Source organism: Magnolia sinica, chromosome 11 (assembly GCF_029962835.1).
Source record: "Magnolia sinica isolate HGM2019 chromosome 11, MsV1, whole genome shotgun sequence".
In the NCBI taxonomy this organism is placed as follows: Eukaryota; Viridiplantae; Streptophyta; class Magnoliopsida; order Magnoliales; family Magnoliaceae; genus Magnolia; species Magnolia sinica.
Genome location: NC_080583.1, coordinates 49,759,484 through 49,831,572, shown reverse-complemented (window position 1 = coordinate 49,831,572; position 72,089 = coordinate 49,759,484). Strand labels below are relative to the sequence as shown.

Below are 72,089 nucleotides of genomic sequence, written 5' to 3'. Positions count from 1 at the left end.
CAAAAATCAAATGATAAGAAAAAATCTAAATCTAAATCTAAAAATTGGAAGTCTTTGAAAGATAGTCAATGTTACAATTGCCAAGAGTACGGGCACTTAGCAAACAAATGTCCTAAAAAGGACAAAACAAAAAAGAAGGGTATGTTGGCTACTTGGGATGAATCGTCTGATCCTAAAGCTTCTTCTGAATCAGAAGATTCTGAAACTAAGTTGGGCAATGAAGTTAAAGCCCTTATGACTCTATCCAAGTTTACTTTTTCAGATCTTGATGATTCGACTAGTAAGGAAAATCTGAACGGTGAATGTGAAAATGAAGAGGATCTTCAAGATGCTTATAATGCCCTATACAACAAAAGTTGTAAAATTGTTTTCAAACTTAAACTTTAAAAAGAAAAGTTTTTTAAACTCAAAGAATGTTTTGAATCACTTGTTTTAGAAAAATTCCAAATTACAGATTGTTTTGAAAAATTAAAATGCGATTTAGAATTCAAAACCTCCCTGATTGAAAATCTGAAATCTGAAAATGAGAAACTTAAAAATGAAGTTTCTTCTCTTCTGAGTTTAAAGGACACATGGAGATATGCCCAAGGTGATCCAAAGTTAGAAAAACTATTATCTAGATCAAGAAAATGTGGCGATCGATCTGGGTTAGGCTATGATAAGAATATACCTCCTAAACAAAAGAATACTCCTCCTAAGTTTGTGAAAGGAGAGACCTCAAACTCAAAAGGGAAAAGTACTTATCAAGGTTTTTCTAAAAATACAAAAACTTTTCAAAAACCTAAAAGCAGCTATGTTAACTTTAAAAATCAGAACCGAAACCCACTAGCTGAGAAGATAGTTGATTTACTCAAGGAGCTCTTAAAATCTAACTCAGTAGGTCATTCTTACAACAACAGACAGAAGAAGACCAACTATACTCCTAAACCCAAAACAGTTCTGAAATGGGTTCCTAAAGTTGCCTGCTTAGTTGCCCACACTGCTTTCAAAGCAATAAGCCATTCAAAGTGGTACCTAGATAGTGGATGCTCCAGGCATATGACAGGTGACAAGGCTTTATTCACCGATCTAAAAGATATGACTGATGGGTCAGTCACATTTGGTGATGGTAGTAATTGCAGGATTATTGGCAAAGGTACGGTCCAACTCTATAACCTCCCTTTATTTAAAGACGTTTTATATGTTGAGGGGATAAAACACAACTTGTTAAGCATATCTCAAATATGCGATAACAACCATAGTATGAAATTTTCCAATCAAGGTTGGGAAATAATAAACAAAAAGAGTTTTGTTATATTAAATGGTTGTAGAACTTCTGAAAACTGCTATATTGTAAGCGATGGTAGCTCATCTAATCAATCGTGTTACATGGTCCATACCGAGGAGACAGATTTATGACATAAACGCCTTGGACATGTACACTACTGGAATTTATACAGATTGAGCAAAGGAGAACTAATTAGAGGTCTATCAAAGTTGCAAAAAGTAGGCAAAATATGTGGTGAATACCAGTATGGTAAACAAACTAGGAGCTCTCACAAAAAGGTGAACTCCAATGCCACATCAAGACCACTCGAGCTGCTCCACATGGATCTTGTAGGACTAACCAGAATGGAGAGTCGAGGTGGCAAAAAATAGATCTTTGTTATCGTAGATGATTATACCAGATTCACTTAGGTAATGTTTTTAAGGGACAAATTAGAAACCCTTAATGAAGTGAAAAAGATCATCAAACGAATCCAAATTGAAAAAGGTTCTCATGTCTGTAAGATCCGTAGTGATCATGGATTTGAATTCGAGAATAGTAGTTTTGAGAAATTCTGTAGTGATCAGGGAATATCGCATGAATTCTCTACACCCAAAACACCACAACAAAATGGAATTGTGGAAAGAAAAAATAGAGTGCTTCAAGAAATGGGAAATGTAATGTTAAATAGTATGAAGCTCCCTAGAAATCTTTGGGCTGAAGCAATGAATACCGCCTACTATATTATTAACCGGGTTTATACTTGTAAATCTAATAATAAAATGGCTTCGAACTTTGGTTTGATAAGAAGCCTATTGTCCAATACTTTCAAGTTTTTGGCAGCAAGTGCTATATTTTACATGACCATGAAAATTTGGGAAAGTTTGACGCTAAGAGTGATGAAGGGATCTTTTTAGGATACTCTTTAAACAGTCATACATATCGTGTACTGAACAACAGGACCAGTGTGATTCAAGAGTCCATTAATGTGGTCATTGATGATCAATTGAATACACCTGCCCCTAGTCTAGATAATGATGAAGTTTTTTAATTAAAAAACTAGATAATTCATCAAATCAAGTTAATTTTGAATTAAGGACTATTAAAGATCATCCAACTACTCAGATTCTTGGAAACCCACTGGTGTTCGTACTCGTAGACAATTAGAAGACATGTAATTATGTATGCTTTACATCCCAAATTGAACCGGCTAATGTAAAAGCTCTTTCTGACAAAAACTAAATAGTTGCCATGCAGGAAGAACTTAATCAATTTGTTCGTAATGATGTCTGGCATCTCGTTCTTAGACCTAAAGATAAACACATTATCGGAACAAAGTGGATTTTTAAAAATAAGTCTGATGAACTTGGAAATATAATTCGAAATAAGGCAAGACTGGTTGTACAAGGGTACACTCAAATTGAAGGCATCGATTACGATGAAACCTTTCCCCAGTTGCTCACCTTGAATCAATCAGACATTTTATATCCATAATATGCTATAGAAAATTTAAGATTTATCAAATGGATGTAAAGAGTGCCTTTTTGAATGACAATTTTCATGAAGAGGTATATGTTGAACAACCTACAAGGTTTGAAGACCCAAAGTTAACTGATCATGGATACCATGTTAAAAAAGCTCTTTATGGTCTAAAACAAGCTCCTAGGGCATGGTATGAGAAATTGACTAAGTTTTTACTTAGTCATAATTTTCAAATGGGTAGTGTCAATAAGACACTTTTTGTTAAGAAACGCAACAATGATATTTTAATGGTTCAGATCTATGTTGATGATATTATTTATGGATCAACTTGTACTAATATGACTATTAAGTTTGCAGATTTAATGAAATCTAAGTTCAAGATGAGCATGGTTGAGGAATTAAATTATTTCCTAGGGTTGCAAGTAAAACAACAACCTGATGGAATTTTTATTTCTCAAACCAAGTATGCTTTGAACTTGATTAAAATGTTTGGATTTAAGAATGGTAAGAATTTTGATACTCCCATGAGTACAACTTTAAGACTCTCAAAAGACTCTACAGGTAAAGATGTAGATCCTAAATTATATTGTAGCATGATTGGTAATTTACTTTATTTAACTGCTAGTAGACCTGATATTGCTTTTAGTATTGGTATTTGCGCTAGATATCAGTCTAATCCTAAAGAATCTCATTTAACTGCTATTAAGCGAATTATGTGCTACGTTGCAAGTTCTGCTAATTTGGGTCTATGGTATCCATATGATACTAATGTTCAGTTGGCTGGGTACTTAGATGCTGATTAAGCTGGCAATATAGATGACAAAATCAACCAGTTGTGGTTGTTTTTATATTGAAAATTGCTCGGTTTCTTGGTTTAGCAAGAAGCAAAGTTCTATATCTCTTTCCGCTGCTGAGGTTGAATACATCGCAGCAGAAAATGCATGTACTCAACTTGTCTAGATGAAATGTATGTTAAGCGATTATGGAATTGCACAGGACTCGATGGTTTTATATTGCGATAATTCTAGTGCAATAAATATTTCTAAAAATTCAATCCAGCATTCACGTACCAAGCACATTGACATTAGGTATCATTACATTCGTGAATTAGTGGAAGAGAAAATAATATCTGTGGAATACATTCCAACTGAGACTCAACTTGCTGACATTTTCACTAAACTGCTCGACAAAAGCAGATTCAATAAATTAAAGCTTGACCTCGGTATGTGTAATTTATATTGAATATTCTTGCTACTTGTAACATATTGTATATATGTTTATATATTTTTGTGGTTAAAATTTTAAATTCACTGAAAAATGCAATTTTTGGCCAGTACTCAACCAGTCATGGTCATATACGACTAGTAGTGGTGCGACCGGTCGTGTATTTCTCAAGACCAGTCGTGGAGTGTGCTGACCTCTTTAATTTGGAAAAATCTCTCTTCTTCCTCATTTTCACTTTTCTCTCTAACAAGTCGAGATCGACTAGTCGAACCCTAATGTTCGATTCAACCAGGTCAGAGCATTTTTCTTGTCTTTCTTATAGATTCATTGTTTATTTTCTTCAATTTCTTCATTGGAGTAGTTGATTTCAAGTTTGCCTTGAGCTTTTTGGGGTTTTCTTCTCCATTTGCTGATTTAAAAAACCCATCTCTACTTCTTTGAGATTTCTTGTTTTTATTCAAGAATATGGACTCTAGAGGGAAAAAGAAAAATACTAGAGGTCCCTCGTCGTCCAGATCAACTCCTATTACAAGACGCCATCTTCAGTCTCCCGAAGATGATCCATCTTATGTGCGTGGTTTGCATCTAAGTAATGTCATTGTGAAAAAAGCTGTTGATTTAGATCACATCGCTCATTTCGGTCTCCTTCCTCTTCTCCAATCTGTAGGTTGGGATAACATCCTACGTTGGGGCGGGGCGGCATAACAATCCATTGTACAAAGCATGTTTGCATGCATATCTGAATTTTCTACTGAACAATTAACTTTCTCTATTGCTACTAGAGAAGGACCTTTTCTTGTTGATCGTCATTTAATTTCAGGCCTTATAGATATACCTATTAATGATGATGGTATTCCACCTAGCACTCTAGCTGAGAAAGTTTCTGAATCTGAAAAATGTATTTATACTAGAGCACTTTGTAACATGGATGCTTAATGGACTCAGAACGGGAATGCCCTCACAACCAAATATTTGTTACCCAGATACAGAGTTTTGCATCGTATCTTTACTTCTAATCTGTATCCTCGTTCTGGTAACAAAACATAACTGATTGTATTCATGGTTCGTATCTTGTATTCTATCATCACTGGTGCAACTGTTTGTCTGCCCTCTTTAATATGTCATTCCATCATTCAGTTCTGTATCTATCCAGGTCATAGTGATATTCCCTTTGCTTACTTAATGACTGTGTTAGCTACTCACATGCTAGTCGCTATGCCTATTGTAGAGGCTCCTATCCAACACCTCATTTTCAATAACTCCAACTTAAACAAAATGAAGTTGTGATTGGCTGAGGGCTAAGTAAATGTTAGAGAAGGTGGAGCAGCAGGTGTGAATGAAGAAGAGGGTGATAATCTTCCTCCAAATGATATTAATATGGATGATATATTTAATGAAATAGAATCTGATTCTGGAAATGATCCTGACTTTGTGCCGTCTGGCTTTAATGAGAGATTGCGTTCTCTTGAGGAACAGGTGGCTTAAATATATGTAACCCAAACTTCTCAATTTGCTTATATGTGCAAGTATATGCGACGCGTTACTAAGGGTTTGCACAAAATTGATCCATCTATTCCTACTCCTTCTTCAAGATCTGACTGAATGTTTTTATTTGCTGGTTTGTAATAACTCATATACTATTTTGCTTTATCTTAGTTTGTATGATTGTTTTTATTTGTCTTTGGACCTGACTAGTCTTTTATATTTGGATGTATGGATTTTATTTCATCTCTTACTTACTTTGCTCTCCTAATTATCATTATTATCCTTGTGTTCTTCCTTTGTCATTTTGTGACAAAAGGGGGGAGAAGACATTTTGAAGCTAATTGGTTATGGATTAAGTAGGCATTTTTTTATTTTGAATATCTATGTGTGCTACTCAGGGGGAGTACTAAGTATAAAGGAGTATAGAGGAGACTTGCCTCTAAATGAATGTGTATGCTAGTTTATGATAACTGATGCATGATTCTTTGTTGAACATGTTGTGCTTCTCTTATTCTCTTTGAGAGTGTTTTGTCACAAATTTGACAAAGGGGGAGATTGTAAGTGCTATGGTCTCATGCTCCTTTGGTTGTCAAATTTTGTTGTGCCAGAACTCTATTTGTGTCTTGTGTTTGTATGTTGTTATATATGTTCCAGACACTGCTTCACAAGTGCTTCAAGTTAAGTATAATGATCGACTTCAAGGCAAGTCAAGCCATGTACTGTAAACATCAATGTTCAGAGCTACATCAATAAAGAGTACAAGACTCAAGTACATTTCAAGACTCAAGAGCAACTCAAGTTGAAGTTTGATGTCAAGCTTTCGAAGATCTCAAGATCAAGCTACATCAAGTAGAGATCTCAAGCTTTGTAAAGTTCAAAGGTCAACAATCATTTGATAGAATGGAGTTTCAATGTCCATACTTCATGTCCCAAGTATGATTGACTTTAGATTGACCTTAGGGTAGGTCATTTTGGATACATAATTCAAACTGTATGTTTATATATGAATTTGGTCTATTCTAAGACTAGTCCTAGACCTTGTTCGACTAGTCCTAGCACTAGTTCAACTAGTCCAAGAAATTCCACGACCAGTCCTAAGTTGTTGAAGATTTTCAGAATTTTTGGTTAGCCCACGACCAGTCCTGGAGGTCCTTCGACTAGTCGTAGGTGTGTTCACAACTCGAACTTCGACTAGTTGTGGGTCCTCGACTCAAACTACAGCGACCAACTCATGCGGTCTATGACCAGTCCTGGGTCATCCACGACCAGTCGTAAACACCCCACGATCAGTCGTAGAACGGTTTTCGAAGATCGTGCTTAAAAATTGAAAATGTCGTTGAAGCTATGACCAGTCGAAGTTTCCCTAAGACCAGTCGAGGACATGATTTTTGCTTCTATAAATTGAGCACGAATCTCAAAATTGCATAATTCAATTCAAAGAAATTCAAGGCTCCACTCTGAGATAAGTTAGTGTTCATTTTAAGCTAATTTGTCTATAATTAATATTTCCTTTTATTAGCTTATTTTTATTTGATTTTGATCTACATTCCAAACTGATTTGAAAAGGGGAAATTCTGTAATTCCTTCTTCTTGGAATCAAAATCAAATAGAGCTAGCCCATTTTATTTAATTTAAAATCAATTAGAACTTAAAACCATTTTAAGTGAGTATTGGACATTGAACGTGGATTTGAACTTCTACTCTGATTGGTTCTTCCGGGCTGCTAGGAAAGGAAAAATCCAGGTATTTTACGTTTATGTAACATTTCTCTTCTTTTGGTTTTTGTTTGAGATTCGCCAGAAAATCCTCATTGTGTGGTTATCTAAGGAGAGCCAGAAAACTAAAAAAGTGTGGGTTTTTGGATTGTGTAAGCCCAAATTAAAAAGATACAATTGTGAAGGTTTTAGGTGAACCTGTGAAACCTATTTTGTTAGTGAACGCTAATATCCCCTGTGTGAGGATATTAGGAGTGGAGTAGCAATTTGTGTGGCTGTTGTGAAACAGTTGGTGTACACACAGGCGAACCACTATAATTCTTTATCTTGTGGTTTGAATGCTTGCTTAAGTTTTATATCTTATATCATTCAAGTTTGTGGGATGTATGTGTGGATGTGAATGTTGCAAAATTTACATTTCAAGCAAGTGTGTGGAATGTTGTAATAATTTAGATTTAAATTCCTGTAATTTATTTCAATTCCTTGCTATTTATTTATTTCTCTTCAGATTGAGTTTTTGATACAAAAGATGTTCTAGAAATAAGGTTGTCTTGCCATAAACCCTTGGTTTTTATGGTGTAAGGTTGTCCTTAGAACTGTATTCATATTAACCTCTTAATACTTGTTTATTGAGTTGATTTTATTTCAGCATTTTGAATTAAATTATTTTATTTGGCTATCTCTCATTACGTGTGGTCATGGGAGGTTTTTGAGATGCGCTTCCATGGGAAGTATTTTCCTCTCACCTACCATAATGAGAAGGCGAGTGAGTTCCTTCACCTTCGACAAGGAGGGATAACACCATTAATCCTAGCAAACAAGCTGATGCGAATACGGTGATTTTCTAAAGGTCTGCGACTCAAGATATGCTCGAAGATATGTTGCGCTAGCATACTCAACTATGCTGAGCCAGTGGACATGTCTCTGCGAGCTGAGCAGGATGGGGACAGGCTATCCCACACACATATACCTATGGTTCCTAAGCCTCGACCAGATTTTTCGAACAGGCTGTTCCTCGGTAAGAGGCCACATACAGATTCTCCTCCTCGGCTTACGGCTCCACAGACACAGTCGAGGCAACCTGATATATGGTGCACCTATTGTAAGAGGTCGGGCAATGCTAATACCTACTATTTCACCAGGATGAGGGACAACAACTTTATGCCTCCTCAGAGGATCAAGTGGGAGATGCCACCAGCTATCTCAACTCCACCTCTACGTTTTATACTACCTGCACAGCCTTCTTATAGGCCATCTGCACCTCGATTTAGGCCACCACAGCGACCTATGTCACTGCAGCCGAACCGTTCTCAACAGGCTCGTGTGCACTCACTCTCAGCTGAGGCATCTGAGGTAGAACTTACAGCGCCGATGGCTTTCGAAGTCATAGCACATGTTCAAGGTACACCGGTCTTCTTATTGTGGACACCAGGTCCACTATTTTGATCATATCATGCGCAGCAGTCAAGCGACTAGTGTTGGAAACAGCTCCTACAAAGGGGGTGAGAATCCTTACCACCACAGGGACCTTTTCGGACGTTACTAAAATGTGTAAGGATTGTGCGATATATTAGGAAGCGGGACGGTACTCGTTGACCTGATTGTTGCCGCACTATACCATTACGACGTTATCCTCGGTATGGATTGGCTCACCGATATGAAGGCAGAGATCGATTGTGATACCAAAGTGGTGACAGCCCGTACACCTGAGGGCACGACCTTTACTTTCCCAATTCAAGTCAGTTTACCCTGCCGCATGAGTTGTTATGCCATCATGCTAGAGAATGTTGATGGTCTGGCATTGGGAGACTGCCTGTAGTTCAGGATTTCATGGATGTGTTCAGGACAATACTTAGACTGCCCCCTCAACGCGAGATCGATTTTACCATCGACCATGTGCGTGGTGCGACACTCATTTCCTTACCGACGTATCATATGCCTCTATGTGAGATGGAGGAACTGAGGAGACAGATTGATGATCTGTTGGATGCAGGCTTCGTACGACCGAGTGTATCCCCTTGGGGAGCGTCCATGTTGTTCGTGAAGAAGAAAGATGGATCACTGTGATTGTGTATTGATTATAGCAGGTTGAACCAAGTGACGGTGAAGAACAAGTATCGTTTGCCCAGGATAGATGATCTGTTCAATCAGTTGAAAGGGGCACAATATTTTTCAAAGATCGACTTACAATTAGGGTATCACTAGTTGCGCGTCAGGGATGAGGACATGTAGAATACAACATTCAAAACCAGCTTTGGGCACTACAAGTTCCTTGTGATGTCGTTTGGACTCACAAACGCACCCGCCGTGTTCATGGACCTGATGAACCGGGTGTTTCAGCCATATTTGTATCGATTCGTTATCATATTTATAAATGACATCCTGATATACTCTAAAAGTTAGGCAGATCATGAGGAGGACCTACGAGCAGTCTTTGATACTCTCAAGAAGAACTAGTTGTTCACTCAGTACAAGAAGTGTGACTTTTGGAAGGAAGAACTCAAGTTCCTAGGACATGTGGTGTCCAAGGAAGGCATAGCTATAGACCTTGCTAAGGCGACTACAGTTCAGGACTGGGAGCAGCCTGGTTCGGTTACTGAAGTGAGGAGTTTTCTTGGCCTAGCAGGATACTACCGTCGATTCATTAGAGATTTTTCCAAGATAGTCAGAACATTGTCTCAGCAGACTCAGAAGAATCTTAAGTTTGCCTAGAATGAGAAGGCAGAAGCAGCTTGTCATGCCCCAAACTCAGAAAATGGACTCACAAAATTTTCGATCGCCGAATCCAGCACCGACAGCCTCCGTAGTGCCCCATTCTCGAATCCCGACACTCACATGCCAGATTTCGATCCTGGGATCCTACAAGGAGGATTTTCAGTATGATTTTTTTTTTGTAATGGAGCATAACCACAAGCATACCTAATTCACAGAGGCAGCATCATAATCACATATCCACTAATATAATCAATTGAATACAATGCTGAAAGGAAAATACATATATTGAAATCAAAACTCCAGAAGACAACTACACGCTCCAAGCTCAACACTGTTACAACCTAACGTCACCTGCATGCATCTATCATGTATAAGCTTATAGAAAGCTTAGAGGGTAGTGAAAGTGTGTGTAAGGTAAGTGTCATGTATATAATGAAGCACATGAATCATACATCATCGGGATAAATGGAAATACTAACAAGATCATGAATCATACAATATCAGAGTAAGCAGAAATAATGATAAGCCCATAAATCATACAATGTCGGAAATACTAGTAAGACAAATCAACTATGTAAATGAGGAGTCACAGAGAGTCAAATGTCAAATGCTGAGGGTACAATGCAATATGTAAATTTTGCTAAGTCCGTCTAGGCCATATACATGCAAAAACATAGTAACTCAAAATACTAAGTACTGCGGATGCAATGTAATATGTGGTGCAAATGAAATGAACATGCTGGAATGTGAAGTTAAGATGATAGTACGAAGTATCACAGGTTATGGGGTCCATCATAAGGGACTTCTATCCAAACCAGTCCCATACCTAAATTTGGATAGTCAGACACAATGTGGTAAACTCCTAGTCTCAGGTTAGTCGTGCGCCAACCGAAATCCTGGCCATACGATGGTACACGTAAAAAATAGTTACACACCACCAGCTCGAGTGGATAGTGAATGAATGAATGAATGGATATGCAATTCCTACTCAATAAGTCCACATATTAGTACGGTTGCTTTCTAGGAAAATCACCGGGGTCTATTACACTCCACACCGACTGTCTCCTCCCAAGCTACACAGCCCAATGAGTGGAAGAAACCTCACTATCCGCCTAGCCAGCAATCTGCCAATACCTACTCGGCTTGTCGATAGCAGACCCATTTACGAGCTGGTCATACTCAGCCTAGCTTATAGCCCCCTCACACGAGCGGATAAGGCCACACCCCCTCCCAACCGACCACGACACAGTGGGAGACGCGTCCTACTGGTATTCAGCATTCGTGAGCTCATGTATCCACTCTGTCTAGACGTTGGAGCAGCTCCTGGCCTCGGAGGTTCTGGGATTTTCACCCAAGGACATCCTAAGTGCCCATAGTGTTAGAACCAAATATTTCCGATGTCGCATCTAGCCATCCACGATGTGCCTGTGGAGGCCACAACCCTGATGTCACTAGGGCGTATAATGATCAAGTCACACATATGCGAGATGCATGAGTCACACCGTACAATCATGCAACAATCTCGCCCGTACCTACGCTCATATGGGGCACTTCATCTCATAAGGAGTCCCGTAAATGTCTCAGCCCAATGACTTATGCTTTGATCTAACATTCCTCATATCAAGCATACATATGATGCGTATGGCATGAGGCATGGAATTATACTAAGCATGTTATAAAGTGATGAACTATCCTCACAACGAAGATGGGCCTAGACGGCCTACACGTAACAAGTATGGGCCTATCAATGGGCCCTAGGGAGAGTAATAATGCGAACATTTAACCAACATTATTCTTACAATGTGGACGTCAAACCAACATTGCTCCCAAGGCATGGCCTGCCATAAATGTCATTACGTAACTCATGGTGGAATCACACAATGCAATAGACCTTGTATACATCCCATTGGGCCTCGACCTATGGGCCTTAAATACATGAAGTGGGCCTTATCATATGGTCCTCATAGATGTCATGGTGGGCCTCAATAACGGGCCTCATACACATCAAGGTGGGCCTCAATAACATGCCTCATACACATCAACGTGGGCCATAATAATGGGCCTTGAATACATCACAATGGGCCTCATCCCATGAGCCTTAATACATCACAATGGGCCTTAACCCATGGGCCCTATATACATATATCAAGGTGGGCCTCAACAACTGTAAGGCACGTATCCTAGTCTGTACCGTTCCGTTGGCTTCCGCAGTCCTTCCGGGTGAATTTTGACAATCCTCGACCCGTATCCGACATTTGCACACAATCCTAAGTAGGGTCCCGCATACCAAAGTCAGCTCGAACCAGAACTTGTATCATAGCAACCGCGTCATCGCCGCGGTTCCAATGCCGCGACTCGCGCATCGAACCGATGCCCAGGTCAGGAGATGTGGGCCAGCGTTCGTTCCGAAGAAACACCACACGTTACGAATTTTGAGAGAATCTCTACAACATGTCCTATCAATCAATGTCAAGTACAACCATACCTCAAGTACAACAACCCATCCCTCTTTTTCCACAAGTCAACCCTCTCTCTCCGCACCCATTCCTCTTTTTTCAAAATTCAAACACAACCATACCTCTTTTACAAAATTTTCAAACAAACCTATCACTCCATCACCTCTTATCATTCCCATCACCTCACTCTCTCTCTCTCTCATTTCTCAAATCTCCCAAGCAACCCAAACTCCATACGTCCAAGCTCCTCACTCCCAACTCCAAGTGTGGCCCACTCTTCCCACCTTCTCATCTTCCATCTCAACCTTCCAATCATCATCTACCACCATCAAAACCCCATCAACCTCCATCAAAAGGCAAGCTAAGGAGCATAGGAGCCTAAGGGAGCAAGGAGGAGACCTAGAGGTGGGTGATCCTCTGTTAATTTCAATTTTTAAGGGCCCACTTATTGATGTATGTGTTGTATCCATGAGGGGCCCATAGTGGCGAGGTCCCTCTCTCTCTCTCTCTCCCTCTCTCTCCCTCTATCTCTTTCTTTGAATGGTGATGATGATGAAGGGGTGAGTGTGGCCAACCATGAATCACAAATTTCATGTCGGACCCATCGGATGAATGTGTTGGATCTATGCCGTCCAGCCTATTAGCGAGCCCGGATGAAAGGAAAACATAAATATCAGGTGGTCTAAACAGGTGGGCCACATGCATGTGGGACCCACCATGATGTCCCTGTTTATCCATGCCATCCAGTGTCTCTGGACGCTGGACGTGATAAGGGTGGCTAACATGGAGTGCGTGTACTGACATGGGTGAGTACTAACAAGCTAACAAAAATGATAATATAATATTTATATTGCACTTTTGGGGTGGGCTACTCATATAGGCCCCACCTTGATGTATAAGTTTAATCCATGCCGTCCATTCCACTCCTTAACTCATTTTAGGCGTTGAGCCGGAAAATGAAGCCAATTTGATTATCTGGCGGGCTATAGTATAGAAAATAGTGGTTCTTACCATTTAAACACACTTTGAAGTCTTTTATACACCAAAATACCTTAGATATTGGGCTCATGAGCCTTATGATCCAATGGTTGGAGTGAATCTGCCCGATGCGGGCCCCACCTAGGAAAATCTATAGAAATATAGATTTTTTTAAAATAAAAACTAAGAAAGAGACAGTAGCAGCTGTTGCCGCCGCTGCAGTTAGAGGACGCCAGCAACGTCCTGCTGCTTGACGCTGGAGGCACCCGTGGGCGTACAGTAATCATAATGCGAGATGCATGAGTCATACAATCTAGTCATGCATCAATCCTGCGCGTCCGAGTGCCACTGTGCCAGGAGACGCCCCAAGTTTTGGATCATTATGAAATTTGTGTTCCTCTTCATCTAGGGTCTGTGTGACCTTACCAACAGGTTGGATAAGCATTATGGTGGGCCCCACGTGGGACCCACAGTGATGTATGTGTTTTATTCACACCGTCCACTGATCGTGGATGATGGAACCCAAAATAAAAAAATAATAATAAATAAATAAATAATATGTGTTTTATCACTGTCGTCTAGCCATTTGGCTGGGCTATTGGACGGTCAGTGGACCCCACCATGATGCATGGGTTGCATCCAAGCTGTCTAACCATTTTAAAAGCTCATTTATGGCATGAGCTAAAGACTGAGACAGATCTAGGATCAAGTGGACCACCCAGCAAAAGGTAGTGGGGATTGAGCTTCTGCCATTGAAACTCCTTATTGTCACAAGAGTTTGTATCATTAGGAAATTTATTTTCCTCTTAATCCAAGTCTATGTGACCTTACGACTAGATTGGATAGAAAATAAATGTTATGGTGGGCCTTATGAATTTTCATGGTGGAAATCATGGTCACCACTGTTATTTGGAGTGTGGTCCAATTGATCCTTTGATATATATACATATGAGGCCCATGTGATTAGGCCCATTTTGATGTAGTTGTGGCCATTGTTGAGGCCCACTTTAATATATATGAGGCCCATGTGATCGGCCCATCTTGATATATTTGTGGCCTATTGTTGAGGCCCACTTTGATATATATGAGACCCATGGTATGAGGCCCATTTGACGTATTCGAGGCCCATGGGTCAAGGCCCAATAGGACATACGTAAGGCCCATTGTAGTATGATTCCACCATAGTGTATGTGTTGACCCTTATAACGGGCTACGTCGTAGGAGCAATGATGGTTTGACGTCCACATTGTATGGATAATGTTGGTTAAATGTCTGCATTATCACTATCCCTAGGGCCCATTGATAAGCCCATACTTGTAATGTGTAGGCCGTCTAGGCCCATCTTCGTTATGAACAGAGCCCAACACCACATAACTTGTTTAGTATAGATCAATGATTTATGCTCATACGCATCATATGTATGCTTGATATGAGGAGTGACTGATCATAGCATATGCCCTCAAGTAGATTATTTATGAGCTCCCTGATAGGCGGAGTTGCCCTACATGAGCACGTGGTACACGCAGGACTGTTGCATGACTGGTAGTGTGATTCATGTACTTGCATTTGTGTGATTATGATTATTGTATGCCCTAGTGACATCAGGGCCACAACCTCCATAGACACATCGTGGATGGCCGATTGGATACCGAAAATACTGTTTTTAGCATCGGGGCGCCATAAATGTCCATAGGAGAAAATTCCTAAATTTGATGGTACCAGAGGATGACTCTAATGTCAAGACCAAGTGGATATATGAGCGCACGAGGGCCGAATACCAGGAGGTCGCGTCTCCCACTCTGTCGTGGTCGGTTGGAAAGGGGTGTGGCCTTACTCACCCGAGAGTAGGGGGCAATACTAGGCTGCTCGTGAATGGGTCCACTATTGATGTGCCGGATAGGTATTGATAGACTATTCGCCAGGCGGATAGTGAGGTTTCTTACGCTCACTTGGACTGTGCGGCTAGGAGACCAGTAGTGCCATTTGGAGTGTACTGAAACCCAGTGAATATCAAGAATGAGAACTGTACTGATATATGATGAGGATTGGCATGCTTGAGTTATATCTCAAATCGCATGGCCGTGTTATGGCCGATAACATTCATATCCTACACCGCATAGCCTTGGTATGGCTGATTGCATTCATGTACTCATTAGCATGATTCTGCATTACTCTGACCATACATTCTAAGCATGCTTATATTGCGCACACACTTACACCACCCTCTAAGCTTTCTATAAGCTTATACATGATTGATGCATACAGGTGATGCCAGGATACAGCTGTAGCTTCTCCACAGTTTGAGCGTGCAATCGAGCTTTTAGAGTTTCCATTCTTTGCACTATCTTGTATTTTCCTTTATACGCATTGTACTCAAAGTTTTTGATCATATTGGATTTTGTGATGGTGTTCTTGTGGTTTTGTTCGTGGGTTATGCTTTTGGTTATACTCATTACAAATCAAATTGATGATTAGAAACCCTCCTTGTAGCATCCCAGGATCGGAACCTGGCGTATGGGTACCAGGAGCAAAGAATGGGGTACTACGAAGGCTGTCGGTGCCGGATTCGGTGATCGGGAATTTTTTGAGCCTGGTTTCCAAGTTCGGGGCATGACAAAAGTTGGTATCAGAGCATAACTTGGGAATAACCGAGGACAACATCACATGTTTGCTATGAGTTTAGGACAATTAGGTTTCAAGTACGTAACCTTCCGATTGAGTCCCCTAACGTGCCTTCTGGAGTTTTCAAGGATTGATAGGCACTTTTGTTCTTTTTTATAGGACATACCGCGAAGGAGAGTGACCCGATCGACTCCTGCTCTGCCACCTACGGCTTCTGTTCCACCCCCAAGATCCCTGCTCCACAGCCTGAGGATGTCGTTCCTCCACCCTAGGCCGGTGCAGATCCGACCGTACCTGTGAGTGCCTCCCAGTTACAGTAGATGTTATAGGCTGCAACAGCCGCACTTCAAGGACAGGGCAGGCACCCAGTTGTTTCTCCAGCCTAGGCCGAGCAGGAGTGTGCAAGTGCCCTTCTTCGTGAGTTCAAACAGCTCGATCCTCCACATTTCTAAGGCGAGCCAGATCCGACTGCAGCCAAGAGATGGCGCTCCGATGTGGAGAAGATCTTCGATACTATGGCATGTACAACCCAGCAGTGAGTCCGATTGGCTGTATTCCTTCTCCAGGGTGAGACAGAGCATTGGTAGACCTCCGTTAGATAATTTGGTTGATCAGCTGCAGGGTGCACAGTTCTTTTCAAAGATTGACCTATGTTCCGGTTATCATCAGATTCGTGTCCGAGAGGAGGACATCCCGAAGACAGCTTTCAGGACTCGTTACGATCATTTTAAGTTTTAGGTCATGTCCTTCAGACTGACCAATACTGTTTCTAGCATCGGGGTGCTATAGATGTCCCTGGGAGAAAATCCCTAAACCTGATGGTACTAAAGGATGACTCCAACGTCGAGACCGAGTGGATATATGAGCGCACGAGAGCTAAATACCAAGAAGTCGCGTCTCCCACTGTGTCGTGGTCGGTTGGAAAGGGGTGTGGCCTTACTCACCGGAGAGTAGGGGACAATACTAAGATGAGTTTGACCAACTCATGAATGGGTCCGCTATCGACGTGCCCGATAGGTATTGGCAGACATTGGCCAGGCGGATAGTGAGGTTTCTTACGATCACTTGGACTGTGCAGCTAAAAGAGTGGCAGTGCCATTTGGAGTGTACTGAATCCCGGTGAATATCCAGAATGAGAACTGTACTGATATATGATGAGGATTGGTATGCTTGAGTTGCATCTCGCATCGCATGGCCGTGTTATAGCCGATAGCATTCATATCATGCACCGCATTGCCTTGGTACAGCTGATTACATTCATGTACTCATTAACATGATTTCGCATTACTCTGACCTTACATTCTGAGCACGCTTATATTGCACATACACTTACACAACCCTCTAAGCTTTCTATAAGCTTATGCATGATTGATGTGTGTAGGTGACGCCAAGATGCAGCCGTAGCTTCACCGCAGTTGGAGCATGCGGTCGAGCTTTTGGAGTTTCCGTTATTTGCACTATCTTGTATTTTCTTTTATACGCATTGTACTCAAAGTTTTTTATCATAGTGGATTTCATGATGGCGTTCTTGTGGTTTTGTTCAAGGGTTATGCTTTTAGTTATGCTCATTACAAATCAAATTGATGATTAGAAACCCTACTTGTAGCATCCCAGGATCGGAACCTGGCGTATGGGTGCCGGGAGCCAAGAATGGGGTACTATAGAGCTGTCGGCACTAGATTCAGCGATCGGGAATTTTATAAGCCCGGTTTCTAAGTTCCAGGCGTGACAACAATAGGTCATAAATACATCAAGATGGGCCTCCTCAAATGGGCCTCATACATACCCAAAAAGAGTCACATTAAGGGATCATTTGGACCATACCAAAAGATCAACTGGATATATACATATATATATCTAAGAATCATATCAAAAGATCAACCGGACTGCCCTCCAAATAATAGTGGTGCTAATGATTTCCACCATTGAAATTTCGAAGGCCCACATACATTTATTTTCCATCCAATCTGATCATAAGGTCACACAGACCTGAATAAAAAAAGAAAACAAGTTTCATGTTGATCCAGATTCTCTATGATACCAAGAGGATTTCAATGATAGATGTTCAATGCTCCACTGTTTTTAACAGTGGCCAACCTGATAAGTAGATCTGTCTCGTTTTGCCTCAAGCCATGAAAGGAGCTTGCCAAAAGGATGGACAATTAGATTAACCGTATACAACATGTGGGGTCCACGTTCACCAAATGGATGAACAGTTTGGATATCATATACATGCCATGAAGGGCCCACTGTCCAGCCATCTGGATGGAGGGATGCAAAACATACGTCACAGTGGGTCCAAACCACTGCTGACGTCATCAGCAGTGGACCACACCGCTTGCTAGCGCCAATACACCAGCCAAGCGCTGGTGTGCGGTACCCAGCCAATCCTCTAGAAAGAGGTGGGTCCCACGTGGGGCCCACCATAACACTTATCTTCCATCCATCCCATTAATATGGTCACATGGACCTGAATGAAGAGGGAAAAACAAATTTCATATGGTTCCAAAACTCTAGGGACCCGAAAGGGGTTTCAAAGGCAGACATGCAATCACCACTGTTTCATATGATGTGGGCCACCTGAGCCATGTATAGGGCTGATTTTTGGGGGGCCCACTGTCCCATAGGGGACCTAATATATGCACAGTGTGGATGTGCAAAACACATCATGGTGGGGCCCACATATGGGACCCAATTCCCTACCCTCCAGCACCAAACGCAGGACACCGTGCTTCCTGACATCAGCAGTAGCAGCAGTGCTGCTGTCTAATTTATTTTATTTTATTTTATTTTTTTGAAACTGGTTTTTCGCAGGTCTTTCCTATGTGGGGCCCGTATCAAAAAAATTCACCCCAACCATTGGTCTTTACAAACCATAACAAATCCATCAAGCCCAATATTGGGCATATTTTGGTGTACAGAAACAGCATGGTGTATTTTAACGGTGAACACCACTGTTTCCTATGCTATGGCCCACCAGATACTCAGATCAACTTCATTTTTCGGCTCAACGCCTAAAATGACCGAGAGAATGGAATGGACGACGTGGATTAAACCCATATGTCAAGGTAAGGCCTACATGAGCAGTCATTCCCAAAAGCTTTTAACCAAAGCTACTATTTATATTTCCAAGTTCACGTCCAGACACACGCTAGACTATTTTTGGGTATAGGAATATATTTAAGGTCGACCCTACTTAGGTGGGCCACCACATGGCTAGGTGGTGTAGAACCTACACATTTATAAAGTGGGCCTCACCTACAAGTGGCTTGGATCAAATACATGCTTTATGGTAGGGTCCATCCAAGTGGGCCACACGGCCACATCAACACACAAAGAAAATAAATGAAAATGAGAGGGAGAGAGAGAGAGAGAAAGAGAGAGATCAAGGGACACGGGTGATGGAGGGCTCCGCCACTATGAGTCTTCCCTTGCATTCAATCACACATCAAGTGGGTCCCAAAACATGTGGGCCCATTAAATCAAAGATCAACGGTGGAGATTCCTTCTCTACAAAAATGGAAGGTCTAGATGACCTCTTTCAAACTTAGAAAGTAAACATCATGATGGGGTCCATGGAGAATGGCCCCATATGGAATGATCATGATAATCAAGGTGGGCCATCGGCCACATCTTAGGGTCCAAAGTGAGATCCATACCATCGATCGGTAGGCCTCACTTGGCCCATCATAAAAACATGAAAACTAGCCTATAGAAGCACCCATTGTTCGATCTTCTTGGTTCGATGGAACACCGAGCTCCTTGTGCTTCACTTTGATGGAAGATGATGAAAGATGAATGACTAGGATGAAGGATTTTGGGATGGGAAAGTGGGCCACACAAAATCACTTTTCTCTCTTGGGAAAGGCTTGGACGTGAGCTTATTTTGGTGCTTGGAAAATGTGAAGAGAGGGAGAGAGGGTGGTTGTAAGAGAAGTGATGGCTGATGGAGTGATGGATGTGAGGTGATGATGTACTTGACATGTATGAGTGTGTAAGAGAGAGGGTGAGAAAGAGTTGACTTTGGGGTTGCTTGACTTGAGGAGAAAGAAAGCTTTGATTGATTGATTGATGGGACATGTTGTAGAGATTCTCTTGGGATTACAAATGCATGGTGTTTTCCTTAAATTGAACGGGGGCCCACATTTCCTGGCTCGGGTATCAGCTCTGCGGGTAATACGCAACGTTGGAACCATGGTGATGGCGCGGTCGCAAGGGTACAAGTATCAGGTCGTGCCGACTCTGGAATACGAGATCTAACTCAGGATCGCATGTAAATGCTAATAAAAGCGGGTCATCAAAATTCAACCATGAGGACCGTGGAAGCCTACAGAATAGTACAGTCTAAGATACGTGCCTTACAGCTCTCTCATCCTAATAAAAATTTTGTCCTCGAAATGTAAACCAAAATAAAACCAATACAGAGCTCACCAAGGGAGGGAAATCCTACCATTATAAATATAATCATCAAACATCCTAGATATGGGGACAACACCCACGAATATCAGCCTCTTGCTCCCAAAACGCCTTATCAGCGCTATGATGTTGCAACTGGACCTTGGATCCTGATCAGAAATGATCGAAACTGAAATACTATGCAACCTCACAATCTCAACGATAGGGAGCTATATTAGAAAATCTCTAAGTTATTCGAACTCGGGGATCTAACCATTCTAAGTTCTCAATAATCATAGAGTGAAAGGGTAGCTATCAGTAGATATGTGATGTTATCTTCAGGTATTCCCAAGTTATGCTCTGATACCAACTTCTGTCATGCCCCAAACTCAGAAAAGGGACTTATAAAATTCCCGATCGCCGAATCCGGTGCCGACAGCCTCCGTAGTGTCCCATTCTCGAATCCCAACACTCACATGCCAGATTTCGATCCTGGGATCCTACAAGAAGAATTTTCAATATGAATTTTTTTATTTTTTGTAATGGAGCATAACCAATTCACAGAGGCAGCAGCATCATCACATATCCACTAATATAATTAATTGAATACAATGCTGAAAGGAAAATACATATATTGAAATCAAAGCTCCAGAAGACAACTGCACGCTCCAAGCTCAACGTTGCTGCAACGTAACGCCACCTGCACGCATCTATCATGCATAAGCTTATAGAAAGCTTAAAGGGTGGTGAAAGTGTGTGTAAGGTAAGTGCCACGTATATAATGAAGCATATGAATCATACATCATCAGGATAAATGGAAATACTAACAAGATCATGAATCATACGATATCAGAGTAAGCGAAAATAATGATAAGCCCATAAATCATACAATCTCAGAAATACTAGCTAGACAAATCAACTATGTAAATGAGGAGTCACAGAGAGCCAAATGTCAGATGTCGAGGCTACAATGCAATATGTAAATCCTACTAAGTCCGTTTAGGACATATCAGTGCAAAAACATAGTAACTCAAAATGCTAAGTACTGCGGATGCAATGTAATATGTGGTGCAAATGAAATGAACATGCTGGAATGTGAAGTTAAGATGATAGTACGAAGTATCACAGGTTATGGGGTCCATCATAAGGGACTTCTATCCAAACCAGTCCCATACCTAAATTTGGATAGTCGACACAATGTGGTAAACTCCTGGTCTCAGGTTAGTCGCACGCACAACCAAAATCCTAGCTATGCGATGGTACATGTAACAAATAGTTACGCACCACGAGCCTAAGTGGATAGTGAATGAATGAATGGATGGATATGCAATTTCGCTCAATAAGTCCACATATTAGTACGGTTGCTCTCTGGACACCCGGGTCTATTACACTCCACACCGACTGCCTCCTCGCTGCACAGCCCGGTGAGTAGAAGAGACCTCACTATCCGCCAGCCGATAGCCAATACCTACCCGACCCGTCGATAGCAGATCCATTTACGAGCTGGTCATACTCAACCTAGCTTACAGCCCCCTCACTCAGGCGGATAACGCCACACCCCCTCATAACCGACCACGACATAGTGAGAGACGCGGCCTACTGGTATTCGGCACTCGGGCGCTCATGTATCCACTCGGTCTAAACGTTGGAGCATCTCTTGGTACTAAAAAGGTTCTGAGATTTTTACTTAAGGATATCTTAAGTGCTCACAGTGCGATAATCAAGTATTTCTGGTATCCGATACGGCCATTCACGATGTGCCTGTAGAGGTCACGGCCCTGATGTCGTTAGGGCGTATAATGATCAAGTCACACATATGTGAGATGCATGAGTCACACCATATAATCATGCAACAATCTCGCGTGTACCTGCGCTCATATGGGGCACTCCGCCTCATAAGGAGTCCTGTAAATGTTTCAACCCAACGACTTATGCTATGATCAAACATTCCTCATATCAAGCATGCATATGATGCGTATGGCATGAGGCATGGAATTATACTAAGCATGTTATAAAGTGATGAACTATCCTCACAACGAAGATGGGCCTAGACAACCTACACGTAACAAGTGGGCCTATCAATGGGCCCTAGGGAGAGTGATAATGCAAACATTTAACCAACATTATTCTTACAACGTGGACGTCAAACCAACATTGCTCCCAAGGCATGGCCCGCCATAGATGTCATTACATAACCCATGGTGGAATCACACAATGCAATAGACCTTGTATACATACCATTGGGCCTTGACCTATGGGCCTCAAATACATCAAATGGGCCTCATCCTATGGTCCTCATACATATCATGGTGGGCCTCAATAACGGGCCTCATACATATCAAGGTGGGCCTCAATAATGGGCCTCATACATATCAACGTGGGCCTTAATAACAGACCTTGAATACATCACAATGGGCCTCAACCCATGAGCCCTAATACAACTCAATGGACCTTAACAAATGGGGCCTCAACCCATGGGCCCTATATATATATATATCAAGGTGGGCCTCAACAATGGGCCATAAATACATCAAGATGGGCCTCCTCAAATGGGCCTCATACATACCCAAAAAGAGTCACATTAAGGGATCATTTGGACCATACCAAAAGATCAACTGGATATATACATATATATATCTAAGAATCATATCAAAAGATCAACCGGACTGCCCTCCAAATAATAGTGGTGCTAATGATTTCCACCATTGAAATTTCGAAGGCCCACATACATTTATTTTCCATCCAATCTGATCATAAGGTCACACAGACCTGAATAAAAAAAGAAAACAAGTTTCATGTTGATCCAGATTCTCTATGATACCAAGAGGATTTCAATGATAGATGTTCAATGCTCCACTGTTTTTAACAGTGGCCAACCTGATAAGTAGATCTGTCTCGTTTTGCCTCAAGCCATGAAAGGAGCTTGCCAAAAGGATGGACAATTAGATTAACCGTATACAACATGTGGGGTCCACGTTCACCAAATGGATGAACAGTTTGGATATCATATACATGCCATGAAGGGCCCACTGTCCAGCCATCTGGATGGAGGGATGCAAAACATACGTCACAGTGGGTCCAAACCACTGCTGACGTCATCAGCAGTGGACCACACCGCTTGCTAGCGCCAATACACCAGCCAAGCGCTGGTGTGCGGTACCCAGCAAAACGGCTGGATGGGTGGGTCCTACGTGGGCCACCACATGTTATTTATGCACCATCCAATCCGTTGATAAGGTCATACAGACCCAGATTGAAGAGGGAAAAACAAATTTCATATGGTTCCAAAACTCTAGGGACCCGAAAGGGGTTTCAAAGGCAGACATGCAATCACCACTGTTTCATATGATGTGGGCCACCTGAGCCATGTATAGGGCTGATTTTTGGGGGGCCCACTGTCCCATAGGGGACCTAATATATGCACAGTGTGGATGTGCAAAACACATCATGGTGGGGCCCACATATGGGACCCAATTCCCTACCCTCCAGCACCAAACGCAGGCGCTGCCTATGCGCCTCTGGCAGCAACAACGTTTGCTGCATATGTTTATTTTTTTTTAAATCTATTTTTCTGGGATTTTTCGTACGTGGGGCCCGCTTCAAGAGAATCCACCCCACCCAATGGATTCTACAGTTTATAACAAATCCATCAAGCCCAATATCGGGCATATTTCGATGTATAGAAATAGCAAGGTGTATTTTCACGGTGAACACCACTGTTTCCTATGCTATGGCCCACTAGATACTCAGATCAGCTTCATTTTTCAGCTCACTGCCTAAAATGACCAGGAGAATGGAATGGATGGTGTGGATTAAACCCATACATCTAGGTGAGGCCTACATGAGCAGTCATTCCCAAAAGCTTTTAACCAAAGCTACTATTTGTATTTCCAAGTTCACTTCCAAGTTCACGTCCAGATGCATGCTGGACTGTTTCTGGGTATAGGAATATATTTAAGGTGGGCCCTACTTAGGTGGGCCACCACATGGCTAGGTGGTGTAGAACCTACACATATATAAAGTGGGCCTCACCTACAAGTGGCTTGGATCAAATACATGCTTCATGGTGGGGTCCATCCAAGTGGGCCACATAGCCACATCAACACACAAAGAAAATAAATGAAAAAGAGAGGGAGAGAGAGAGAAAGAGAGAGATCGAGGGACATGCATGATGGAGGGCTCCGCCACTATGAGCCTTCCCTTGCATTCAATCACACATCAAGTGGGTCTCAATACATGTGGGCCTATCAAATCAAAGATCAACGGTGGAGATTCCTTCTCCACAAAAATGGAAAGTCTAGATGACCTCTTTCAAACTTAGAAAGTAAACATCGTGATGGGGTGCATGGATAATGGCCCCATCATGGAATGATCATGATAATCAAGGTGGGCCATCGGCCACATCTTAGGGTCCAAAGTGAGATCCATACCATCGATCAGTAGGCCTCACTTGGCCCATCATAAAAATATGAAAACTAGCCTATAGAAGCACCCACCGTTCGATCTTCTTGATCCAATGGAACGCCGAGCTCCTTGTGCTTCACTTTGATGGAAGATGATGAAAGATGAATGTCACTCTTGTCTCACTTGGGATGGCTTAGACGTGCACTCTCCTCTCTTGCTTGGAAAATGTGAAGAGAAAGAGAGAGAGAGAGAGAGAGGGAGAGAGGGTGGTTGTAAGAGAAGTGATGGCTGATGGAGTGATGGATGTGAGGTGATGGTGTACTTGACATGTATGGGTGTGTAAGAGAGAGGGTGAGGACTTGAGAAGAAAGAAAGCTTTGATTGATTGATTGATGAGACATATTGTAGAGATTCTCTTGGGATTGCAAACACATAGTGTTTTCCTTAAAATAAACGCAGGCCCATATCTTTTGACCTAAGTATCAGGTCGGTGCGCGAGTCACGGCGTTGGAACCGCGGTGGTGGTACGATCGCAATGTACATGTATTAAATTAAGCCGACTCAAATCTACAGGATACGACTTAGGGTCATGTGCAAACATCGATCATAGGTCACAGGTTGCTGAAATTCGACGAGAAGGATCGCGGGATTCGACAGAACAGTACAGACTAGGATACGGGTCTTCAAGAACTAAAGGACAAGTTGACATCTGCCCCTATGCTAGTATTGCCAGAGCAAGGGGTCAAGTATACGATATACACCGACGCCTCTCGTGTTGGTTTGGGTTGTGTTCTGATGTAGAAGGACAGGGTTATTACCTATGCATCGCGACAGTTGAGAAAATACGATGAAAACTACCCTACACACAACCTAGAGTTAGCAGCGGTCATCTTTGCATTGAAGCTTTGGAGACATTACCTCTGTGAAGAGGAGTTCGAGCCCTTTTGCGACCACAAGAGCCTCAAGTGCATATTCACGCAGAGGGACCTGAATATGAGGCAGAGACGGTGGATGGAAACCTTGAAGGACTTCGAGTTCGAGGTCTCCTACCATCCTAACAAGGCTAACCTTGTGGCAGACGCGTTGAGCCGCAAGAAGACTATAGCATTTGCGGCTCCGCTGATGATAGAGGAATGGAACATGGTAGAGTTTGTGTGAGACTTGAGCAGAAACTTACGGTAGAGGAGCCGTTCAAGAGCGTCTCACACATTTATGCACAGCCACTCATTGATGACAGGGTTATTGCGGCTCAGAAAGATGATGAACTATTGACAAGATGAGAGAGTAGGTGAGCGATAGTGAAGACTCAGAATGGAGAGTTGGTACCGATGGGGGTTTACATTATCGTGGCTGCCTATGCGTCCTAAATCTTCATGACCTAAGAAAGGAAGTTCTCGAAGCTGCTCATAATTCGAAGATGGCGATGCATCCTGGTAGTACGAAGATGTATCGAGACATAAAGTACTCGTACTGGTGGGACAACATGAAGGCCCACATAGCAGACTATGTATCCCATTGTCTCACATGCCAGCAGGTCAAGGCAAAGCATCGCTAACCTCCTGGACTACTTCAGCCCATGCCCATAACAGAATGGAAGTGGGATTTCATCTCTATGGATTTCATCTCAGGGTTACCAAAGACGAGGAAGGGGCATGACTCCATTTGGGTGATTGTAGACCGGTTGACGAAATTGGCTCATTTTCTCCCTATTAAAGTCTCAAACTCAGCAGACGATTTAGTCAGGTTGTACATCAAGGAGATAGTACGTCTATATGGAGTGCCTATGGAGATCGTGTCGGACCGAGACATATGATTCACATTTATCTTTTAAACTCGTATCAAGGAAGCAATGGGTGTGAAACTGAAGTTCAACACTGCGTTCCACCCACAGACTGACGGGTAGACGGAACGGGTGAATCAGGTGTTAGAGGACATATTGCGAGCTTGTGTGCTTGATTTCAAGGACAATTGGGATGACTATCTTCCTTATGCTGAGTTCGATTATAACAACAGTTTTCAAGCGAGTATTGGAATGACTCCTTATGAGGCATTGTATGGGCATCCCTGTCGAGCACCGCATTGCTGGGCAGAGGTTGGCAAGAATAGTCTAATTGGCCCAGAGTTAGTGCAGATGACCTTCAAGAAGATCGACATTATCAGGCGTTGACTTCTGGTAGCGCAAAGCAGACAGAAGAGCTACGCCGATACAAGGTGGCGACCGCTAGAGTTCGAGGTTGGGGACCACGTATTCCAGAAAGTTTTCCTAATGAAGGAAGTCCTCTGGTTTGGAAAGAAAGGGAAACTCACGCCGAGATTCATTGGCCCAATCCAGATTCTGGATCGAGTGGGTGTGGTAACGACCTTGGAATTTCTGTGCTAATCTTTCCTTAAGTAGTTGTTTTGGGGTAATTAGCGCTTTACTTGATTGCTTGTGAAATCCGCATCAATCACTTTAAATTGTATCTGCATGGCTCTAAACGTGTAGATTAGTGAGCGCTACGTTACTCTGAAATCTGGGATCCATCGCTAAATCCAGTTGTTCTGGGGAATTTTTGGAAGATCTGGATCGGACCTGGACCGCGCGTCGAAAGTCCGATGGCGATGATCTTAGGCTGTTGCGGTCACCGAGTTGGGCTTGATCTTCACCTCGAAAATCAAGTCGATCTGATGTTCTGGGTCGATTTGCTTGAGCTCGGAGTGAAGAGTGTGAGAACGGTTGGAACTTAATAAGCTTTTATGAAATTGAGTCGTTGCCGCTTGCGCGACGATTTTAAGCATTCGACCGTTGGATTTCGACCCAATTTCACCCTCTGATCGGTGGTTGGCCCATGCATATCCTAGTGCTTGTGGACTGATCGAGTTTCCGTGACCGTTGAATTGAGTGTGGTCCGCCACTACTGATCCAAGAGCCGGTCGGTATGAAAACTCGCTTGACCTAGATCCATGGTCAATGAGGTTAAGTCCGACCTTTCGTGGTTATAGGCCCACCGAAGTGCTTCGTTGGATCGAGGAAGGTGTGCTTTGGTTATAACCTAAGTATACCTTGACCCTGGGGTTATTTCCATCATTTTTAAGGCCTATATATAGTCCTTAAACCCTAGCCCTCTTTTCCATACGATTTTCTCTAACCCTAGCTTGGAAAGAGAGTGGAAAAGAGAGAGAAAGTGAGAGAGATAAGTTGGTGAATCATCTTGGATTCTTCCTCGTTCTTCTTCACCTTTGAACCTTCACTTTGAATCGTTCTTCTGACAATTCTGAGTTCCTTTGGGGTAAGTTAACCTAACCCTAACCTGTGTTAGAGCTTAGACTAGACTTGGTGTTGTTGTATCTCATTTCTATCCTTATTTTAGGGTATTCTAGCGCCGTTGATGAAGACAACTCGTCTAAATCAGCTCAGCGGTTCTTTCTTCGCTTAAGGTGCGGACTTTAAGTGTATAGGTTATGGTTTTCAAGGCTTTCAATCCCAGTTAGTGATTTATTCTTGTTATGGATGAGATTTCACATGTCAAATGTTGTGTTTACATTGCTTTCCTGATATGCATGTGCTATATTGAGATTTGCGTATTCTATGTGTATTTATAAAGTACCATATATGTATAAAATATGCACTTATGTTTGCCATGATTAATTGTCATGTATGTATGCTAGATACATGTATGACAACTCCTTGATAAAAAGGAATTGTCTACGTGCATGTATTTCAACATACGTCATGTATGTTGTTCCACGTATGCTAAGTGTTTGTAGAAATGCATGAATGATCTAAAGTGTAACTGATTACACTAAATGCGGGCGTTGAGAAGTGATTCTCAATACTCCTATGGATGCGCATGTTTTCCTTTATGCAGTTACATTCCAAGTTATTTAAATTCAAGCATCTCCTATGCTTACATTTATGTTAAGTTGATACTCTTCAGATGTGTATGTACCATGATTTGAGTTGTTGATCCATTACTGTTTTACATTCCATATGAATATCTGTAGTAGTGTAAGGTATTTGGGACTATGCCTTAGTCCAGGAAATCGATAATTGACCCTATGAATCGTGGTTGAGATTGCTTTCGCCACGTAAGACGTATTAGACGAACCCGAGTCGTATTAGAGTTGTCGGCAGTGGTTTGGCCACGCGGAGTGTTTGCGCACTCTATGTCGTTCAACTCAACGTGCGCTCGTGCTAGTCGAGTTCGTCAAGTAACCCGATTGTCCGATGTATGTTAACCATGTATGGACGCTACTGCTTGAATCTAGGGTACCGAACTTACCAGTGAAATCCTAATAACCATGGTACCTGATCCGCTAAGACTCATGAGCCGGACATGGTGGTATGGGACACCGTGGCCGAGCTGTCGGCCTACACTAGGGTGACGAGCCTCCCCGTAGTGACCAGTGAGCAACTTAACTCGTGAGCCGATTATGGTGGTATGGGACACTATATTCGTGCTGTCGGCCTACATTGATTGGTGACGAGCCCTTTGTAGTGACCTCGAGCATACCTGGATACCGCAAGGAGGTGACGAGCCGATCTGTGGTAGTAAGGGCATGAAAGGCGTGCATTGATTGGTGACGAGCCCTTTGCTATGACCTCAACTATATGATCGTATGAGATATCTAGGATTGACGACCCTAGTATGGATCACTGTTTGGATGGTGATATGAGGAAGGTATCTTAGCTTCCCAATCCTATTGTGTGAAATGGACTAATAACAACTTGGTAATCATATCTATGCACCGCATTTGCATGTGCTTTATAGATGTGGCGCACTTTGAGGCGATGTCATGCATAACGTAAGATGAAGACGCTGAGGGTGTACGCGTGAGGGCACGCATCATATTGCATTCATGATTGCATTAACAAGTGTAATTAGGATTTATTTAATTGTCTTGCTTTATCATTCTGTTTGATTAGACTGATAACATGTTAACCAGTGCCTTATTGTTCCACCGAGTTGATCACTCACTCTCACGTTTTGGGGCGGTGTTAAACACCCACCGACTCGTCTTAGGCCCCGATGTTGCAGAGGTGGATGCGACGTCTGAGCAGAGCGGAGCTGGATGATGACGAGGCTGCCTTCTCCTATGCAGTTTTGAGACGGGTTCTAGCGAGCCTTGAGTACATTGCTTAACATAATGGGGATTTCTTTTGGGATGAAATGATGTAATTTGATACTTATAATTTTGTTAAATAACACTTTTACACGATCCGGTTGTATATGTAATACATGGATTAACACTTGTACACAATATACAATAAGTCTACCGATTGCTTTAAACACTTATCCTGAATCATATCCGTGTTTTGGCTTAATCTATTCCATGTTTTATGCACTAATACAATAACATACATTCATCATTAAATATGTTGCATAAGTGATGTTTTGGAACTCTGAGCCGAGTTATGCTCGACCCCGAATTTCGGGGCGTTTGGTAGCATTGCCTTGCTTTGCCCACACCACTTGTCGGCGTGCACAACGTATTTCATGTATTTATGCTGAAGAAATACGTTCCTAACCCTTTCCACATTATCAAATGGGGGCAGGTACAATTGAGTAAAGATGCTACTTATGTACTGCGACCGACGCGGATTCTAGATAGGAAGGACCAGGTGCTGCGTAGTAAATTGATTCCACTTGTGAAGGTACCGTGGACACACCACACTGAGGAAAAGGCTACTTGGGAAACAGAAGCCGAGGTCGACAAGAACTACCCTCAGATTCTCAAGGATGAAATTTTTCTTTAAGGGGGGTAGACTATAACGTCTCGAAAAAGTCTGTATAAAGACTCGAGTATCACCTCAGGTAGAAATCACTAAGGATCGAATCCTTTAGAAATTAGACAAAAATTAATTAACTGTTAAACTAAATTGATAAGCAGATTAGCTTAAATTGTTTTCTATATGAACTGCAAGACCCAAATCCAGTAGAATCGCTAATCCAACATTACCCAAAAACGTAACATTAATCTCAAAACCCAGTTGCTCATGGGAGCACATTGAAACTCCGTATTAGACCTGTACCATGCGTCAAAAGTTTGATTACTATGAAACTATACGGTTATGACCACTTTACTGGGCTTGACAACCATCGCAGGAAGCAAGTCCTAATAGTATCTAGAAATGCACAACTTAAGCCCGGAGTGAAGTGTGTGAGAAACTTAAATATCTTTAGAAACTGATGCCAAACTTAAGTGAATTGGGTCATTCACTTGCAGGCCAAATCTAAGGTTTCAGACCGTCAGATTCTGACCTAACTACACCCTTGAATCAGGGAAATTTCCACACTCATGTCAGTGCACTTATAGCCTTAATCGAGTGACAATAGTCGTTGAACTGAAACTGGTCCTATATGGTCGATCCATAAATCCGATCAGACCAAAATCTTAACCTGACATCGATTCATTGTCAGGAAACTTTCTCTGGATCGTATACAGAAAATGGGCCTCCAAATGAGCTCCGTTGGACCGAAACAGCCGCCCTTTGGCTATATCCTAAGTATACCATGGCCATGGGGCCATTGACACCAGTTCTGGGCCTATATAAGGGCTTTAACCCACCCCTCTCTCATTCCATACGAAATTCCTAAACCCTAGGAGAGAGAAGAGAGAGAAGAGAAGAAAAGAGTGAGGAAAAGTGAGAGAGAGTGATAGATATTGTCAGGATTCGATCCCACCGTTCCACGTGCCAAATCATCCTACCTACATCGCTATACTAGCGATTTTGATTCCATTTTTGGGTAAGAAATGTTAACCCTAATCTGTTTTAGGTATCCAAGTAGAAGAATCGATGATATAGCTAATCTATTTCGTGATTCAGGTAACCGTTGTGCCGTAGACAAAGGCGTCGTGTTCAAACTGAGTTTGATACGAGTTTACTAATGAAAGGTATGGACTATAAATGTTCAGGTTATGGTTTTTAAGGCTTTCAATGCTAGTTAATGATTTATGACTAACTTGATTGCTATCACATGTGCTTAGATATGATGTTTTTCGTATATTACACCTATATGTAAACTATATTGATTTTAATGCATTCCATGTGTTTGTTGAAATGTTTGAATGAATATAGAATTAGGATTTGTGCTTGCCATGATTATCAATTGAGAATATATGATTATTGAACATGTGGCAAATCCTTTGTGAAAGGATTTGCTATAATACCTGTTATAACTACTTTATTACATGTATGTTGATATGTATAGTCTTAGTGTTTGATAAAATGCCTGAATGAGAAAATGCTTGTTGAAATGTATTTAATTAGGGTGTTGAGATGTGATTCTCAATTTTCTTATCTATAGTTACAATTTCCTTTATATAACTTATCTTACTACTACGTTCTTTATGGATGAAATGCTTATGTATGACAACATGTGTACTGTGTTTGTTAAAATGCTCAAATGAGATTTATATTTGAATTGGTTGTCACATGCTGCTTGACTATCACATATGAATGCCTATTGTGTTTGAGTATGATTGGGACTAATACGTAGTCCAGGCAATTGGTAACGGTTTACGATCAGTGGCCGAACTAGTTCGCCACAACGGATATGTTCGATGAATCCGAGTCGTACGGTGATTATCGACAGTGGTTAGGCCACGAGGAGTGCGTATGTGCTCCATGTCGACTAATTCAACATGCGCTCGTACCAGTGAAACTTGTCAAGTAACCCGATTGGCCTAATGTATGTTCACCATGAATGGATGCTACCACTTGAATCTAAGGTATCACTTACCAATGCAAAGCCCGTTCAACCTTGGTACCATGATCTGCTAAGACTCATGAACTAGGCATGGTGGTATGGGACACCGTGGTCGAGCTATTGGCCTACAGTGGGGTGACGAACCTCCCCGTAGTGTCCATTGAGTAAACCAAACTCATGAGCCAAATACGGTGATATAGGACACTGTATTCGACTGTTGGCCTACAATCAGGTGATGAGCTTCTCGTAGTGACCTCGAGTATACACTAGGACTACGCTAAGGTGATGAGCCTTTCCGTAGTGACTTCGAGTATAAACTAGGCCTGCGCTGAGGTGACAAGCCTCTTCGTAGCGACCTGGATCTACCATTATATGCGACTTACTAGGATTGACGACCCTAGATAGATCATTGTTTAGGTCAATAATATAAAGGGAGGTACCTTAGCTTCCCAAACCTACTGTATGAATAAGTCTAAGTAAGAACTTGGCTAATCACACACATGTACCGCATTGCATGTGCCTTTGGCGTTGGAGTTGAGCACAGTGGGAGTGTTGCATGCCGCGATCGTGAGATGATGTCACAGAGGGAGTGTAGGTGAGGGCATGCATCATTACAGCATATCATTCCTGCATTAACAAGAGTATTTAGGACATGATTGTTGTACTACTTTATCATTACTGCTTGATTGAATTGATGACATGTTAACCTTTGCCTTATAGCTCCACTAAGTTGATCACTCACTCTCACTCTAGGAAGGTATTTTAAAACACCAACCAGACTCTTTTACAGTTGCAGATGACGGCGAGGCTTACGAGATAGACTCTACCTTCTATGACGACGAGGAGTTCTCCTATCTGCAACTCTCTGGCGAGTCTATATAGATCTGGAGTTGCATCACCGGGGCTACAGGGATATAGATTAGATGACATTATACTTTATCATTTTGTAAATTTTAGAATTATATATGTAATTATTTAAGATGGTGACTTTCATACTTTAGGGACTTACAATCACTTATATGTTTTATATATCTATCACACAGTCTTTTGCTTGCGTAATCTATTTGTCTTTGGAGTATGATATGCTGATTTAGTGTAATCCCATTTATGTTTAACATGCTAATACAGACAACTTTTAATCATCATTATCTATGTTGCATAAGTATGCGTTGGAACTCGGGAGCTAGGCTTCTACTCGACCCCCGATTTTTAGGGTGTTACAAGCTCATTATATGTTTTGGCTCTATATGTAGGCCACTCCTTGGGAGAAATGTTGGTTAGATATCCATATTGATGGGCAATCAAGGTTGGATGTCCACATTGTGACCTTCCCTTAGGCCTTGTTAGGCTCATTCTCATAATTCTCTTATGGGTTAACCCAGATAAGTGGGCCCCATTCGCCCTAGACGGATGGTTTTGCGCTATCGGATTTGATATAACCACGGTCAAGGGCCGATCTTTATATTATGGTTGATCGGCTATTCATTTATGGATCCCACCTTGTTTATATGCTAATGATCGGTGTCAATTATCGACGCTGATTGTCGGTGCCGATTGTTGATGTTGATCATCGATTCTTATTGTCAAGGCCAATTCTGATTGTTGAGGCCAATTGTTGAGGCCAATTTCGATTGCTTAGGCCAATTGTCAAGACCCATGTGATGTATATACAGTCCGTGTTTGAGGCCCAATGTGATGTATATGCGGCCCGTGTTTGAGGCCTAATGTGATGTATATGCGACTCGTATTTGAGGCCCATTGGGATGTATATTCAGCTTGTGTTTAAGGCCTAATGTGATGAATATGAGGTCTATGTGATGAGGCTCATTGTGATGCATTTGAGGGCCAGGCGATGAAGCCCATTGTGATGTATATTAGGCCCATGTGAGAGGCCCATCGTGATGTGTATTAAGCTCTTGAGTAAGGCCCATGGTGTTGTATATTAGGCCCTTGCGGGAGGCCATAGGTCCACTATATGTTTGACTCTATATGGGTCATTCCTTGGGGGCAATGTTGGTTAAATGTCTACATTGTCGAGGTCGGTTGTTGATGTTGGTTATTAATACCGATTATGAGTATGTGATAGCATAGCATCATGATACATGCCCATACACATCATTTGCATGTTTGTTATGAGATGTGGTTAACCATTGCATATATCATTGGGTAGGTTATTATGAGACTCCTTGATAGGTGGAGGTCATCTCACGTGAGCGTACAGTATTGCAGGATTGATGCATGACTGGATTGTATGACTCATGCATCTTGCATTATGTGTTGTGACTATTGTATGCCCTAGCGATATCAGGGCCATAGCCTCCACAGGCATATCGTGGATGGCCAGATGGGACACTGAAAATGTTTGGTTCTAGCATACGGGAGCCATAGATATCCCTGAGTGAAAATCCCTAAACCTCTGTGGCCAGGAGATGCCTCAACATCGAGACCAAGTGAATATATATGAGTGCATGAGGGCCGAATACCAAGAGGTCGCGTCTCTCATTGTGTCGTGGTTGGTTGGTAGGGGTGTAGCCTTACCCGCCCGAGAGCAGGGGGCATTGTTAGGCTAAGTTTGACCAACTCGTGAATGGGTCTGCTATCAACGTGCCAGGTAGATATTAGCTAACTACTGGCCAGGCGGATGGTGAGGTCTCTTCCACTTGCATGGTCGCGTGTCAATGGGAGGCGATTTGCATGTAAAGTGTACTAGACCCCGGTAATGATCCCAAAGAGAAACCATACTGATATGTGGACTTATCGAGTAGGAGTTGCACATTCATTCATTCATTCATACACTATCCACTCGGGTTGGTGGTGCGCAACTCATTGCTGTGTACCTTCGTAATGAGAAGGATTTCAATTGGGTGCGCGACTAACCTGAGATCAAGAGTCTACTACATTGAGTCTGGCTATCCAAGGTATGGGACTGGTTTGGATAGAAGTCCTTTGTGATGGACCCCATAGCCTACAATACTACGTACTATCATCCTGACTTCACTCCATCTTGTTCATTTCATTCGCACCGCATATTACAATGTATCATCAGCATTGAATATTTGGCTTACTGTCCCCGCAGTGCATAGCCGATCTACATTGCTTCATTAGTATATGATATTATTTTTATTATATTTTTTACATCATATAGCTTGGGTAAGACTGATGGTATTTATGGGCCTATCAGCATGTTTTTGCATTACTCTGATATCGTATGAATTATGATCTTGCCAGTATTTCTGATATTGTATGATTATGAGCTTATCAGTATTTCTGCTTACACTGATTACTCTAATATTGCTTACTTGGCACTTATCTTATGCACACACTTTCACTACCCACTAAGCCTTCTATAAGCTTATGCATGATAAATGCGTGCAGGTGGCATTAAGTTGCAGCAGCGTTGAGCTTGGAGTATGCAGCAGACCTCTGAAGCTTTGATTTTGTCATATGTCTTTCGCTTTCAGCAATGTATTCAAATGTTTATATTAGTGGATATGTGATGATGATGTTGCCTTTGTGATTTGGGTAAACTTGTGGTTATGCTTATTACAAGTTAAATTAAGTTGAAAAATCCTCCTTATAGGATCCTAGGATCGGAATCTGGCGTATGGACGCTGGGAGCGAGAATAGGGTACTACGGAGGCTGTTGACACCAGATTCGGTGATTGGAAATTTTGTGAGCCCTGTTTCTGAGTTTGGGGCATGACACCCGGTCTTTTGCAACATCGCTCGTGTGCACACGTGTCCTAACTCGCACCATTGATAGACCATACACTGCACCCTAGTGCACCTAGAAAACTCACCAAAGTGATTTGTTCTAGATGACCTTGGGACCTCTATCATGTGGACCGCGTCGTTGTTGTGGTCGTAATGGTGAAAAGCGTGTGTCAATCCAACGCTCCGTTGGTGAGATATGACCAATCAAATGTAAGGCCCAAATTATATATCCAGTAATACAAGCAACCTTTATTTTGCTAGGCCCATTGGACTTGAGCCCATGTGGGCCTAAAGCCCACTTTTAGAACATGAAAATTACCAATAAATAGGACAATTGTTACATGGCAAAATATGAACTTAGCACATTTAAGACAAGCACTATAAGACAAAATTGGATTCTATCCCAAAACTCATCATTAGCTCTCTCCCCATGCCTTAGAAACTAATTATGACTTATGTCCACCTCATCCTATGCATGCATCCAATGCATGTCTTGATTTGTGCCACATCACTTTAAACAACCAGTGTCGACAGCCTCCGTGGTACCCCATTCTCGGCTCCCAGTGCGCATACACAAGATTCCGATCCTAAGATCCTATAAGGAGAATTTTTCAACGTACATTTATCTCGTAAGAAGCATAACCACAAGTTTACCCAAATCACAAAAGTAACATCATCATCATATATCCACTAATATAAACATTTGAATACAATGCTAAAAGGGAAATACATATATCAAAAATCAAAGCTCCAAGCTCAATGCTGCTACAACCTAATATCACTTGCACGCATCTATCGTGCATAAGCTTATAAAAAGCTTAGAGGGTGGTGTAAGTGTATACACAAGGTAAATGATAAGTATTCAATACAATGCCATAATCATATAATATCGAAAATACTGACAAGATCATGAATCATATAGTATCAGAGTACGCAATACAGATCAGTTATGCAAATGCAAAATCATAGAGAACCAAATATCAGATGCTGAAGATGCAATGCAATATACAATTCCTGATGAGTTCACGAATATTGTCTAGGCCATATCAATTCAAAAACATAGAATCCCAAAATGCCATATGCCGAGGATGTAATGCAATATATAATATGTGGTGAGAATGAAATGACCAAGCTGCAGTGTGAAGTCGGGATGATAGTATGTGATATCGCAGGCTATGGGGCCTATTACAAAGGACTTCTATCCAAACCAGTCTCATATCTAAATTTGGATAGATAGACTCAATGTAGGAAGCTCTTGATCTCAGGTTAGTCGTGCGTCCAAACTGAAATCCTAGCCATTGCAAAAGTACACATAACAATTAGTTGCTCACCACCAGCCCGAGTGGATAGTGAATGAATGATTAAATGAATATAATGCTGAGTATGCAACTCCTACTCCACAAATTAGTATTGTACATCTCTGGGATCATCACTGGGGTCTAGTACACTCTACATCACCTGCCACCCCATCAAGCGCACAACTAGGTAAGTGAAAGAGACCTCACTATCTACCTGTCATATCGGGCCCGGCTCATCGATAGCAGACCCATTCCTCAAGCTAGTCAGACTCAGCCTAGCATTACCTACTCCCTTAGGTGGGTAAGGCCCACCCCTCCCAACCGACCACGACACAATGGGAGACGCGGCCTACTGGTATACGGCCCTCATGCACTTATATATATCTACTCGGTCTAGATGTTGGGGCATCATCTAGTACCAAGAGGGTTTAGGGATTTTCACCCAGGGCCATCTATAGCAGCCTGATACTAGTAACAAATTTTTGGTGTCCTATCTGGCCATCCACAGCATACCTGTGGAGGCTATGGCCTTAATGTCGCTAGGGCGTATAATAATCACGACACACAATGTAAGATGCAAGAGTCAAACACTCCAGTCATGCATCCATCCTATGCATACCGTGCGCTCATGTGAGATAATCTCCGCCTATCAGGGAGTCTCATAACAACCAACCCAATGACATGTGCAATGGTCAAGAACATCTCATAATAAACATGCAGATGATGCGTATGGGTATGTATTATGATACTATGCTGTCACATACTCATAATTGGCATCGACAACCGACATCGATAATCGGTATTGATATTTAGCCTTAATAATCAGAATCGGCCTCAACAACAGAATCAGCCTCGATAATCGAAAGCAGAATTGGCCTCAACAATCAGCCTCGACAATCAGAATTGGCCTTGACAATCAAAATCACCCTCGATAATCGGAATCAGCTTCGATAATCGAAAGCAGAATTGGCCTCAACAATCAGCCTCGACAATCAGAATTGGCCTTGACAATCAAAATCACCCTCGATAATCGGAATCGGCTTCGATAATCGAAATCGGAATCGGCCTCAACAATCGGCCTTGACCATTGGAATCAGCCTTGACAATCGAAATTGGCCTCAATAATCGGCCTCGACAATTGGAATTGGTGAGAATGGTCATAACAAGGCCTAAGGGAAGGTCACAATGTGGACATTTAGCCATCATTGCCCATTAATGTGGACATTCAACCAACATCGCTCCCAAGCAGTGGCCCATATAGAGCCAAACATAAAGTGGGTCCATGGCCTCACATAAAGGCCTAATATACATTGCAATGAGCCTCATACAAGGGCTACATACACATCACTATGGGCCTCACTCATGGGCCTCAAATACACAACAGGTGGGCCCTGCACATGGGACTCAAATACCTAACATGTAATTCACAATAGGAGTATACCAGATAAAAGAAGATCAGCAGCAAAAACATCTCTATCAAGGTCTAAAGGGAAAATTAATACATGAAACATGTACATTCTGTATCAATAGCTATGCAAATAAGTAGATGAGATGAATAGCTTAAATATCATGCAATATCGAGTAGACTTGCCCAGTTGCAATCAGTACTGGCCCTAGAAGCGATGAATCCATGGCCAATTCAGGCATGTAACAAAGAGACAAGCATATCAGCAAAGTCATACAGGCAACTGGTCCATGTCAAAGAAGCCAAACATGGATCATGCAAACCAAATTTTTGAACAGATTCTGTAGGGCTTGCCTGAATCATACCAGTTTCTTCAATATTTCTAGGACTGACCAATGTCCTAGTGAGTCTTGGATTTTGGACCCTGCTACATGCTTGGTCATGTTTATAGAAGTAAAATGATTCAGCAACCTGAGAAAGATATCTAGCCAATGGCTCTTTGGATGACACCTACCCCAAGCGGGCCCCATCGAATGAATCGCTCAGTGACTTGTTGAAACCCCTGTCTAATAAAAGTACATGTTCTTCTCACAAAAGAAGCTAAGTAAAAATGTACGAACTCAGATTTTGAAAAGTTTGCTACCTCCAAACACATTGTTTCACACAGCACATGTGCCAATCTAGCAAGTGTGTGGGACATCAGAGTGGTGCATAAGTATCATGCAATTATCGGTAGAATCATGTGATATAGAAGAAAAAACTAACCCGTGTTCCCTTCTCAAGTAAGTGAATTGCAAAAGATGAGACTCTAAACTGAATCTTCATACAGGGCTGCATAAAGACAGAGGACACAAACCATTAGCCAAAAATCTAAATTTCTCTTTCTTTTCGGAAAACTTATGTACTACCTAAACAATTTTAATGATTTTCTTTTACCTATCAATATTGCCTTTACAAACTGATATTTGGTGCCAAAAACATAATATCATAAAATTGAATCCTACTCCCACTTATAATCCATTTTTTAACATTATAATTAATAATATAATATATCAAGATTGAATCCTACTCCCGCTTATAAATATCATAAAACCAACAAGATAATTCACTAGTCATGAGATCACTCAGAGCTTGGAAAGGTCAACCAATGAACACTAAATAGTTTTGGAAGTGCAAAACCCTATCCTGGCTACATACAGTTGCAAAAGTACAATTTTGAATTCTACTTTCCTGCACGTGCCAATGTGCCTCGTGGAAGTGAGATCTAAAATGTACAAGGTAAGAAAATTGCTCAATCCACACGTGTAATCAATTAGCTATAGAAATCATAAAAAATGGTGGGAAAAAATCTCATTAATCTGAAACATGATCTCAATACAATGTATAAAACTCAACAAAGAAAAGCTAATTGTGAAGGACAAAAACCAACCAACAATAAAGTCAGCTCAAATAGCTAACGGAAAAAGAAAAGGAAAAGAAAAGTATAACTTAAGCAGCCATCCCATGGTTAGCATGTGGTATCCTGCTAATGTGTACATGAAGCAGTCAACTTGAAACAGAGGATCTATTACCTCACCCGCTGCTGCCTTAAAGTGAATATAAATGGCAGATGCTTCCACGCCCTCAGAAACAAAAGTTCTACTACCACCACTGCCATGAATTGCTGCCTAAACCTGAAAAAGAAAATAAAAAGGAGCTTATGACAAACTGATTCTTCAAGTACTCTTTCATAATTTGGTTGTTATTATTGTTAGGTAAATACCTGAAGTTGTTGGAATTTGACCAAGAAAATGCTGGATTCAGCATATTGTGGGTTGCTTTCAGCATACCTAAGCTACTAATACAAAAGATTGAAGAGCACCCTACAAATAGATAGATCCACCAGCCAAGCTCCAATCACCCCTTTAACCATGTGATAGCTACTAATACAAAAAGATTATACCAAAATAAGAATTTCAACCACTCTTATCAGTCTTATTCATGAATAAGAATCCAAAAAGATTATACCTTGGAATATTTAAGAGGTGAGTTGTGGCACACTTACACAAGATTTGTGCCATGCATTAAGCGGATCCTAAAATCTGAACTGATCTCATCACTAGGAGAGGAAGTTCTAAGATTTTTAGGCAATCTTGCTAGTCTCATTGCCTCAAAGCATTAGATGCTTTTTCTTCTTCTTCTTTTTTAATTCTCAGGGTGTTTTTTGGAGTTATAAAAGGTTATAAATATTTTCCTGGTTTAGTTGAATTGGAATCCATTGCAGAGTTGATTCTGAATTCTCAATCAAATGTGATTTTTTTTTCTTTGATAACTAAGATTTAAATAAATAAATAAATAAAAACTCAAATGGAAAAAAGTTTGAATCCGCCAGCCCCAACTCATAGAGATCTCATGGCAACTAGTAGCCAAATCAGCGAAACTGTCCAAATTATGATAGATGGACAATAAACTGAGAATTATGCAGACGGCCATTTAATGGCCTGTTAAAGAAAATGTTATCCAGTGATCTGACTACTTCAAACTGGTGTTCACTAGCCAAAGGTTAGGATTCTACAACCTCTCTGATTCTTGGATGATGATCAATCTAATCAGGACAGTTTGATTTAAGGCGTACCAATGGCCACAAATCGAGCTTTAATATAGACATCGACCCATTCTGGGGGCACAGATTCAGGGTCAGTGTAGGGCTAGGGCCCTTTGATACAAGCTAAAAGAAGTATTGTTCCAGGAGCACCTGTTTGACAATGAACTGCATATTGTTGAAGATAGAATCTTGTTGTCAAGAAACAACTCCTGAAAGACTCAAGTGATATCACATAAGAAACAACTTATGAAAGACGGAATTGAGATCTCATGAGGCCCAGTTGAAAAGAAGCTCAAAGCTAAGATTGTGACTTAAGTACGCTGACTTGATGCTCAGCAGGACCCACCTATAGACCTACGCCGTGTTGTGTCGAGGAGTAAGCTTAGGGCTAGATCATGCTTTAATGATCTAGCTACAAATACTCATCATTGGGTGGCAAATGGGACCCACCCAAAGATCTGCTCCAGAGAACACTTCGGATTAAAGGCCATAACATGATAAAGACGAGCAAAGTTTGATCTGATGAGTGTTCCAGGAAGAAACATCTCTCATGAGCATTTTATCGAACAATATGTGTGCATCATTAATCTAACAACATTTTACATACATATCAATCAAAGAGGTCCCAACATACAGATCAAACATGAGTTATCAAGTACGTTAAAGAAAAAAGTCACAAAGGTGAGGAACTCAATCTAGCAAATGTAAATGTGTCTATGAAATCAACTAATCTAGATCACGAACTGATAGAACAAACTATCATAAAACTAAAAAGAAAAAACTAAAGGAAAAATATACTCCAAAAAATCCACATGGAAGAAGCATCAACTAATAATTCTAGATCTATACCATTTTATAACTAAAAAAAATAAGAAAAAATATACTCCCAAAAATCCACATCAGGAAAATGCTACAGATCTCAAACTCTAAATACTATAAAAGAAAGAACATTTCTTGCCAACCCAAATCAGCATCTACAGCTTCACATAGACAAAATCATGCCAAGATATTTTAAAAAAAAAAAAAAAAACACTGAATAGAAAAATGGAAACAGAGGGGTTTTGAAGAAGATCGCCTCTCTTGCTCAGTCGTACCCCGAATCTAAGCTTTGGTGACCTTCTCGTCGACGTTCAAGCTCCGAGTTGCGAACTTGACCCCAATCGTCGACCTGAACTCATTCCTGGTGAACCTCGAGAGCGGATTTGACTTCCTAACTCCTGAATCACCGATTACAATGACAAAAAGGCAGGAAAGATGGCGGAATTATAAAAATACCTTGGCAGAGCTTCCACAGACCTCTGGAAAGATGACATTGTTGAGGTCGTTGATGCCATTACAGAACTCGACGACCACGATTCTTCGCCCTGGCGGCTGCAAGCAGATTAGCACAAGGCCTAGAGCAATGACCACTGCGACCACTACTGGAGTAGCAGCTTGGTCCTGATCAGCAGCAGCTGGTGCATTCACCACTTGTGCTAGAGGCTCCACACCTATTACACGGAACGAGAGGGAGATTGAGAGTGGGAGGGAGAGTGAGAGGGAGATCGAGAGAGAGGGTTGAGATCGGGAGAGGGAGATCGAAAGAGAGGGTTGAGATCAGGAGAGGGAGATCGAAAGAGAGGGAGATCGAGATAGGGAGAGGGAGAGGGAGATTGAGAGAGGGAGACGGAGACGGAGACACGATGGAGATGCGAAATGAGGCATTGTAGGGCTTTCGGTGTAAGGAAGGGGTTAAAACCCATCGGTAGTCTATGGCAGATAGAGTAATGTGCCTCTTAGGCCTTGTGGGGTCCACTCGGAGTTTTTTAATCGAATCCATTCCGTCCATCTGTTTCAAAATAAAATAATAAAACAAAATAATAAGAAATAAGAAGATCCAACACTTAATTGGGACACCAACAAAACAGTGGAAAGAACAACGTATAACACAATGACTCTGGTACATGTGATTACCGTGTCAAATCACGAAAGGCTTAGAGCCGTTTTTGAATTCATATTCCTCAAACCAGTGTGATGTTTTCATGGTTGCCAATTAATGAAATATAAATTGGACCTACTGAACAGTCTAGATCAATGGATTGGACTGTCCAAGTGTCCCAATGCAAGTGAGGTACTATAATTTATAGTGCTATGAAAGCATCGGAGCAACACGCACGCATGCATGCATGCACATGCAGGTGCGAGCGCGCACACACACACACACACTTGCTTATGCATGCACACCCTTGCACACACATATGAAGGCGCATGCACACACAACACACACGTGGGCGTGCACAACCATTGATCTATTGTGTCCCACCATGGTTTGACTATGCATCAGGTATCTACGAGATAGAACCTAGATAGAATAATCTTAACATCTTTTATTTGTGGCATTAAGACGTAGTTATGAATAGAAACACAACATCTTTTATTTGTGGCATTAAGACATGTAGTCATGAATAGAAACACAACAATGGTCAACATTCAACTGAAAATCTTTCTAATATTGGTTTCTTGGGATCTTCCAATCCATCACTTTTTTTGAAGCACTCCATCTATAGTGGAATCCAACAAATTAATGGTCCTAATTACCAAACAATTGGCCTAGGAGAATTCAAGACCTAATACAAAGATGTGGCCCATGCATCATGTAATTCCTCTTGTCCAGGATCTCTTGGTGTGGGTTTAACAGGGGATGGCAGAGGCATATAATGGTGGGTCCCACACAACGACAGTATATGTAACTCACATACATTTAGATATATGTGATCTTTCCCCATAATATAATAATATAATATGAGAACTTTGATTAAACAAAATCATAAAATCAAACTATTAACAGTTGAATATAATATGCTATGTCTATCTAATTCCTTCGTTTAAATTAATTTGCATAAATGCCAAAACAACTATTATTAAATAAAAGGTAAATATATAAATAAAAACTATTACATTGGATATGGTGTTACCCAGATTGGCTTATACCGAGTTGGGTAATAAATGCTTGAAGGAATGCTCGAAGGAAAGGGCCAAATACTACCTTCCTCTAAGTCAAATACACCTGAATCATTGTTTGTAGTAAAATACAATTTCATTTCAAGCCCCGCAATCGTTTAGCGAAAAGAGACTTGGGGTAACCTAAAAAAAGCATTTGATCACCCAAGCTTTCTACCTTGATCCAACGGGAACCATTTGGGTCCATCTTTAAAACGCAAAATGTTGTCATAAATCTACTACGTGTTGTATATTCACAAAACAGTAGTATAACCTTACAACTCCCCGCATGATTCCACCAGATAGGTTCCACGCAAAAAAGTCGTACCTGCATTGCGAGGATATTCTATTTCAGGTTGCGAAAGCTTCTTCCATTTTGCGGACTTAGGACGGGGATCCAATTCATAGATAGATACTGAGTTCATTGATAGATCGTACCATAAGTACGCACCCATTATAGAATGTGATATGAGATATGCCTTTATATTGATCAGGTTCTCCTTCCAATGTTGTCCATGCTGCATCTCCTACTCTACAGAAAGCCAATGTATTCTTTGAGTACGGGATCACAATGCTACAATCACCTGAAGTAGGGTCATATGATAAAATGGCCTTAGTATCTATTCCGATGTTGTGCTCCCAAAAATGTTTCACATGGCGATGCTCGATTGAGTTCCAAACATTAGCTCCACTGGGGAGCTGAATACATTCATTGGATGTTATGTTCAAGAGAAAACATCCATTATTCATCTTATCCATCAGTATCAACCATCCATCAAAAGATCCTAAACATCTTGCTCCGTAAAAGGCCCAGAAAACCGCCGCCAAATCCTTTGCCCGCGGTCAGCTAATAGTTGGTAAAGCCTCAGTCGGTAAAGGCTTTACCGGCGGTCAGGACCTTTACTGACGGTTGTGCTGGCCATCGCTACATTGCCAAAAGCTACGGATAAAATCCGTAGCTAAATATGAATAGCTCCACAGTATAACTGTAACCATTGGTACTGTAGCTCTTTAAAATTTTACTACGGATTAAATCCGTAGCTTAGAGGTCATGGCCACTGACAACCTGCAGCAATAGAGAAAATCTTTCTTATCAAAAAGCTTTTTTTAAAAAAAAAAAAGAAAAAGAAAAGAAAAGGTGATCCACATGTATCCTAGTTTTTTTTTTTTTAGCACCAGTCTAATCAACTAGCATACCTTGGTTAATGTCAATGATCTCCTTGTTGTCAATGATTGCCATTGTTTCCAAGGGACTAGTTTCTTCTATCGATCTTTGGTGAGCTGTGTAGCAGTAAAAGGCATAGCACCAATTAGCAGTTAAAATTAGTTCACACTCCAAATCACCGTCCATTGTGTTCTAAGTGGCTGTTACATGTAAAACACAAATTCGTCTTGAATTTACCTTGACATAATATAATAATGGCAGAGAAGAGGAAGTGTGCTAGTGTCACCTGTTTAAAGATAAGGTAGGGAATTTGTAAGACAATTAGAAACACTACATACACACACAAAAACCAAAAAGAAAAGATTCAAGGTCTAAGTCAGAAAATAGACAAAAAACAAAACAAAAATATAACTTTTTTCTAGAGTAATACTATGACCATTGATTTTGGAGAAGTGGGGTCCATGTAGATAATCCAAACTGCTATCTAATGGACCAATAGTGGATGGGACCGGACCAAACTCACCTTTTGATATTCTAAGGGAAAATAAACTAGGTTACCTTTAAAACATCCATTGTCAATACTTATAGATGCCTAAAGCCAAGAACACGAACTCGAACATGACTCCCTTCCTTGAACTTTTCATCCAGCTTGCAGACTTCCTCATCAACCACATCAGATATCTGTGACCCACAAAAGAAGAATCTTTACATTTTCAGCCTGGGTTGTAACAACAACACCAGAAGGATCTTTAAATATGAACCAATCACAATAAAAGAAGGCAATGCCTTCATCAGTATATTAAGAAAAGCTAGAGAGGAAAGAATTCAAAATTAATGCATGAATTGGTGTGTAAATGTTATATCTACGTTTGCAATTGATGCAATATTTGAATGTGGCCCATCATTTATATGATCTGGAATACACAAAGGGTGCAGCAGTCAGACAGTAATGATGGTTGTAGAGTGAATATGGGTGCAGAAATCTTGAGTTTTATCTAGTGACTTAAAAGAGCAAACCTGGCATTATTGATGATGAGATGAAGCCTCAAATCACAGAAGGTGCCCCTGTTTACAACCAGATAGAATGTCACTAAGAAGTCTAAGATTGGTCTGTATTTTCCCAATTCTTTAGAGGATTCTATGCATGTTCAAAAAGCAAAAGACAAACAAAATTTTAGAAAATGAAAATGAAGACAACCAGCTTCCTTCAGCTGTCCGTCCATTTCAGTCATATTAAAATTTCATTGGTCTAAAATATTTCTACAAAATGATAATAGCCTGGCAACAAATGTAACTGTATCAGCAACTTGATGAAGACCTAAATCATGCTGTTTAATATACTTCATTAACAGAAAAATAAGAATAAAAAATCAGCAACTTACCTCATTAATCAAGTAAAGGTTTTCTTCTTGCAACGCATCCTCAAAATTTGAAGACATCCATCCCATGAATTAGATATACCCTTTCATGGTGAGCCATGGGCTTAAAAATGAGGCCAATCCACAACTTAGGTGAGCAACAATATAAACAGTGGTTAAGAGTAGATGCACATCCATTGAAACCTTTTTTATTTTTGTACAGCGGACCCAACGAGATGTGGTTTATACATCTAGGCCATTCATTGTGACTTATATAAGGGGTCACTTGGATAAGGGGTCACAACAGATTTTAGGCTATTTCAAAACTTAGGTGGGCTCCAACAAATGCTATTAAATGTTTTAGGCATGATTTCTCATAATTTCCTATGGAGAATCCACACATGCAATTGAGTGCAATATTAGCCACATACCAAGTTGGTGCAAAAACTCTCTTGATTGTACTCATGTCTGGTCTTCTCTAAAGCCCAACCATGGAGATGTTTGCATATGTCCCTTTGGCGAGCAATCTCTATTTGCAGATATGGTGGTCCCCAGCACTGATTTCTGAGTAGGAAGCTTCTTCAGCCATTGGATGAGGGACACCCATTTGGATGTATATGCTATTGCCCCAACAATGGGGTTGTTTTGAATCCAACAGGAGGCCACAGACAAATCCATCACCAGCAGTTAGGCCTGAGAATGGGAATTCTAGAATCAAGAAGCTGTAGAGTTAAAACAAACATGTTCACTTGCTAAAAAAAAAAAAGAAGAAGAAGAAGAAGACAATACAATGTGAATTTTAAAGACAAACATTAATTTATTCTTCTAGAGCTAATACGGGATTAGTTACAATCGAAGTGGTCAAGCAGATAAATTGGGAGATACATGGTAGAAAAGTCATCAGTAATACAGGCAATTACTGTGGCTATAGACGATAACCAAAAGAATAGCTGAAAGAAAGCATTGTAGGATTTACTGACGGTTGTGCCAGCTGCCGCTATAATGCGGGATTTACTGACGGTTGTGTTGGCCTGCCTGCCTAGCGTTGGCACTAAGATCTGTCCTAGCTGGGGATCAAACAAGTTGCTTAGATTCAGTAAAAAAAATGACTATACACCATAACTGAGATGTTTGTCTCAGATGAAAAAAATCCATCGATCTAGCTCCCATTCATCCATGCCTAAAACCTGCAAAACAAAATAGCAAAAAGAAACTAATTGGTATCAAAGTTAGAGATTGGAATTCAACTCAATATTGCATCAAAATACATGAAACTCATTTCATCAAACAATTAAAAGATGACTAATGGTTGATAAAATATGGAAGAAAAGAAGATTCCTGGCCTTCAAAGAGCACACAAAATAAGAAAAATGCTGGATAAATCTTCTTGAAGAAACATAATAGGGTAAAATCCACAAAAAGGAATGGTCCATCCACATCAACTACATGTATCAATGGTTAAAAAAGAGAAGAGAATTAAAATCAACCTGCTTTCGCATCCTCCAAGGCTCTAGAACCTCCTCATCATATATGTCTGGATCAACGTTCATCTCCAAATCAACTTCAAGTTTTGATTGTTTAGGCTGTACCCTAACTTGGACTAGCAAGAATTAAGTCAAGGGACAACTTAAAAACTAGAGCCTGTGTAAGTTGTACAGAGGAAAGAAGTGTCCTAGCTATCTTTACTTTTATTCTAATAGAACATACAATTGCCAATGCCAATGAAAAGAATAATGCATAAGAAGATGAAAAGCTGAAACAAATCACGATATAAATCTCTGTAGATTAGTCAAGCAAAACTACTAAATAATTCAAGAACATAGCGATGGAATCCCACTAAAAATATGTAAAGAGTTGTATTTTTAGGATTCTCAGCAGATTCCTCACAGAACTCTTATGAGTACCTGTATATACAAAAAAGGCAATACATGATCATTTAGGCATGAGCCGAAAAATGTCAGAAACCGAGAGCTCTTATGAGTTCCCACCTGGCAAAGCTTGGCATCTAATGACTTTCTCCCTCTATATACCATCACCAAATTTTAGATGGAAGAAATTCTCCACCACCATTTATTAATTTTCTTTGTACTGTGTGAGTTTTGATTAAATTAGACCAGCACTGCTGCACTCATTTCACTTATCATACCATTACATCTATTTTCATCTCATTGCTACTTTTGTACGAGGGGAATGATCTGGTGTAAAGTTTCCATTTTGGAGATTTGATAGGGTAGTCTTATCATGATCCGGTTGCAATCATATGGTACTTAGAAGTGGTTCCTGCTTGCTTTGATATTCTAGGAGGTGATAGGTCTAGTTGATCCCACTTCACTACCTGATCTTGTTTGAACAGCAGCAGTTGATACCTCAACAGCCAACAGAGTCACCCTTAGCAAACCTACGTTGTAGTTCTTGTACACCAAATCATTTCACTTCTCATAGCAGAATAAATTATGATTGGGTAATTAATGGGCAAGTTTTCTTAATGCAGGGAAAACCACATGACTTGGGTGCTGCAGCCAGTGCACTGGATTCAAAAACAGATGCAGCTGAAATCGAGAGACTAGAAGAGCGTGCTGCTAATTTAAAGAAGGTACTATATAATGCATCTAGAAAATTTAATCCAGTGAAAGAGATTTCTATGTTTTTGAGTCTTTTGACCATGTTTTTTAGACTCGGCAACTCGGATTGACTCGTTCAGTCTTGAGTCGAGTCGCGGTGTATCGGCCCGACCCACTTGAGGCAGGGTAACTTGGGGGGGTTCACTTGTGGTACAAAACCAGATTGGGTAGTACCAAATCCAAGTCGACTCAGACGAGTCATATCAGACTCAGAAGCATCCAGCGGGCTTTCTCCTTGTTTTAGCTATAGCAAATGGTACAGCCTAGCAATGTTTTTTATGCTGAAACATTAACAAAGGATAAAGTGATGATATAGATTGGCATTACTGCTGCTAAAACAGCCAATTTGTTGAGCAGGTTAACTGCTCAAGTTTTGCAATTGACTTTGTTTATATGGTTTCCTTTTTTTTAGGGATGGTTCTGGTAGCTTTTTTCCTTTTTCCTCTTTGCCCCTTGTCATTGTTGCAGTTCATTTTTCTGGTACCTAATGATGTCCTTGTTATGAACTAGAAGCAACCTTTGTAGTTGATTTGAATGGTTAATCTCAGTGGTGGGTGGAAGTAAGAAACAGATGGTGGGTTTGTGGATTTGTGCACGTCTAAGTGCATAAGCTCCTACCCATCCTCATTGTAGCCTTGGACTGGCTATATTTAGAAACATCCATTCTAGGTCAAATGACTCACTAAGAAAGCGGAGTGTGTGCTTTTTGTGACCTTAGCTGCAGCCTGCTTGCAGGATGAGCAGGAGCAGATTCGGGCGGGAGTTCATCATAGCCTTACGTTTAGCCTCATTACTTTCTTAGCAGTCTTTTTTTGGTATTTTTATATTGTTTAAAATTTTCATTCTTTCTACTCCCTTGCCAGGCTTTGAAACAATAATGTTTCTGATGAATAGCTTTTTGTACACTGTCATTCCTTGTGGGTGGGGAAACATTTATTCCAAATGCAAGTGTAAATTCCTATGAAGCAATAAGAGTGGTAATGTGGTCCTGGAGCACTAATGGGAATGGGAGCATAACCTTGGGTGGAAGGTTCTTGCAACTTTTGCTCCAGATGATGGTTACATACATGGTATGGCAAATGCGGAGTCCGTTGATCATCTCTTCATCCATTGCTCCTTTGCCCGCTGAGTTTGGGATCACTTCTTGAATGGTTTGCAAGTGGCTTGGACAATGCCAAAAATGGTTAGAAAATTAATTTGGGTGTGGCATGGCGGAGGAGTCAGTAAATCAGGGAAGGTGATTTGGAGATTGCTCCTAATGGCTATTTTTTTTGGTCTTTCGGGGAGCCCAGAATGGCCGTTGTTTTAAAGGATGTGGGTTTAGAAGCGGTTATCTACAAACTTAAAAGTTTGGTGTATAGTTGGGTGGTTTATGTTAAGGCCGCCATGGGCGGTGCTCTATTTTTGTTTGTGTTAGGGGTTGTATTCTCTATCCACTTTTGGGGCGTTTCAATAAATTATTGTTAGCTCTCACAAAAAAAAAAAAAAAGCAAAAAAGGTCACATACCCAAGGTCATGCCCATGCATTGATCTGATATGCAACAGTCAACACCATGAGATGATTCTGCAGTACCCTGTATGTGCATGCACAAGTTCATCACCAAGAAGGTGAGAAAACATATATTGAAGTCTGATATTTGCATCGGTCAGGCAGGATGAATCCTGTGTTGGGGAGTAGGGAGGGAGGGAGAACCGATTCTTTCCTTCTGGACAATCCTGTACACGTGGATACCATGACAATCCCAATGCATGTGTATTTTAGATATAAATGTGGTGTATAATTACCAAAATCTGAAAAATCCAATTGGTGGCTCCGCTGTGGATGGAACAATCCCTCGTATCATATTGATTAGATGATTCTAAGCCCTTATTTTGGTGATATTACAAATATATTTTTATCTAAAATCCCACTTATGTTTGTTGATATTACAAATATATTCTTATTTAGAACCCACCTGGGTCCTTGCCATACCATTTCCTTAAATTCTGGAGCATGGAGGATTGCCGCACTTGGAACCTCTACCCACATACAATTATCAGTAGGGCTGTCAACGGGCCAGGCTAGGGGTTGTCTTCAGCCCTGATTTTGAACTGTTTGGGCTGGGCGTACTTAAAATCTTCATTTTTCTTGGCCCAGGCCTGCCCCATTGACACCCCTAATTATCATAGATGTCAGAAAAAATTGCCAATAAATTCCTCGGGGCAACCTTGCAGGCCCATTATGCCAAATGCACATTCTTTGAGTGGCCATTCTCCGCAACACAAGTACCTACTACCTACAATCAAATTTATCACTTCAATGCAGCCTCATTGAGTTAGACCTCTATTGTGCGACATCTTTTGATTCCAGCTCTGTTTTCTCCGGCCACGGTTGATGGCAGCTCCTTCAGCTTCTACAGTTTCGCTTGATCTTCTGTCCTTCATTGGCTTGGAAGGGATAGGACCAGTCAGATTGTTACTGTGCAATTCTAGGTCATTGAGACTCATTAAATTCCCGAGTTCTGGAGGAATAGAACCAGAAATTTGATTCATAAAGAGGTGGGGGGTAGTTAACTTTGTCAAGTTCCCTAAAGTGGAAGGGATAGAACCTGTTAGAAGGTTACTAGAGATGCTAAGGATCTTGAGATTAAACAGATTCCCTGTTTCAGGTGGAATTGAACCAGAAACTTGGTTGTCATATAGAGACAAAATTGTAAGGTTGCTCAAATTACCTATAGCAGGAGGGATAGGACCAGTCAGATTGTTACTGTACAATGCTAGCTCATTGAGACTCATTAAATTCCCGAGTTCTGGAGGAATAGAACCAGAAATTTGATTCTCAATGAGGTAGAGGACAGTTAACTTTGTCAAGTTCCCTAAAGTGGAAGGGATAGAACCTGTTAGAAGGTTCCGGGAGAAGGCAAGTTCCTTGAGATTGACCAGATTCCCTATTTCTGGTGGAATTGAACCAGAAATTTGATTGTCATAGAGAAAGAGAACAGTTAACTTTGTCAACTTTCCCAAAGTGGAAGGGATAGAACCAGTTAGAAGGTTTCTGGAGATGAAAAGCTTCTTGAGATTAACAAGATTCCCTATTTCTGGTGGAATTGAACCAGAAACTTGGTTGAGGTGGAGATCCAAAAAGGTAAGGTTTCTCAAATTACCTAAAGCAGGAGGGATGGGACCAGTCAGATTGTTTTGGGACAATAACAACTGAACAAGATCTTGTAGATTACTGAAAAACTGCACAACCTCGGCTGCAAAATTTTCTACCCAGGTGCCACTGTCACTTTGAATTGTGTTTTTGATTTGTGCTACTGCTCCTGCTCCTGCTCCTGCCTCCTAGCTGTTCATACTTGATAACATTTTGAAGAAATATTGTGGGGTGGCAGTACAAAACCAAAACAAAATTCATGCAACTATGATAAAACAATTCACCTTGTATGATTGGATGATCCCATATATGCTGTCAGGTCCATTGATTTGTGTGACTGCTGCAACTAGTAATTCAATGTGGGGTGGCAGCTGGAAAAATTGAATGTAAGTTGGTGAGTCAGATCATGAACTTGAAAAAATCGATCAATACAATTTAACATTGCAAGTCATGAAAAATTTCCCCCGTACTTCAATCAGTCAAAATTTTGATCCCTATAATTTCCCTCACACATAAAGCATATAAAAGGTCAAGACCTGAAGTAATGTGGAAAAGGGGAAAAGCATAGTAGTTATTTCAATACTAATAGTTTTAATAGCAGTGAAAGGGATATGTTGGATTGCTTCCAAAAGTTAAAGAAGAACCAAACAGACCTGAATTACTCTGTTCAAGATAAATTTCGATATTGGAAATAGAAGAATCTCTATTGCAGTCCAATGCAATTGTGACAGATGTTCCTCTGTGATCTTTTACAGCCCACAAACTTCTTTGATCTCTGGTATAAATAGTCCTAGAACAACAATCAGAATTAAAAACATATAAAACTGAAAAGGTAAATATGAAGAGATGTTTGAATCTACAGAGAGAGCTACCTGATTCTTGGCGTTGGGCTTTAGCTAACCCTAAAATAAGGTTTTAAATATCAGTAACAGGCTTCAATCACTGATATGATACAGCCCCACATCTGCCTATATCGCCCTTTAACTGCCCCTTCAAATGGCGATATACTTCACCACCCATCTTCATGCAGGTCCATAGCTAAAATTTCTGCATATCAATATTTGTCATATTATCTCATATTAAGCCAGCCCCATGTCTGGCTAAAGATCCACGAGAGAGAAGCATACTAGATTAGCTCATCCAATAGCTATTAAAAGCACAAATGAATCTTTAAAAATATTAAGTCAGCCCCATGTCTGGTTAAAGATCCACATTTGTGTATTATTTTCAGATAGGCATTCGCCTATCCATGGTTTTTTATTTTTATTTTTTGTCCTTTATAATTATTTAAGCCAAATAAGCTCTAGTTGATTATCTGGAGTTATTATGTGCTTTGATTGGTTAGAGAGGACTCTAATTCAAGATTTTGCCCTTAGCATACAGATTTGTTCTTCACTTGTTAACTCATCTTCAATTGTTGTTGTTGTTGATTTTTTTTCTTTTTTTTTTTCCTTTTCTTTTTATGCTTTTTTCTTAAGACTATTTTCAACTGGATATTCAAAAGATTTTGGTAAACAGGAGAAACTTGGTTGAGTCAACTTTAGAAAATCACTTGTTTTTTCTACTGAAATTGTACTTGGTTACAAATTTTCTGTTCTTAACTTCTTAGAATTATATTTTCCAATTTCCACTTCACACTTTCTTTTGTCCAACCAATCCAATTTAGACATGTTTCATTGGAAAGAGTTTGGTGACTGGTCTTCTTTCTAAGACATTGCCCCTGAAAAAAGGCATATGAATGCACCAATTGGGAGTTCCTGATTTACCTGTTTGGGAACAGAATTTGATTTCACTATACAAACAGTTGAATTTCTACAAAATGCATGGAATCAAATGAATGATATAAATTAAAAGACTAAAGATCTCTTTTATCTTTTGATTACTATGTTACAAAAATTAATAAGAAGGAAGAGAGGCAAAAGGCTAAAACCAAATATTCCTACATCAAAGGCAAACAAGAATGAAAAATGTTTACCTACTGGCCCAATCGAATCACATCACCAACATGCAACACAGTGTAAACCGTTTTCTTGACCTGTTCAATGAAAAAGATGTATCCATTGGAAAAACCACGGCTTTATTATCAACAAAACTCATCAAAAACGAATCTCGCATTACTTTCTATATAAACACCCAAACCAATTGCCATAACCAGGTGCAATAGCAAATAAATCATCATAATCATCATCATTACAATGAAATTTTCCCATATTTTGCAGCATTTTGCATATAGGAGCTAGTCAGTACCGGGGAATCGCATTTCTGGACACGAAGCCCTTCTAAAAGGTTTATTCACAAACATTATCCAAAAGCAAAGAGCTAGAACATGGTAAGCTGTTGCTCATTCAACATAACATGGTAAGCTGTCGATAGCATGATACTCAAGTGGAACCCACGACTGAAAAGCATTTCAAGCAACCAGTAAGATAGAATCTATATTTTGTAAAGAGATGATAGTTAAAAGAAGAACAAAATTCAGTCACCAACATCTGCTACAAAGAAATCTGCCATGTAGAATGCCTTCACTCCTGAAAAGCCCATGAAATGCAAATGTAATCAAGACCCATCTCTCATTTTCTGCAGGTAAGAGATTCAAATGAAGAAAGACTGAATTGGAATGCTTTTGATGTTGAAATCTGCAGTGATGAATTGATAATTAAGAGGATGCAAGTTTAGTAGTTCATCAAACTACCCAAAGTTGTAGTCTCCCACAGTACATTGAGTACATGTTCATCCATGGAATCTAATTGTCAGCTACAATGACCCAAAAAAACCAGATACACTTACCCATCCAAGCAGCTGGGCAGAGTTTGTGCAGTTCTAAAAAATTGGATCTGCAATGGAGATTCTTCATTCAGTTTGTAAATTAAAGAATCCAAGTTCCACAATTAGTTGTGAGGGATGCAAAGATGTAGGTCTCTCTGTAAAAAGCACTTATGACCGTATCTCGAAGCAAGGCTACTCTAATGGCCATGCTAAAACAAATACATCTTTCAACTCTACAATGCAATCTAAACTGCCTGACAAGGCTATTGTTTTCTCCCAATGGACTTGCATGCTGGACTTACTTGAGATTTCATTAAACCAATCATGTATACAGTACAGGAGACTTGATGGGAGGATGTCTCTGGCTTCAAGAGACAGGGCTGTGAAAGATTTCACCGCTGATCCAGAGGTTTGACACTTCAGCCTTACAGAAATGTGTAAAGTTCATTGTTGTCATTAGTATGAAGCTCAGTTCAGCCTTATGGGTTCTTTTTATTCTTACTTTCCTGTCATTTTTTTAAAGAGATGCATGGTGCATGAGATATTGTAAAAGTTCCCTTTGTTATTTTTCTGTTGCCTTCTAGAAATGTATTATACATTGATTTAAACTTGATTTTTTTTCTTCAGGTGACTGTCATGATCATGTCATTGAAGGCTGGAAATCTCGGTCTAAACATGGTTGCTGCCTGTCACATTATTCTTCTAGATCCTTGGTGGAACCCAACTACCGAAGATCAAGCTATTGACAGGGCACATCGAATTGGGCAGACTCGCCCTGTGACTGTTTCACGGCTAACTGCTAAAGATACAGTGGAGGATCGGATATTAGCTCTCCAGGTAAGTTTCTGTTCATAGTCTGCTGGATCCATGGATTTAATACTATAGGATGACTTTGATGTGACTTGTTTGACTTGTAGTTAGGCATGTGGCAAAAAAAAAGGAACGGGAAATATTCATTTCTAGTTCAGCCTCAATTGTTAGAAATAAAGTAAAATAATGGTAAAATAATAGAAACACCAAAATTCAGCGAATGGAAAGTTCACGTTTAATATGGTTTAGACAAGTACTAGACATAGGCATCTTGAGATTAGGGCCCACTGTAATCTTTATTTGTCATCCAACCTATTGATTAGGTCAAACAAACCTAGACAAAGGGATCCAAAACTTTCCTAGCCCCATATCAAAATCTTCATGCAAATGAACCTTTGATACATGACTGTCTTCTCTTAGACAACACCTCTACACTAATCCACAATTAGGGAATCGACACTACAAGTCCCTAATTAGGGATTCAAAACTCAAAAAATCCCAATACACAAATCATTGCACAATGTTACTTAAAGGAACAAGGCGGGCCCCACACGCTGCCATGGTGGGGTCCACAACACAAGGGAGAGAGAGAGAGAGAGAGAGAGAGAGAGAGAGAGAGAGAGAGAGAGAGAGAGAGATACCTGATGTTGCAGCAGAATGCTCCTTGATGTGCGGTAGATCGAGCAGAGAGAGAGATACCTGATGTTGCAGCAGAGGGCCGAGGAGATAGAGAGAGAGAGGACTAGGGTTTTGAGAGAGAGAGAGATAGGGATAAAGAGAGCGAGAGGGAGAGCGAACAGAGAGGGAGAGGGAGAGGGAGAGGGAGAGGGAGGGACGGAGAGGGCCGGAGACGAAGAAGGAGAAGCAGAGAGAGGGAGCAGCAAAGAGAGGGAGGGCGCGCGAGAGGGAGAGAGAGCAGCACAGAGAGGGAGGGAGAGGAAGAGCGAGTGGTAGAGAGAGGGAGTGAGTCATGTGAGAATGAGAGTTAGGTTAGGTTTTTTTTTCTTTTGAATACATTCATTGGATGTTATGTTCAAGAGAAAACATCCATTATTCATCTTATCCATCAGTATCAACCATCCATCAAAAGATCCTAAACATCTTGCTCCGTAAGCCTGTGAAAGATGTAGCCCGTATACCTTCTTTTCTGATAGATTGAATATTCAAGAGAAAACATCCATTATTCATCTTATCCATCAGTATCAACCATCCATCAAAAGATCCTAAACATCTTGCTCCGTAAGCCTGTGAAAGATGTAGCCCGTATACCTTCTTTTCTGATAGATTGAATATTCTATGAATTTGGTTTTTTCGTGGTACGATGAGTAATGGGAGTCGAAGCGATGGAGGATGGAGATTACGGACCAACATCTCCGACCAGGCCGACCGCCACAAGCAGCAGACTCCTGCACGAATACAATCAACTAGATCTAGACGCATTAGTATGGAGACGAGGATTTCATTGGGAAGTTGCGACCACTTGTTTCTATCATACTTCTTCCTAACTTTCGAATCTTTCCCATTTCCTCTCTCTCTCTTTCCCTCTCTTCCTCTTTTCTTTCCTTCGGATTTATGAAGACCGATTGCAGGCCTATTTTTATATTCCCCGGAAGCTGGGTAGAGCCCACACGAAACAGAGGAGATTTGAACGCCCACCATTGGAAACTTTGTGGGTTATATGAGGATGAAATTTGTGTGCAGTTTATCTTAGTGATAGACTGATAGTAACCCTATGAACGGTTTGGATAGCATATAAAGATTATGGTAAGCTATATGAAGGTTTCAACGGTGGACATTTCCATTCCCTTTGGATCGTGTGTTGTTGCAATCGTGAGTTTTGGATTTGCCTGAATTTTAGAATCGTATTCTACCGGAGTCTTACAAAACTGATGGACGGAGTGGATTTGTAACGGGTATCTTTGTGCCCCCACATACAGTTTCCAATACTCCAACGTCAACCCCGTGGAGCCCACTGTGATGGATGTGTCTTATCCACGCCGTCTTATTTTAGTCCATGAGCCCAAAATCGAATCATACACAAAGCTCAAATGGACCACACCATATATAATAAACATCCACCATTGAAACCTTCTTAGAGCCCACAATGATTTTGGTATGTCATCCAATCTGTTCATAAGGTCGCACGAATATGGATGAAGGGAAAATACAAATATCAGCTTTATCCAAACATTTGTGGCCCCAATAAGTTCTAACAGTTAGAATAGTTAGAATTCAATCCCCACTTGAGCTTTGGATATGCTTTAATTATGGAGAAATTTACCACTGTGGACCCCACCTTTTATCTAGTGGTTTTTTAAAGCAAAACAAACTTAAACATACCAACTTAGACCTTCATGTATGGACAACAATTTGAGGACGAAAATACCCCTGCTTTTTAAGTAAGCCGGTCTATGGTTATGGATTTAGGGTCCTCTTTCGCTACGAATTATAACTGTAGCCAGATATAAAAATAATTCGTAACTGTAGATCCGAATTGGGGCGGGCTCACTGAACTGGCTAGCCCCGCCACTTGCTACCCTGTGGGGCCACACCTAGCTGGCGGCATCCTATTGCTACGGATTATAACCATAGCCATAGGTGCCTTGCTATCCAAACAAAACAAACAATATATATATATATATATATATATATATATATATATATATATATATATATATATATATATATATATATATATATATATATTTTGGATTAGCTTGTTAGTACACTCCCATGTCAGTACACGCACCCCATGTTAGCCACCCCCACTAGGGATCGATGCCAAGACCTCAAGTGTTGAAACAAAGTATCTCCACTCAGTGAGCTATGGATTTGGGTGTAACAAAAAAAATAAAACAAATAGTCACATCAAAGGAAATCTATTTTCTTTTTCTGCTGTTTGGCACTGAATCCATGGTTTGCAAACATGGCCTAATGGAAAGAAGGTAAAAATAATAATAAATAAAATAAAAAGATGCAGTTCTTTAAGATGAGATAGTGTTATTGGCTTTACAGAAAAGCCGAATGACCTTCATTTTCATGGCTCGCCAGATATTAAGGTACTAACTTTCATTTGAAGATGGCTTTTATTGCCTGATTTTCTACAGAAAAGAATTCAACTTGTGAGAACCTCTTGTATTTGAGAAAATAGCTGATGTGTTACCATTTGGATTAGTATCAAAACAAGAATGTATGATTATCTTGCCAATATTCTGAATCCTTTTTTCTGCCAGTTCAATTATGTCTATCAGAAAGATTTGGCTATATGATGAAAACCTATCTTAGTGAATAGTGATTATTACTTCAACTTTGGCATGCCTTTTAGAATTGAGCGAGGCAACCTAGAACTTGAGCGAGACAACGTAAAAATTGAGCGAGGGAACCTTAAATTGAACGAGACAAATACAAATTGAGCGAGGCAACCTAGGAATTGAGCGAGGCAAACTACAAATTGAGCAAGGCAACGTAGAAATTCAGCGGGGCAAATTAGGAAATGAGTGAGGCAACCTAGGAATTGATCGAGGCAAACTACAAATTAAGCGAGGGAACCTAGAAATTCAGCGAGGGAACCTAAAAATTCAGTGAGGCAACCTAGGAATTGAGCAAGGCAACCTAGGTATTGAGCGAGGCAATGTAGAAATTCAACGAGGCAAACTACAAATTGAGCGAGGCAACCTAGGAATTGAGCGAGGCATACTACAAATTGAGCGAGGCAATCTAGAAATTCAGCGAGAGAAGCTAGAAATTCAGCGAGGCAACCTAGGAATTTAGCGAGGCAACTTGGGAATCGAGTTAAGCAAACTACAAATTTAGCAAGGCAAACTACAAATTCAGCGAGGCAACCTAGGAATTGAGCGAGGTAACATAGGAATTGAGTGAGACAAACTACAAATTGAGCGAGGCAACCTAGAAATTGACCGAGTCAAACTACAAATTGAGTGAGGTAACCTAGAAATTCAGTGGGGTAAACATGAAATTTCAACGGAACAAACATGAAATTTAGCGGTGCAAGAATGAAATTCAGTGGGGAAACATGAAATTCAGCAGGGCAAACTAGGAATTGAGCGGAGCAAACATGAAATTGAGTGGGGCAAACATGAAATTTAGAGGGGCAAGAATGAAATTTAGCAGGGGAAACATGAAATTGAGCGGGGCAAACATGAAATTGAGAAGAGCAAACTAGGAATTGAGCTGGGCAAACATGAAATTAAGCGGGGCAAACTTGATATTGAGCGGGGCAAACTAGGAATTGAGCAGGGAAAATATAAAATTAAGCGGGGCAAATATGAAATTGAGAGGGGAAAAAATGAAATTGAGCGGGGCAAGAATGAAATTCAGCGAGGGAACTTAGAAATTCAGTGAGGCAACCTAGAAATTCAGCGAGGCAAACATAAATTTCAACGGAACAAACATGAAATTTAGCGGTGCAAGAATGAAATTCAGTGGGGAAACATGAAATTCAGCACGGCAAACTAGGAATTGAGAGGGGCAAACATGAAATTAAGCGGGGCAAACATAAAATTTAGTGGGGCAAACTAAGAATTGAGCAGGGCAAACATGAAATTGAGTGGGGGAAACATGAAATTCAACCGGGCAAATAAGAAATTTAGCAGGGCAAACTAGGATTTGAGCGAGGCAAACATGGAATTGAGTGGGGCAAACATGAAATTGAACGGGGCAAGAATGAAATTCATCGATGGAAACATGAAATTTCAGCAAAGCAAACATGAAATTGAGAATTCAGTGGGGCAAACTTGATATTGAGCGGGGCAAACTATGAATTGAGCAAGGCAAACATGAAATTGACCAGGGCAAACATAAAATTGAGCGAGGCAAACCAGAAAATCAGCGGGGCAAATATGAAATTGGGCGGGGCAAGAATGAAATTCAGCGGGGGAAATATGAAATTCAGCAGGGCAAACATGAAATTGAGCAGGGCAAACATGAAATTGAGCGGGGCGAGAATGAAATTGAGCAGGGCGAAAATGAAATTGAGCTGGGCAAACTAGGTATTGAGTGGGGCAAACATGAAATTGAGTAGGGCAAACATGAAATTAGGCAGGGCAAACTAGGAATTGAGCAGGGCAAACATGAAAATGAGTGGGGCAAACATGAAATTCAGCTGGGGAAACATGAAATTCAGCGGGGCAAACTAGGAATTGAATGGGGCAAACATGAAATTGAGCAAGGCAAACTAGAAAATCAGTGGGGTAAACATGAATTTCAGCAAGGGAAACATGAATTTCAGTGGGGGAACATGAAATTCAGTTTGGCAAACTATATTCGGGTATCTTGTTGGCATAATGATTTCAAGACCAACAAGATAACCCAATATAGTTTTTATCAGCCCTTTTGCAGTCAACCCATCCCTCAGATCTTCCCTCCCAAGGCTATCATGATAGAGAAATAACTCAGACTAAAATGCACATACTTGAAAATTTTCTAAGAATACAAGATTATTGGAAACCTCGTACAATGTATATTCAATGATATATATAATACAATGTATATAACATGAAATGGTACGTGAGTAGGATAACAATGTACAATGTATATTCAATAATGAAATTAATATAACATTTATAATACAACATCTCTCCAAAATTCCTCCCATGCCCTGGACAAATATCATCTCTAAAGACTAGAGACATGCAATCATATGCTATTGACTTCCTCTAATCAGCGGTGATTTTTTGCATGTCTGTTCCCGCCAAGATGGGATCACTACACAAAATGTCGATGAATTTCATTATGAATATATCGTAGTCATAACTACTGTCCTCCTTCGGCGCCGATTCATCAACTCTGACAGTCCACTTCTTCCCTTCAAGCGTAGTCCTGTCTCCAGTGATATGGAAGAGAATGGGGAGTGCATCAGTCATCTTCTTCTTCTGCTTGTACTTTAGTAATGGATTTGTGCATAAGTTATCCAAAATAAGGATTTCTCTTACTATAGGATAGATGACTAATAAAAATCAATGTGAATTTTCATGATTTATGGGCGCATACACCTGTCCATGATTCAAGAAATAATATATTAATTAAAATATGATATAACACATAACAGTCAGAGATGATGTTCTGAGATGAGTGCATTACCTGTTCGTAACCCCAAATCGCTTTGGCATATGGTTTATCTCGCTGCTTGGCAATTGCATAGGCCATGGTCGGCTCGCCTATTAACGAGGTCCGTTCTAACGCCGATTTGAAGGCACGGTATGCAATCAAAATTGGAAAAAATCCCTCAAGGCTTTGCTGTTACAAACATGATCAAAGTTCAATACATGTAAGAAAATAAAAAAAAGAAAACAGATTAAGGATTGCCAAATAAAATAGTTACTGTAAAATACGTGGGATAGAACTTACAATCCTGAGGATATGATATTGAAAGGTTGTTATGCCTTTTCTCAAGGAAATCAATGTATATGTCGATAGCCTAATCAATAGGATAGTACGATTTAACCATAGATTAATATAATAATTTATTATATGTCAATCAATGCATATAGAGAATAAATTAGTAATGCTTACCTCACTATCAACCCACGCATCTTTCCTCCATATCGTACTAAACCATTTTCTTGCTGCCTTGTCCTTGTTTGCTTCATACCAGTCCTCTGCCTCTTTCACATACTATGCGGATAGTATCCTGAATGGATCCATCTGTAGAGGAAGTGGTATCGAAGAAGTAGCAAAAGCTGTTACTTGATCAGGTTTAGGAAACGCCCCATGGGTTGTATTAAATGCAGACATGGACAAGTATGGAGAAACCTTATAATATGATGGTTTCGGTAGCCTTTTGGTTCTCCTTTGATAAACAGGTGAGAAATGGATGCATCCAATACATTACCTTCGACAATACTATACAATTCCACATCTAAATCTCCATGTCCAAGTTCTTTTTCTTCAATATCATTTACCTCCCCTCTCATCCTCAACTCTTCACCCTCCTCCATCGCAAAACGTCCCCTCTGTGTACGACTATCTTCCTTCTCCTTCTTAAACTCCTCCCTCTCCTTCGCTAACTTTTCCTTGTCCTCAAAAAACAAATCCCTTTCCCTCTTCAATTGTGCTCTCTCATTCAACTCCTCTCTCTCCTTCTTCAATGCTTCTTTCTCTTTCAGTAACGCCTCCCTCTCATCAAACCTTGCTTCTTTCCTTCTCAACTCTTCCCTCTCTTTTCTCAATTCGTCCCTCTCCTTCTTCAATTCCTCTCTCTCCTTCTTTAACTCTTACCTCTCAACCCAGAATTCCTTCGTAAAAAGAACATTTTTCATAATACCCCCCTGGTCCCTCTCCCTCCACACCTTTCTCATTATTTTCATATGCTTCGTCATCATCCTTGTCATCATTCTCATTACCCTCCTCATCATCTTCCTGGGGCTTAGTGAGCTATAAAATGTATTGATGGATATTTAAGAGGAAGGATATTTAAACAATGGCAAAAAGAATATAGTTCATTTTTCATAACATCTCACCTAGAAACTGTCCCGGACCGAGTGAACGACATCTGTTTTCCATTCTCGTATGGTTCTAATTTCATTACTACTGATGTCTGTAAAAGAACAAAGAGTAATGCTAAATAAAAAAATCGTATACGTCAAATTAAGCAAAGTAAATACTAGAGAAATATTTAAACTTACAGCTCTACTTGTGAAAATAGCATGATTTTGTTGTACCTCTAACCCTTCCAACTTTGATATTAAATGAAGTGTGGAACATGATGGAGAATATATGAAACAACACACTCTTGTAGGATTGGTAATATCTCTACTGCCCATAACTGTTAGAATGAAATTGCACTAAGTTAAAAATCCACAATTGACTATAGATGGTAAACATGTAGAAAATAAAAGATGTTTTTACTTGTAAAGGAAGGACGTAACCACATACAGTGTACTAAGAGGCACTTGATGCGGCAACGCCACCTTCGATTCCTTACGACATTGTATAATATCCCAAATTACCCTAAGGATAGTTATAGAAATCATCTAGTGAGTCCATCAGGTGAATATAATCCATATTGCACATGGTTTTCAGTTCGGTTCTCCTAAGAAATCACTCCACAACCAGAAGTAGGGCAACCTTCACGACATCCTCATGCTTATTGGTTTTAACTAATCTATCAAACACATCCATTAGGTGCTTCTTTAATACTGGATATTCTTTGAAGTATTTGTCTCTTAATGTACTCGTAGTGCAATGATTTTTCGGTATCATAAGATCTCAAGTCTTAAGACTTGTAATAGGGGCAAAGTCCATCTCGGTAAACTGCAATCATCTCCCCCTAATCTCAAATACTGGATCACCTTTATATCTTAGAAAAAGAATGTGAAATAGAGCCCCTATAAATCTAAAGGATGTAACATGCAATAAAAATGAAAATGGGGTTTGGCAAAATAATTTTTAACCGACTATCATGCTTCTCCACACCACCCTTCACCTTGTCAAACCACCATTTCAGTGTACACGTAGAGGTTGGGTTGGGGATTATATTAGAATATTCGTCACCTGCAAAAATAAATTGAAAAACATATCAAACATAAAATTCACAAGATAAACATAGTGTACATAATCAGACATAATTGAAAATAATATAGCATTTCATTCATTTAAACAACCTTCATATGAAATAGGGATAGAAATTGAGCGAGGAAATATCGAAAATTGTGTGAGACAAACTATCAAAATAAGCAAGGCAAACTAGAATTTGAGCGGGGCAAACTGCTAATTGAGCGGACCACATTTGCATATTGAGCGGGGCAAACTAGAAAATCAATGGGGTAAACTAGAAAATCAGCGGGCCAACCTAAAAATTGTGCGGGGCAAACATGAAATTCAGCAGGGCAAACATGAAATTGAGTGGGGCAAGCATGAAATTCAGCGAGGCAAACATTAAATTCAGCAGGGCAAGTCATGAAATTCAGCGTGGCAACTTGAAATTGAGCGGGGCAAACATGAAATTCAGCAGGGGAAACATGAAATTGAGCGGGGTAAACTTGAATTTTAGTGGGGGAAACATGAAATTCAGTGGGGCAAACTAGAAAATCAGCGGGGCAAACATGAAATTTAGCGGGGCAAACTGAATATTGAGTAGGGCAAACATGAATTTCAGTGGGGCAAATATGAAATTGAGTGAGATTTTTTGGTCCATTTAACATACTTCTTGGCAATTTTCACCTTGCCTCGCTCAATTTCTAGTTTGCCTTGCTCAATTGCAAGGTTGTCTCGCTGAAATTCTAGGTCACCTCGCTGAATTTCTAGGTTGCCTCGCTCAATTTCTATGTTGCCACGTGATTTTTCAGCTAGCCTGACTAAATTTCTATGTTGCCTCATTCAATTTCTACGTTGCCTCGCTCAATTTCTAAGCACCTCGCTCAATTTCTAGGTTGCCTCGCTCAACGTATACATTGTCTCGCTCAATTTCTAGGTCTCATCGCTGAATTTCTAGGTTGCCTCGCTCTACGTATACATTGTCTCGCTCAATTTCTAGGTCGCATCGCTGAATTTCTAGGTTGCCTCACTCAATTTTTTATGTTGCCTCACTCAATTATGACCTTACCTCGCTCAATTTCTAGGTTGCATCGCTGAATTTCTAAGTTACCTCGCTCAATTTCACATTATCTTGCTCAATTTTTTAGGATGCCTCACTCAATTATCACCTTGCCTCGCTTAACTTTTACTTTGCCTTGCTCAATTTTAAGCTTGCCTCGCTCATTTTCTAGCTTGCCTCGCTGAATTTCTAGGTTGCCCTGCTCAATTTCTAGGCTCCCTCGCACAATTTCTATGTCGCCTCGCTTAATTTATTGCATGTTGCCCTGCTAAATTTCTAGGTTGCCTCGCTCAATTCCTAGGTTGCCTCGCTCGATCACTAGCTTCCCTCGCTCAATTCCTAGGTTCCCTCGCTCAAATCCTAGGTTTCTTCACTCAATTCATCGATTCCATCGCTCAATTCCTAGGTTCCCTTGCTCAATTTTCGGTTTGCCTCTTTCAATTCCATGTTTACCTCGCTGAATTTCTAAGTTCCCTCGCTGAATTTCTAGTTTGCCTCGCTCAATTACTAGGTTCCCTCGCTCAATCCCTATCTTCCCTCGCTGATAATATGAGAGCTACAATTCTAAGAGATCAGAATCTTCGAATAATACATGAAGGGAAATCTCCCCAAATGAACATCTCAGTCAACTTATCTCCCTTTTTATCTCTCCTAATGCCGTTCAATCGTGCCTGCGGTGTGTTTGGTTGGACGGATTGGAAGGGATTAGAAGGTAAAATCCCGAGATATGCCGGGCATGCCAAACAGACTCGGTGAACCTATCCTGGGATTCAGCGGGGCAAGCATGAAATTGAGTGGGGCAAACTAAAAATTCAACAGGGGTAAGTACAAAATTAGCGGGGCAAACGTGAAATTGAGTGGGGCAAACTAGAAATTCAGGGGGGGCAAACATGAAATTCAGTGGGGCAAACTAGAAACTGTACGTATAAGCTTGCCATAATACACAACTCGATTAAATAATAGAGGACCGAGTACTCACATTCCATAATAAATGAGAATGATAAAGAACTTAAGGAAATAAAGAGTAAGCAATGCGTTAATTTTTTAAATAAACAAATAGAGAGAGTAAGGATCAGGGCTTCAAAGTTATGAATGCGTCATGTGGTGCTCACTAAATTCAGCGGCGCTATCTGTCATGGAATTGCGTGAGGCAAGCATGAAAATTGAGCAAGGCAAGCATGAAAATTGAGCGAGGAAAACTAGAAATGGGGTCAGGGAAGCATGAAAATTCAATGAGGCAAGCTAGAAATTGAGGGAGGGAACCTATGAATTCAGCAGGGCAAACATGAATTTGAGTGGGGCAAACATGAAATTAAGCGGGGTAAACATGAAATGTAGCGGGGTAAACATGAAATTGAGCGAGGTAAACATGAAATTGAGCGAAGAAAACTTGAAATTCAGCGGGAAAATCATGAAATTCAGCGGGGCAAATATTGAATTCAGCGGGGCAAACATGAATTTCAGCGGGGGAAACATGAAATTTGGCGAGGTAAACATGAAATTCAGCGGGGCAAACTTGAATTTCAGCGGGACAAACATGAAATTCAGTGGGGAAAACATTAAATTCAGCAAGGGAAACATGAAATTCAGTGGGGGAAACATGAAATTGAGTGGGGCAAACATGAAATTGAGTGGGGCAAACTGAAAATTAGGTGGGGCAAACTAGAGAATCAGCATGGCAAACTGAAAATTGGGCGGGGCAAACTAGGAAATCAGCAGGGCAAACTTAACAGATAATTTCATGGCTTGAGCCCAAAAATCTAAAACATATCCAATGTTCAAATCGACAACACCACATGATAATTTTGAATTGAACTTCTGATGTTGATCATTTCTTAAGAGCCATAGAAGTTTTGGTTCAAGCTTCTAATTGTGTTTTCTATAAATCCATGTTTATATGATCTTATGAACAGGTTTGATAACAAACAAACATCACTGTTGGGCCTACTATGGTTTCAACAGTGGAAATCATTATCCCCACTATTTCCCGTGGTATGATCCACTTGATCTTTTGATATGCTTCAATTTGGGGCTCAACCCTTTAAATTAAATAGAAAAATGGATGAATGGCGTAGATATACTACATACATTCAATGTGGGCCCAACTGAGTTTAAAATATACCTGTGGTGCGTGCTTTCTTCATTAGACCGACCATTTTCAAAAGATGACAAAATGCTGATGTATGGAGAGGATGCAATCCAATGCTGATAAGGAAGGGGCCACAACAAAATGGGCTTTTTGTCTCTCTTACTAGAAATGGAGTGAGAAAAGCGGGTGAAAGAAACGGCAGTGAAAGCAACACAGTGCAAAGGAGGGGTATTTTCATCCTCAATTTCAGTGTCCGTACGAGGAGGTCTAAGTTTGTATTGCTTCATAAAAGCCACTAGATAAAAGGTGGGGTCCACAATGGTAAATTTCTCTTAATTTTGGGCTGGAAAAATAGATGGATGGCACGGATAAGACACATACATCATATTTGGTATGTTGATGTGTTGTGGGATGTGGGGCATGTTTTATGTGTTCCATACAATGTGGGTCTATCCATTTTCTCAGCTCATTTTAGGTTGTGAAATAAAAAGTGATGCAGATCTCCTATACCAAACCATAGGAAACACTTGTGATTGAACACCTACCATTAAAAACTTCTTTGGGGGACAAATGTTTTGAATCAAGCTGCCATTTATGTTTCCTATGTGCCCTTATCGATAGGTAGAGCTGGGCATCGAGATGAGAAATACCAAGTTAGGGTTGATCCAACTCGATCAGTTTTTGAAATAGGCCTGACCCGAACTTGATCCAACTCAGTACTAAGTGTAGCATCCTTCACTTGATCCGAGTATGGGTCTGGCCTGGCCTAATCCAGACTAAGTCGGGTTGAGTCGGCACCAAGTTGGGTCAGGTGCAGTAGGTATCGACGGGCTAAAATCACAACTCAAAACCCAAATTCACTTGCCAGGATTGCAACCTCTCTATCAACTCAAAACCTAGTTTATATATATATATATATATATATATATATATATATGAGTCGAGTTTCAGATTGAGTCAAGTCAGTACCGAGTTGGATTTCAGGTCGAGTCAAGTCAAGTTACGATTTTGAGTTCGGATGGGATGAAGTCAACTCAATTCAATCGACTTACCCACTCGATTCGGATTGAGTCAGATCTGAACGAGTCGAATGAGTTGAGTTGTCCCGTGCCCATCTCTATCGATGGGTAAGTAAACATTACGGTGGGCTCAAGGAAGGCTTCAACAGTGGGTGTCTTCAGGCCACAAGAAACTGTCCCTGATGACACCCACCACACCATTGTTGGGCGCGTTGTGGGCAACACCACCTAATCTAGGTCCCTGACCCTAAGCTCTATGGGCCCACCGTGATGTTTGTATTAACACTCCATTCATCCATCCATTTCTCCAATCCACATCAAGGCCCGTGAACTCAAGAATCAGCAAATTAAAAACTCAAGTGGACCACGCAATGAGAAATGGTACAGAACAAATGCATGCTATTGAAACAGTTTTAGAAGGCTGCAAAACTCTTAGATAAGGCTGATAATTTATGTTTTTCCTTCATCCTCACCTTATTAACAACTTAGTTGGCATAGAAACATCACGTGGGTCCCATGAAAGTCTCAATGGTTGGGGGTCCATCCCAACTGTTTTCCATGTTGTGTGGCCCAATTTCCCCAATCAGTTTGAAGTAGGGGAAAAAAGAACTTAAAAGGCTTTGATGGAGTATATTGAATTAAAAGGTTAGAGTGTTTTAAAAGTGTCCCTAAAGATAAGAGAGAAAACAGTTGGGTGGTTCATTGAAATTGGACCAATTTGAAATCAGACCATAGGCAGCTCCGGTTGGGTGACCCACACCATTTAGTAGTTGAGGTTTAACTTGTGGGCCCAACAAGTCCAAATTCATATCCAAACTTCCTTTCGTTGGCTTAGGTATAATGACCTTCCGGGTCCACAACACTGCCCGGGAGGTTACCTAGATTGCTGCAAGATGGTCACATTAATGTTTTCCTGTTTAGGTCATGTAAGGGTTTTCCATTGTCTGGGCCTTTTGTGTTCCTTGAATGACAAAATTACATAAATAAATTATAAGATTAAAATTTGCTATTATTAACCTTTTCTATAGTTAAAACTCCCGTGGAAAAGATATGAGTGACCATTATGAGGGGAATGCATGATTTGCACTCGATATCCAAATAAGACCCACCAAAAATATAATCTATACAAATACATGTTCCGATAGTGCTCCTGGAATCCATAGGAAACCATAGAGATGACCTCACAGCCATTGATCGAACAAGCTGAAGCCTGAAATTATGGCACCCACATGCTCATTGGCTAATCCCTCATTTTAAAGAAGTGGGGCCTATTACTTCAGCTAGTGATACTCCTTTGACTTATCAATCTGGTCCATTTTCTTGTTTGAGAGAGAGAGAGAGAGAGAGAGAGAGAGAGAGAGAGAGAGAGAGTCCAGATAAGAGAATGAAGTTAGAATGAAAATTTCTGGGCAATTAAATACATGAAATCAAGAATCTCATCAGATGATGAATCCACCTTGAATTTTAGATCAAATGTACTCCTCTAATAAGAAGGAGAATGAAGATACATACAATGCTTCCATCTCAAATGTTACTCCTATCTGTAGTAGGATTTCTAGCTCTGTACCTATCAAGAAAACACAAACACTTTGCAGGAAGTTTGTCCATGTAAGCATTAGTTTTAGCAATTTCTGAGCAATCACTAGCAGAATGCTAGTATCACCCACCAAAAATCATTCATAGCTTCATTTGGACACATGACACACACACACAACATAGGGACTGCTCAGCTGGCAGGTCCATCATGGAATGGATGGACCATGCCCAAGCTATAGACGACCCTAACCATTTGATCAGAACTCGAAGGCAAAAGGATGACTAAGAAAATGTCATTAATGGTTCAAAAGTTGTCCATTCTCACAAAAATAAGGATTTTCTAACTAGCATGATTTTTCGGGCTGTCGCCTACCTATGATGGGACCTACTAAATGTGTGCTCTAGAACTTATGCATGCCACATCCCTTGGATATGCATGCAACAGTTTCCTGTGATATTATTTTTCTGAAAAAAAAGTCATGGAATTCGACCTCCATTGCGGTGCTTCCCGGTGTAAGTAACGTCTCAGCAACATGGCTTCAACCTTCTTGTTTGATATGCAATGATAGGACTTCTACATTAGCTATGATGGCATGATATAATTAAGAAAATCAACCAGGAGAAAACCTAGAATCTCGCCTTCAATTAAGATGATATCATCAACCAAAGTATTATGAAATTTCATTTTATTTGGTGCAACCAGTGTTTTAAGTATCGATGATATCAACCAACATATCTCACAATATATCTTGTATTCCACCTATGCGATACAAAATGCACAAGTAGTGGGATATATCCCGCATGTTCGATTCAGTGAACATTTTCAATTTTCGATCCTTTTTATTTCTGTAAATCATGTTAAATTAATGTTAAGTTGTTACGAATTCATGATTTTTTATTTTTTGCATGAAAAATTATGGATTAGGAGCTTTCCATTTCAAGATTTGGAGGAGATGGGCCAAGTTGTGAAAATTTGAAAAAATAAATGCAATTTTAATTTCTTGCAAATCAATTACAATATTTGTATCTAAACATAAAACAAATATGTATGTAACCTGATCTAGTGATTCTTCTTTTACTTTTGAATGTATTTCTTGTGTTTCCACACATTTTCTTACATTTATAAATTATATTAATAGACTTTGAATATACTTGCATCAATTTGGTTAGACAATGCATATATTAGGATCCAATACAAAAAAAAAAAAAAAAAACAAACATATTATTGTTTTTTGTAATGTTTTGATTTATGTCTATTGATGACTTTTTTAACAATCAATAAAGTTTCATTGAAAAATTCGACTAATTTCCCAATGTTTTCCTATGTTTCCAACAACAACAAGACATTAGATGATACAACCAATATCTCCCATGCAATAACCGATATGTATCCATATCACAATAGTGCGATATGTAAAGCGATACCAATATTTCAAACACTGGCTGCAACCAAACACAACCTAAGAAATAAACTAGCACGACGATCATTTAATCACATTTCAAATAATTTTGGACTTTTAGCTATGTGATAGACAAGATATCATCATCCATCTAAGCTTTATCTGAACTAGTTTTGGTTGACTACATGAATCTTATTCCATCATTCTGCTTTATCAAGGACCATATCCTCAGTTAAAACCACAAGT

At 40.4% G+C, this 72,089-nt stretch overlaps 1 protein-coding gene and 3 long non-coding RNA genes across 6 annotated transcripts; 1 reads left to right on the top strand and 3 right to left on the bottom strand.

Annotated features, from left to right (window-relative positions):
* Nucleotides 1–39,594: 39,594 nt before the first annotated feature.
* Nucleotides 39,595–43,085, bottom strand: LOC131219113 (uncharacterized). Of its 3 annotated transcripts, XR_009157999.1 has the most exons (4): nucleotides 42,509–43,085; nucleotides 40,593–40,664; nucleotides 40,402–40,503; nucleotides 39,595–39,661 (listed from the first exon to the last, which is right to left on the bottom strand). It is a non-coding gene; the product is annotated as an uncharacterized LOC131219113 (long non-coding RNA). The 3 variants fall into 3 exon arrangements; XR_009158000.1 differs by lacking the exon at nucleotides 39,595–39,661 and having other exon boundaries at nucleotides 39,671–40,497; XR_009157998.1 differs by lacking the exon at nucleotides 39,595–39,661 and having other exon boundaries at nucleotides 39,673–40,503.
* A 2,467-nt stretch (nucleotides 43,086–45,552) lies between these two features.
* On the bottom strand, nucleotides 45,553–46,740 carry LOC131218367 (uncharacterized). Its single transcript, XR_009157670.1, has 3 exons — nucleotides 46,117–46,740; nucleotides 45,796–45,844; nucleotides 45,553–45,674 (listed from the first exon to the last, which is right to left on the bottom strand). It is a non-coding gene; the product is annotated as an uncharacterized LOC131218367 (long non-coding RNA).
* A 6,077-nt stretch (nucleotides 46,741–52,817) lies between these two features.
* LOC131219112 (uncharacterized) lies at nucleotides 52,818–55,406 on the bottom strand. The gene is made up of 3 exons (XR_009157997.1): nucleotides 55,363–55,406; nucleotides 54,646–55,247; nucleotides 52,818–53,041 (listed from the first exon to the last, which is right to left on the bottom strand). It is a non-coding gene; the product is annotated as an uncharacterized LOC131219112 (long non-coding RNA).
* A 273-nt stretch (nucleotides 55,407–55,679) lies between these two features.
* Nucleotides 55,680–56,354, top strand: LOC131219111 (helicase-like transcription factor CHR28). The gene is made up of 2 exons (XM_058214110.1): nucleotides 55,680–55,845; nucleotides 56,064–56,354. Exons 1-2 carry the CDS (start codon nucleotides 55,726–55,728, stop codon nucleotides 56,289–56,291), a joined length of 348 nt encoding a protein of 115 aa, XP_058070093.1. The 5' UTR covers nucleotides 55,680–55,725; the 3' UTR covers nucleotides 56,292–56,354.
* The last annotated feature ends 15,735 nt before the right edge of the window (nucleotides 56,355–72,089 follow it).

Bases quoted from the DNA above. Each gene is read 5' to 3' on its own strand.
- LOC131219111 (XM_058214110.1), top strand. From the start codon at position 55,726: ATGCTGGACTTACTTGAGATTTCATTAAACCAATCATGTATACAGTAC. The intron at 55,846-56,063 runs GTTTGACACTTC...TTTTTTCTTCAG, and splicing joins ATTTCACCGCTGATCCAGAG to GTGACTGTCATGATCATGTC.